This window comes from Piliocolobus tephrosceles, chromosome X (assembly GCF_002776525.5).
Source record: "Piliocolobus tephrosceles isolate RC106 chromosome X, ASM277652v3, whole genome shotgun sequence".
Lineage (NCBI taxonomy): Eukaryota > Metazoa > Chordata > Mammalia > Primates > Cercopithecidae > Piliocolobus > Piliocolobus tephrosceles.
The window spans coordinates 72,797,760-72,869,848 of NC_045455.1; the positions used below are offsets into that span (position 1 = coordinate 72,797,760).

Here is a 72,089-nt window from a genome sequence, read left to right on the forward strand (position 1 = left end):
AAATATGGTTTTACTGTTTCCAGCCAGGCCAGACAAAGATGCCTGAAGACAGATTTCTAAATGATGCTGTGTGACAACTTCTCTGTTCTTTTTAAATGTTGTAACTAAGTTGCCCTGCTCTGAGATGGTGATTTATGACTTTCACATGCTGTCCTGTACCACTCTCTGATCACAAAGGAATACGCAGAAACTCACCAAAGCAATTGCTCTCAGGTGTCAAAGTGGAGTCACATTGCCCCTTCTAACCTCACAAGGATCCTTATGGGATTCAGGATGATCACATTTTCAGTATTCTGAGGACTGTCCCATATGACCCCAGCCATACTTAACCACTCCATGACTTGGGGGAGTTGGTAGCAGGATTAAATCTTTCATACCATGCCTATTACTGATGTATTTGACCTGTTGAGCCTCCAACAGCATTGAAGACTCCACTTTTTGTGTTCCAACAGGACTAAGACCAGAAGCAAATGTACTATTTTGTCCTGCCATTTCTCTGCTGAGCAACAGCTCACCCTTGGAGCTGCTGCTGCCTAAAGAACAGAAGAAGATTCAGGAATGCTAACAATAGTTACTTACATATCCCATGCCCTCTGCCCTTGCCCATTGTAACAGCCTCACCACTTGAGTCAGTAAGAGCCCACACTTGTTCAGTACATCTTGGTGCTCACTTCAGCTGTGGGTTCGGATTTAAACATCCAGCTCAGGGGATGCCTCTTTGGTGCATGTCATAATCAGGAGAAGGATGCCTCTCTTTGGATTCTGGAACTGACTCCACTTGTAGTGAAGAGTTTAGGGAGCATCAATAATGGGATGGCAGCATTCATTCACTCATTTATACCTCTAACCAGCCTTCCCTCACATAGTGAATGAGTCCTCAATATGTGCCCTGTGCTAAGCTGAGTACTGTTCAATGGTGAACAAAGAAGACATGGTCTTAAGGAGGAGTTCCTGTTTCAACAGAGTAGCCCAAGGAACTTCGACCACTTTTGCTACAGGTGTATTAGTTGCTGCCAAGAGTCTGCAAGTGTTCATGGGCCTCGTTAAGCTCTGCCTTCCTTCTGCTTTTTGGAGTCTGGCCCTTGGTTGGCCTTGAATGAAGAATGGGGCCCTCAAAGTACCACTGTCAGCACTCTCCAGATGAGTACTACCCTGGGAGGGGCCAGGGCATGAGGAGGGCCAGGGCGTGGGGCCCTCTGAAGGCTGTGTCATCCCAGGCTTCAGCCACAGAGGTTTTATTATGGAGGAAAGCTGAGCTGTGAGCACGTTGCTAGGCTGTGGCTATTTATTTTTATAAACGAGCCTTGTGCTTAATTTAGAAACCTGCTTTTTCTTTTTCTTTCTTCTTTCAGCATCATCTGGCTGTCTGGCACCATCAAAGAATTGCATTTGTGACCAAGAAGAGCTTATGGGTGGATGGGGGTGGGATGGAGGCTGGGGAGAGGACTGATGCCAGCCAGCTGCCTCATGGTGTGCTAGAAACACGTGGCCATGCCATTAGCATCCTGTTCGGCTTCTGGACGAGTTTCATCTGTGACACCTACATAGTCCTCGCTTGGATCAGCAAGATAAAAGACAGCCCTGGTGTTAGTGCCTCCTCTGATGAGCCACACACCAGAATCCAGCAGAGCAGAAGGCAATGCCACGCAGAAGAGGACCCAAGTCAGGTGCCAGAAGCAGGTGACATCTCCACTCTCAGTTCTTTGGAGGCAGCTATTTTAATAGCACCACTTTACTGCAGCTATTTTGACATGAGGATATTTTGGTATGGCTCAAAAATTCAGCTGATAAATGTTCAGCTTTTTAAAAAATAAATGATGAGTAAAACAGGCATCTTGCAGGCCATCTGTGAGCTTTGCCTCAACCTTGATCTTCACCCCATTGTCAATCTTACCTCCAGGCATCAAGGGTATAAGGATTGGGAACAGATGAAGGAAAGGACTGGTAGAGGTTCAAAATGAAAGAAATAGCAGGTCAGGACCCCAGGAGGGTTGAGGGTCTTTTAAAGTAAAACAAAACAAACAAACAAACAAAAAACAAGGTCAACCAAATTCAGAAATCAGGTAGAAGTCAGAGAAGGAATGAAAGATGGGAAATTGGTTATAAACCAAATACAGCAAGTCTGAATTTTGGCTTGTTTTGAGGCTGCTGTATCAAAACAGTTGTGTTGGAAGAGCTGCATGAAATTGTTGGGCAAGACATAATCCACTCATGATTCAGATGAGCTCATTTTGCCTCTTCCATGGTCAATTTCTGACTCATAAATGTCTATACATTTCACTTTACGGCTTGTGTGAGCCTCAGTTTCCCCACATAAAATGAAGATGATGATGCCGGCCCTTCCTCTTTCCCCACCTTTTGCTCTCCCTTCAAGTGACATGATGAAGAATGAACCAGCATCTTGTAAACTGCTCCAGGCCACCTGGAGAAATGTGCTTGCGTAAATAGTCAGCATTAGTGTACGTGAGTCTTCTATGAGTAAAGAATTTCAGAGTCGGCAGCCGTCTCTGCCTGGTGATTCATGTGGGCACAATGATGCCCTTAGCTACAATGTATGGTGTGGGTGATGAATTTGTTCTTGTCATGGCAGAGGACTGAGTATTCTTTACCCAAATGCTACAGATTGAGTTTGCACGTGGGAACTAGATTAGCTCTGAAGAGAGCTGAAAGGAACCTGACATTTCTGCCTGCAATCTAGAGCTTCATTGTACAAACAACCGCAGCAGCATGTTTGTGCCCAACCATTGGCTTTCCTTTGCCAACAAAGAAAATCTTCTAAATTATTCTGCCATTTGTCAAACCTGCCAAAGTCCCTGGAGGCAGTTCTGGTATAACTGAAGGTGGTGAAAGAGAATATTCTCTCTACCAGGTTTCACTACTTCCTGTGTTGGTTGTTCACAAGGGGAGAGCTTCTGCATCACAGGATGAAGCTTCAGTGATTTAGACGTGGAATATCCTTCCAGGATTAGGGCAAGGAGGCCCCAGCCTCCAGAAGCCTGTCTTGCAGCTTACGCATGGCTGGGCAGCAGCCTTCCTTTGAGCCTTCAGGGTGGAAATGAAGGACACGTGTGTCTCTGCAGCACTTCCGGTTTGGCTCATCCCTATTTTCAGAGCCAAAGCGCCATCTCCTCTGGTACAGTTAATCTTTGTTCCTGCCACTGACCCATCTGTCTTTATTACTTTTCACCACGTCCTGGCCTTCAGATTTCTTATGGATTTCTTTCTCAGGCATTGTGTTTTGATTCCCTCCTCACATTTACTTCCAAGTGCCAAGAACAACTCTGTTCCGGCAGGAGGATATTATTTGGCTTAAAAGGGAGAATGAGCAGTGGCTTCTCCCCATCAGCATTCTTTAGGTTTACATGGGAATTCATTCTGGGCACCATTTAGAGTCTCCTTCAAGCCTCTCCCCGACTGACAAAGTTTCTGTCCCAGAGAGTTCCTTTGCTTCCATTGTTTCTAAATGGATGATGAGAACCTTTCTTTCTGAGCCTGTGTAGAAGGGCTCAACACCCTTCCCCTCGTTACTCCCCAGAGATCTTGGCTGAGCTCACAATGAATACACATTGGGTATTGTTACCATTGTTACAGACTTCAGCATCAACTCCAGTATTTGATGGTCCAATAAACCTTGAGTCCTCTTCAAGAACTGTTAGTTTTTCCCACCTTTGAGAACCACACTCACCTTTTAGGGCAGCTCTTCCTGAGTGACTAACAAACACTCCCTGGTTGAGCTGGAGGGGACAGGTCCAGCCAACAATGGCTTCTCTGTTGACATCACTCAGGCCTTAATGACACAGACTAGGCACCACAGCTGGTGCCCTCATGGGTGCCTATTAATATTTTGGGGAAGTTGTGTTGCCCCATCCACCACTCTGTGTAGTGATTCTAGAATTTGCTATTTGATATGAGCAAATGAAGAGACGGAAGGGGCTGTTCACCACTCAGGCTGCAAGCAAGCCGGTCGTGCTCATCTGCCAAGAGGACTCCTTGTGTGCCTCCAAAATGGCCTGGTCCTTAACTTGATCTTCTTGGACTGATTGCAAACAGTGGCTTAGCTTCCTCTAGACCAGAGGACATTCTGTGCTCCCAAAACAGAATGCTACACATGGGAACAAGGGAAAGGGAGGCTTTGAGAGGTCAGCCAGCAAGGTCCCTGCTTCAAGCCTAAAACCAGTGTAATTAGGTGAAGACTGAGCAGGATAAGGCTTTGCGAGGAATATCCCTGGCATGTCAAGGTGATCGCAGGTACGTGAATTGGCTCCTTTTGGGTCTTCCTACAACTCTTAGAGGCAAATAGGGCGGGTATTATTACTCTAGTTCTACCAAGGGAGAAACTAAGTTCTAAAAGTCAACTAAGGAAGTTATGTAACTTACTGGCAGACAGGACACAAGAAACCTCAAATTCCTGACATCTGTTCCAGTTTTTCCCATCACCCCATGTTGCCCTTCAGCAGGGCTTAAGGAAAACAGTCAATGCAAGTCCTAGCCTTTCCAGCTGGGCTGAAGTTAGAAACTGGCATGGATTTACATTGGAGTAGCTGGGGCCTGGGAGGCTACATATACTGTTTCTACTTGCTCATATTGCAAGGCAAGGCTATATGGCTCAGCAAGGCTGAGACTATTTGGAGACTCTATTTTTACGTGGTCATGGTGAGGGCGAGTGCAAATGAGAAAAGGGTACAACAATTTGCATTTGTGTGTGTGTGAGTGTGTGTGTGTGTGCATGCACATGTGCACATGTCTGGGCACACAGATGAGAAGACATTACTGTCATGACGGCTGTTGCAGGTGGATGGAACAGGTTCCCTTGCAGGTCATCCGCAGCTTCATGGACACACTGTGGCTTCTTACCCAGAGATGCTTCTGTATCTCTGCCTGATGACTCTCTCTGGCCACAGAAATTTGTTAAGCCCCTGCATGGGGAAGCCCAGAAGAGCATCAGAGTTAAAGGTGCCTGGAGCAACCCTTAACCAATGAAGGATGGAACTGGTTTAAAAAAAATAATAAAGTCTTTTTTTTTTTAACCCCCTGCCAACAGGAAAATCGACGTGTTTTCTACTGAGCCTTTGAGAGGGACTCCAGGGCAAGTAAAACCCAAGTGCTCTGTGCAGCATCCCGCTCATGAATACCCCCCTTTATTGGCTAACCCGCCTCTCTCTATCTTGCTTCTCCAATCCCTCACTGTGTTTCTGGGGATGATATCCCCAGTAAACATTTGCATCTAGATTCCTGTGTCAGGAATCGAAACTAAGACAGTGGCCCAGTTCCTGCCTCCTGAGAGTGCCTTGTATGTGGTGGGTTTTCAGCCCTGCCAGATTCCTGCTGAGTGGCAGGTATGCATTTCCATGTTGGGCATTGCCCCCTTTCAGCCACTGGCCAGGAAGACTGTGGCTCTGGTAGAAATAATTATAGAGTTTTCCAGGTTGGAAGAATCTCATCTCCAGGAGGACCCCTCCAGTAGGCCAGCAAGGATAAGAAACAGAATGAAGATGGGTGCATGCCTGTGGTCTCAATTGGGGAGGCTGAGGTGAGAGGATCACTTGAGCCCAGGAGTTTGAGGCTGCAGCGAGCTAAGATGACAACTGCACTCCAGCTTGGGTGACAGAGACCCCATCCCAAATAAATAAGAAACAGTGAATGGAATTAAAACAGTGAATGTTCATTAAAAACAATGCCAAATTGAAGCAAGCTTGGAGTTTTCTTGTTGAGCACATGGGCTCCTGAGCAGGTGCAGCCTCAGCTACTCCTCATTACCTTTCACTGGGCAAGCCACGCCTGTAAGAGCTCACTTTCACGGCGCATGTCTGGATTGACTTACTATCTAAATTTCTCTTAGTGCTGCAGCAGGAGAGTCCTCTGCAGCATAGGAAGGTAGCATCAGAACTCCCTGGGGTAGGATCCAGTTTCTGGATGATGCATTCCCATCAGTTCTCCCAAGCTCCAGCAGACAGCAGATTCGACTTGCAATCAAACAGACACATGAAAGTAAATGTGCACTCCTAACATTTTGTAACCTGCCTCCCACAAAACAGAAGGCACTCTTCCCTTTGCCTTATTCCCTGCCTTGCTCTTGACATTTTTACAGCCGACTCTGCGTTTCTGACACCTCCCACTTGAATTGGCTTCTGGTCTCTCCTGGCCTGAGAATCCTAGTCATGTGACCCATCCCAGTGCACACTCTCGGCTCTCTTTACGGCCAGGCCACACTCCTCCTTGCCTTGACATTTAGGGCCTGTCATTTCTTTTCCTCTTCTGCTCCAATAAATCAGGACCAGTCAATCAACATTCACTGCCCTCTGGGTGGTGTTTAGGGAAGCTGATGCTGGGCTGAGGAGGCTTTTCTGTGTGCACGGCGGTTGAAAGCAAGCATTGCCTTTCTGCTCCCATTCTGTGGCTTAGCGACAGTGAGAATGAAACCCTGGGCAGGAGCCCAGGCTCTATGTTCAGGTGTCTTGTCTGACTTGTACAAAGTTGAGTGCTCAACCCAGACAAAACAACAATGGCCTGTTCCTGGGTGCTGCCTTGTTTATAGTTCAGACCTGTGCCACTGGTTTAGCTCGTTCACCTCAGAAAGTCTGGTGTGGAATGGAATGATCAGCAGCCTGAAGACACAGAGGCTGTGCCAGTTCTGGCCCTCCCTGCCTCCCATACCACATGCTGGAACGTGGGTTTAATCCAGCCTAGAAGCAAAGGGGAAGCAAACCTCGAGTGCCTAGTGGTGGGTGTTAAGTAATGCCCTTCAAGGGCATGAATGTATGGGAGGATAAAGTCATCAGAAAGAGAGAAAGCAGAAAGCAAGGGAAGATAGGAAATGGGAGAGATCAAAATAAGAAAAGAGGAAAATGAATACACAAAGTGATCATTAGGCAGAGGAATAGCTTGCTGCCACTTACAACTCTTTGAGTGGTACTGATGCCATTTATTATTCATCCCTGTTTCAAAGTGGAGTCAGGAGCTAGTGGATGCATGTGCTCTCTCCAGAGAAGACACACTGCTCAGATTTTCAAACCATGTTGCCTCCCATGGTTCCCTATATTAGAATTCAGGACAACTCTACTGCTCAACTGTGAGAGGTCTTAACCAAAGGGTTTGAAGATGCTTTATAAAAAATAAATAACCTCTGCAAAGGTAAGATGATATATTTTTCCTCCTGTTCACCACAAGACTTGAATACACACTATCAGCACAACCCCCAAAGGTAATTTTAAGATGCAGGTTTAGAAGATTCTTTCCAAAACAGACCATGACAGGTAGGCTGATCATAATATCTGGCACATAGTAGGTGCTCAATAAATGTCTGAAATTGAGTTAGTGAATGATTGAATATGAGAGACAGATCAAGAAGAATATTTTAACAAGAAGATACTTGAGTACTTAACACTGGTACTTTTTCAGAACATCTGATTGTTTCTGTTCTGGGCCTCATGGATTTAAAGATGAGTGAGCTTTCCAAGTGCACATTCACTGGCTGGCCTGAGATCACACATACATGCTCCAGGGTGCTAAGTGCAAGGAAGATTTGGACAATGCACAGTAATGGCAGAGGTTGAACCTGGCCAGGAGATTCTGGAGAGGTCTCTAGAAAAGCAGGTTGCAAAGCTGCTGAGGTCTCACCAAGTAGCCCTGGAAGACAAACATAAAGATAGCAAAGGTATGAAACAGCCTATTGTGTCAGAGAGGTGCAATAGAATGGCTTGGTCAAATCAGAGAAGAGTGTGTGTGTATGGGTGAGTGTTGGAGGGTGGGGCAACCACTGACCTTTTTGGTCACCATAGGTTTTTCAGTGCCTTCTATGTGACCAAACACTGGCATTAGTAGGTTCACTTATTTAGCTCCTCCAGGGAAGCTGAAATCCCATGTATAAGCTATTGCCTTGTCATCGGGGAGGGTGTGTGTATACCCATGTCTCCCTAAGGCCTCATGGTTTGTGGTAGAGGAGAATGATCTTTTATTTTCAAATAGCTTCATGGTGCTTATCTGGTTTCTAGTCTGTATTTCACTCTGCTGTGAACTACCTTGGGGCAAAACCTTCCTGCTTTTTGAGCACAGTGAGCACAAAAGAGTTTTACTGAATGGATGGATGCATGGGTGGACAATGGCCGGACAAGACAGGTAGCTGTTCAGAATCCTATGAAAACCCTTAAGCTCTGCTGTTCTCTCCTAAGACAGGAAAATTCATTTTTTAAATCATGAGCGCTCTTTGTTTATTACTAGCATTGCAAGTTCTCCCCCAAGGCGCAGAGCCCAGAAGAAATCAGCGTGGAATGAAAAGAGTCAAGGTTGGAGCCCCCAAAGAACTTAGCAAGAATGCCAAGTAAGGGCTGTATAGGAGGGTGGCCAGCGCAGGCCCTGAGGCCTGGGAGGAAGGGGAAGGGCTTGGAGGCTTTGCAGACCCTCAGACTCTTGGGCCCCCAGCAGAACCCGCAGACACAAGTCCCAGTGCTGGAATATTGTGCACACATCTGCTGCAGAATACCTTGGGAGCCAAAGGATTTGATGAGGCTCAAATCAGAGTAGATAGAAGGCAGTTATGTTTTTGCATCCTCGGCTCCTGCCACCCTGCAGCTCCCTGGGGATGCACTTGTGGCATCTGGGTGTTTTTCTCACAAAGGCCTGGAGAGAGAAAAACAGCCACTCACCATCTAATAAATTATCCACCATGTGACCACTTCTGCCGGCCTTGTTCTGACACTTCTCCCCTTCTGATTGTAGACAATAATTACCCTCTAATTGCTAAGATAATCTTGCTTATGGAGCTACAGCAGCAATGAAAAGCTGTCATTAGTTATGGCTCGTCCTGAATGTTGATTTAAGCTGAATTACACCTCAGTTCAATCTGAAGAGCAACCCCCACTCAAATGAGGCAAGGTCTTTGGAGACCTGGAACTGGGTGCCACAGCATGTTTCTAGCTTCTCTCCTGGCCTAAGGGCTATACCTGACTTGAGAGAGGTCACTCATCAGCCCCTACACAAACAGGGCCCTGCAGTGGGATGGATCCCTTTGTGTCTGAGGGCCACCCACCCGCAGTGGATAGAGAATGACTGCAGGAAGGCAGAGGGTGCACCTAATGCCTCCAACCAACAAGTGGATTTCCCTGCAATTCAGATCAGCCTTTGACCCTGTGCCATTATCTTTTTTCTCAAAGCACATAACTGAATGGCAGAAAAATATCACAAATCATTAACGTAATCAGTGTTTATTGGACACCCCATGTTCACATTGCTTGGCGCTGGATGCGTACAGCCTGCGAAGCTTATTTTCCTGCAACATGAGCACAGAGTCTACACGGAAGGCACAGGGCATATATGGAAATCTGCGGCAGTAGCATCGGACACACTAACGAGCATAAATTTTCAGATGGGGTAAAACGGAGGAAGAGCTTGAGAGAAATTCCGGAGCGTGAGCTGCAGGGCAGGCTTGGCAATATAGGTCACTGGGTTGAATACTTCATTTATCTAAACTCTATTTATTGAGGACCCACTAAGTGATAAGTATGGAACAAGGCACCAAGAATTTTAAAAATAATGGACCATTGCCCAGAGATTTTGAAGAGCTCACATTCTGCTGAGAATTGAAGTGTGAATATACTATAAAAATAATTGGAATACAATATCCATGGAGAGTAGGGAGTATTAGGAAAGCATCAAAGAAAGGCTGATGGATTCAGCCAGAGGGGATGGGAGCTAGCTTTGAATTAGGTCTGGAAGGGTTGGTGAACTTTTGAAAGGTTGGCTGCAGGCATTTTTGGCCTGGAAGCTGGAAGGGCATGGAGTAGTTAAAGTAATGTGAAGTAGTTCTGTGTGACCAAAGAGCATATGGGGCAAGGCGTAGTGAGGGGATGTAGCTGGAGAGAGGCTGAGAATAGCTAGTTCTGAAAGCTTCTGAGTGTCCTGTGAAGGATGTGGGCTTTACATAACCGGCTCTAGGTAGACAGAGGACGTAGACAGCCTCACTCTGGCCAGTGTGGAGGGGACCGGATGGAAGGAGGGAAGGCCAGGGCCAGCAAGGCCCACAGGAAAGTGGGCAACATTACTGGAGTTGCAGGAAAACCTTTCAGAGATGCATGGGAGATGGAGTTCATTCGGCTCTTATGTTGCTTTTCTCTCTTCAATGCCTTTCGGGTACCCCTACACACAGTTGTCTTATAATTCTCCTAATTTCCTTATTCTGGAAGCCTTTCCATATATTTCTCTTGGGCTCTGAGTTCTATCCTCTATTTCTGTAATGTTAGGCTGCATGACCAGTTTTGTCTTTGGTTGGGGATGAGACACACCAGGGTGCACACTCAACTTAGTGGAAGTTTCCTACCACAGACTGGACTCAACCTGAAGTCCCTTTTTATGGTCAAAACAACTCTTTTCAAGTTGATAGATTCTCACCTGAAGCAGAAGTTATTTGCTTAAGGATCTGGACCCCTTTCTACGTACTCCATCAGGGGTGTTAATCATTCAGGGGTCAAAGGTCAGCTGGCCTATAAACACAAATTTACTGGACACCTGCTGTTTACACATCACACTGCTATTTCAGGTTGTGTTCAAGAAAGAGTCTAGACTCTGAGTCTCTGCAAAAGTCCTTTTAATCCCTTCCACTGCCAACAATGCTTGCTGCTGGCTTGGGACAGCCTGCTTATGTGCTGTTGCAAAATGAATCTCTCTTAGAACACTCACAAAGCCTGACACATGTCAGTCAGTTGGACTCCCAGCACCTGCCAATGGACACAGAAACAAGAGAAGGGCTGGTTTCTGGACTGCTTTCCAGATAATAAATCTAGCCATATGGAGGAAGCAGCCTCTCCTTTGGAGATGGTAAATCAATTTTCCTAAAAACAAACAAATTTGCATTTCTCTGAGCCTGTTTTTCCCATTTCCCAAAGTTAACATATTCTGGATAATAAAACAAAAGGAAAATAGTAGGTTGATGCAGCACCTCCTATGTATGTGATTATCTGTAAAACATCATACTGGGTACTACAGGCTTATAAACAAACCAAGGCTTGGCCTCTGACCTCATGGACCTTATATTCTACTTGGAGATGTACAGAGCTGGATTAATACATTTAGGGGCTCCAACCTGAAATGATTATAGTCCTTCCCACCCATATACAGATGCTTAAAAAAAAAAAACAGAATTTATGTGTAAGCAAAATTTCTGCATGTTCTTATTGCAAAACTCTGGTTAAGTTAATTGAATTGAAGATGAGCTTTTCTCGTGTTCTGGTACCCTTGTTTTGTTGGTGTTCTAAGCATGGGCTTCATCTACCTACTAGTAACCTGGATGGGCCATAACCATGCACATCAGAAGCTGTAAAACTGTATATACCAGACAATTTTACAAGAAGAAAAGTACATGGTGAGTCCCTGTGTCATTCAGGGTTCTCCAAAAAAACAGAACCAAGAGGAGAGGGGTGTGTGTGTGTGTGTGTGTGTGCGCGCGCGTGTGTGTGTTGAGAAAGGGAGAGAGAGTTTTATTTCAACGAATTGACTTAAGTGATTGTGGGCGTGGCTTGAAAGTCTAAAATTTGTAGTGAAGGCTGGCAGGCTGGAAACTCAGGCAGAGGTGAAGGTACACTCCACAGGCAGGATTTCTTCTTCCCCAGAGAAACTTCAGTTTTGTTTCTAAGGCTTTTCACTGATTGAATGAGGTCCACCCATACTAGTGACAATAATCTCCTTTACTTAAAGTCAAGTGATTGTAGATGTTAATCATATCTACAAAATATTGCCACAGCAACACCTAGATAAGTGTTTGATTGAGTAACTGGCTACAGCCTAGCCAAGTTGACACATAAAACAGACCGTCACAGTCCCCAGTAAAGGTGTAGCCATGAGTACTGTGGATGGTCAGAGATGGGAATCTGAGGATGTGATAGCTGGAAGGGAATTTAGAGATCACCAAGTTTAATCTTCATGCACAGGGAAAGTGCCTGCCGTGCTTGGTTTGTATGAAGTATTGAAAACAGGTTTTCCCAATCCAGTAGCATGTTTTACGTGAGGGATTCAAGTGGACTTTTACAGAGGCACGAGGTCTGGATTCTTTCTTGATCAGGGCATGGTGAATCAGAATGTACATAGCAGATGTCCAAATAATATTTTCTAATTAGATCACATTGGATCTAGGCCTGAGGCTTAGTCCTATCCTTTGAGGACAAGATCCAAGACTATCGTTTCACTGATATATATCCCTAGGGCCTAGCCTAGTCTTGGTACGTAATAGGTGCTCAAAAGCATTGGTGGAATTCATTAATAGAATGAATGCATGGAATTCAGGCCAGTTGGATGAGCACTATCCTGATTCTATCATAGGAATGTAGACAGAGAAAGGAATTATTCTAAGCATGAATCTGAGTTTCCTCATCTGTCGGATGGAAATGCTAATATATTACCTTTCTAACAGGTGTATCCAAAGGAGTATCTGAGCAAATACATCTAATTATCACAGCACTTGGCATATAGTAGGTGCTCAATAATCAGTAGTGATTGCTATGACAATATTTTTTTTTAACTTTTTTCATTATGCTTTAAGTTCTGGGGTACGTGTGCAGAATGCAGTTTTGTTACATAGTTATGCACGTGCCATGATGGTTTGCTGCACCCATCAACCCGTCACCTACATTAGGTATTTCTCCTAATGTTATCCCTCCCCTAGCCCCCCACACCCCAACAGGCCCCAGTGTGTGATGTTCTCCTCCCTATGTCCATGTGTTCTCATTGTTCAACTCCCATTTATGGGTAAGAACATGCGGTGTTTGGTTCTCTGTTCTTGTGATAGTTTGCTGAGAATGATGGTTTCCAGCTTCATCCATGTCCCTGAAAAGGACATGAACTCATCCTCCTTTATGGCTGCATAGTATTCCATGGTGTATCTGTGCCGCATTTTCTTTATTCAGTCTATTATTGATGGACATTTGGGTTGGTTCCAAGTCTTTGCTATCGTGAATAGTGCTGCAATAAACATACGTGTGCATGTGTCTTTATAGTAGAATGATTTATAATACTTTGAGTATATGCCCAGTAATGGGATTGCTGGGTCAAATGGCATTTCCAGTTCTAGATCCTTAAGGAATCGCCACACTGTCTTCCACAATAGTTGAACTACTTTACACTCCCACCAGCAGTGTAAAAGCATTCCTATTTCTCCACATCCTCTCCGGCATCTGTTGTGTACTGACTTTTTGAGGATTGCCATTCTAACTGACGTGAGATGGTATCTCACTGTGGTTTTGATTTGCATTTCTCTAATGACCAGTGATGATGAGCATTTTTTCATATGTCTGTTGGCTGCATAAATGTCTTTTTTTGAGAAGTGACTGTAACAATATTTTACACAACACAACTCTTGTAGATGCTGGAGGTGCCATGCCCAGAGCACCTTTACCAGCCATGCACCCATCCTCCAGCTCTGGATACTGAGTGTCAACAGTTCACAGCTGCCCACTTTTCCAGAGAATTGCTCTCTACTGAAATAAGAGATGTGTTCACTAGGAGGTTATGGTTCCTGTCCCCAGGGGGATAGCCCACAGCCAATGACTGATCCACACAGAAAGACAAAGGGCTGGCCAACCCCATAGCTCAAGGTGATCAGGCTGCAGCCAGTCTCTAGCTGAGCTCTCCTCTAGCTTTTCTCCCTGCCTATTAGGCTCCTCTCACTCCCTTTCTCCTGAGAGCATGACCTCAGAAAATCACTTGACCAAGAGTCCTTATCTTAGACTCTGCTTCTAGGGAACCTAACTTAGACACTGTTACTTGGAGACAGCCACCAACTTTTTGCCTGTGCAATAATGCCATTTTCTGGTTGTGATTCTGATATTCAGACCCCTGAGTGAGTCTCTGCCACGAAATGTTCTTAGCTAGAAGAAGAACATGGCCTTGCAACTGCAGCTGGCAGCTGGCACTTGGCTCATCCACAGCTAACCTCTTCAATCAGCGAGGCTGGTGTACTCATCTTCTTTGTGTTACATTTTGCCTAATTCTGCCTGCCCAAGTCAATTCAATCAGCCTAGCTTGTTCCGTAAAGCAAATAATCACAAGTTCAACCACCAAAGCTTGAATTTCAGGGAAAACATTCACTCACTCATTCATTCATTCCTCCAACAGTTATGGAGTGTTGTCCACAAAGCCAGGTACTGGAGATGTAGCTACTAACATAGATAAGACATGCCCTCTGGGAACTCACAGTCTGGAGGGAGAAATGGACAAATAAGTAGGCAACTGCAGAGGTGTTTGTGATCCATTCTGTAATACGATGCTATGAGAACACAGAGGAGATGAGCCAGGATGGAGGTCAAATGGATTGGTCTTCATTGCGGTTGACCTAAACAGAAATAAATAGAATAGATATCCCTTAGCACACTGCAAACCAAAGTGGTTACTTCAAAGAAGAAGGTGTCACATGTACAAAGATGTGTAGTTTTAAGCACAAAGAATGGTTGCCTAGTGATGGACAGAATAAAGATATATAAATGCAAAAGGACTCTGCCTTCTGTGTTATTACTGCTGTAGCTTTTCTCCCACTCAAACACTCACTTCCTGGGACTCAAAGAAAGTGCAGCTGAATTAGATGGTTTTTAGCTGGGGACTGGCTAGATCAGTGGAAATCACAACCAAGTTCTCCCACTGCCTTTCTATCCAACAGCACTGTGGATCACCCGCAGACAAGGTCGGGATGCAGTGGTCTCACTGCACGGCTGCCTTATTACTGCTTATTCCTCCTGTGCCATTCATCAATCTACTCTGGCAAGACATGCAGAGGTTATAGCCTAATTATGAGGTTAGGAATGTTAATTGTTCTATGTTGACATTAGTGTAGCTGGTGCTAATGGGAAACTAATTACTACTCTGTGCCTTTACGGCCATTTTCATTGCCCTCTTGTGGTTTTGTAGTTATTTGGCTATAGATGGTAATGACTTAATATGTGGCTGCTGTTATTGCTTTGACTGTACAATTGGGAGAGTAAGAAAAGAGGAGGTGTTTTGGAGAAGTTGGAGCCTTTTAAATACTTTTACTTTTCTTAAGTTTTTTTTTTTTTTCTTTGCAAGGGGTTTCCTTGGGCAGTAAGAATGTAAAATTCTAAAAATATCAGTGTTTTGATGTTTCAAGGACCCCAAGATCTTACTCATAAGTCAGCTGTTGTTGATCATGTGCTGGGCTCTGAAAGATGAGGAGTGCTCCTGGTCTCTCTGAATGCCACCTCCCACCCACTTTCCTGAGCTGTAGGCCCAGAGGTCAATCTAGATCTCTCCATGTCACTTATTCTCCAGTGCCCCACGTCCAGTCACTCTCGAAGCCCATCGATTGTATCCTGAGCATCTCCTTTCTGTTGCCTCCTCTCTGGTGCTGATCACAGCTCTGCTTATCTATCTTTTCCTTGGACCACTGATTGACAACCACCAACTTACCAGTCTCTGCGCCTCTATTTTCAGACTCTATTTTCGGTTCCTGGTTTAAAATCCTCCAATGGCTCTTCTTTGACTACAAAATAAAATACAAACTCCTTTTCAAGACACTTCAAGAGCTAACCCTTGCCCACCTTTTTAACTTCTTCTTCCACATTTCCTCCTCGTTTCCAATAGCCCTGTGTAGCACTCATTATTTGTTCTTTTCCAGGTACATCATGCTCTCTCCTCCCGCCTCCATGCTGGCGCATATGCCGCCCTTCCTCCATGGAATGCCCTCATATTCCAGAGGCTGCTCCATTTGAGAGCCTTCCCTGATTCGTCCAGGCAAATTAACAGATAATAACTGCTTTATCTACTAAATATTAAACTCTCTCAAGGCAGGGTCTATATTTGCCTTATTTACCACTGTGGTCACAAGCCTGTTACATCACCTGGCCTATGGAGAGTACACACTACATATTCAAAATAAGGAACTGAAAAAGTCTGTATTATGGTTTGGATATGGTTTATTTGTTCCCACCAAACTCATGTTGAAATTTGACCCCCATTGCGGTGGTGGTGGGAGGTGGGGCCTAATGGGAGGTGTTTGGGTCATGGGGGCAGATCCCTCATGAATGGCTTGTCATGGTTCTCACCAAGTGACTGAGTTCCTGCTCTGGGGAGGCTAGACTAGTTCTTGTGAGAGTGGATTTATTTCCAAAAGAGTGCGTTGGTATAAAACCCAGAGTCCCTTAGGTTTTGCCCCTCTTCACAAGTATTCGCTTCCCCTGTGACCTTCTCTGCCATGTTTTTTAACCCAGCACATGGTTCTCACCAGATGCTGAGCAGATGTTGGCATCATGCTTCTCGTACTTCCCAGACTTCAGAGCTGTGAGCTAAATTACCTAGGCTTAGGTATTCTATTATAGCAGCATTGAACAGACTTAGGAAAGTCCTCAAGGCAAGACATATTTTGATATCTACTTAGATACACAGATTAAAAGGTTACATAACCACATCTCTTTCTAGAGATAGGTTGCAAATGAATGTTTTCATGCATAACATTTCAAGTAATACATTGAAACTTCATCAATTCAGACTAATGGGAGCAGTAAAGAAAAAGGTTCTTTTAAATTTGTGGTATATTTCAATTTCAGGCTTTTCACCTCAGGCCAGTTTATTTCAGTATCTACCAAGCACCTACCATGTGCTAGGTATGGTCCTGGACACAACACTGGCTATATGAACACAAATATGACATGGTTCCTGACTTGGAGACGCCTAAAGCCCTTTGATAAATGCCTTTCTGTAGACTTAATACACCTATATTCACTCTAAATATAACTTGTTTCTTTAAATCATATGGTCATCTCTGCCTGGTTTTGTCTGGAACTTTCCTTCCTGCCTTGCCTATTTGGCTAATTATTACTTGCCTTTCCCACATCAAAACCTCCTCTGGCTAAGACCACATCTCTCCTTCTCTTCCTCCTTTCCTTCCCCAGAATCATTCTCTCTGTTCCTCTTCTGTTTCCCCAGGGCCCTCCCTGTAGTCCTGTCCACTGCACCATCCTCACTCCTTTCCCGCTATTCTGTGTGTTCCTTCAGGGCAGTGACCATCATTTTATTCTGTCTTTCTAGCACAGTGGCTGATACATGGGAGATGCTCAATGATTTTTGATGTTGTTGCAATGAATGAATAAATGAAACTAGAATTTTTAACTGGAGATCCTGCAAGCCTCTTTTTAATGAATTGTTTTATAATTGGGAACACTCACTCCTAGAGACCTAGGTCCCCAAAGTTCCTCAGTTTTCTCCCCTAGTCAACTAAGTTAACATCTCTTAGAGTATCATATTACCTCAGGATTTTATCAGATTCAGCCGTAGGAAATTGCTAGGTTTTGTGCATCAAAAACAGCTGAATATCAGCACATCATTCAGATGGTTCAAACTAATACTTAACAAACCTGCTCAATACTAATGGTGCCAAGGTAAACATCAAAGTGTCCATATTCAAATGTTCTAGGTTCCAAATGAGAAGACTGGTTTCCTTACCTCATTCTGGGTCTCCCTGGCTTATGTCTCCAAAGCTATTCAGAATGATCTGCTAAGCCTGCTGCTTCTTTCAGCTTTCCTGACTGGGTCCAAAAATGCTTAGAGAGCTGTGCAGAAATCATCCTTTTTAGAGTCACTTATGAAAGGTTAGCACTTACAGCCAGTTAGCAAAAGCCCAGTACAAAGCAAATGTATAATAATTGTCTTTGTATACCAAGTGGCACAATAACTGTTATTCATGCCATAGAGAGAATATCCAGTTGTTGGATGGAAGGGCTTGGGAGATGGTAGTTTGGTGAGGTCCCAATCTTTCTGGAAAGAGAGTCACATTGCTTGTCCTTGGGCCTTTAACTCTGCAGCCCTGCTCTTGTCCTATGTGGCCAACCCTCCCCACACCTCACCCCAGGACCAAGCTTTTGTGAGCTTCACAGCCTTTGCTCCATTTCCAAAGCAAGTGGTGCCACTGACTCTCAGCCTCTTGCCTCATTTCCTGTCTATGTCACTTTCACCCCTTAAATCTCACAACCAATATTTCTCTGCAGGAATCACCCTAGACTTCTCTCCTTCATGGAGACTGCATTTTCTCTGGTCACTCAAAATATCATTTCAGGATGTGTTGACAGATCACTTGGGACCCAACCCCCAGCACTACTTTTACTTGGCTGATGTTGTCCGGTGCCCCTCTCTGTTCTTTACCAGCCCCAGAGACAATGATTGACAGCTATCTGAACCAAAGGGGCAGGAAAAGGGATGAGAACATAGGCCTGCCTCCCAAAGGATCTTCCTTTTGCCATCAGTCAGGTTCAAATGTCATATAACATTGGTCAAAACTCAGCCTCCACTCACCTCCCTCCTCACACCCCATATTCCCCAGGCTGACCTGGAAAGGTGGAGGAAAAGAAGGCAGAAGAGAGAGGCGAAGCCCAAGAACCTGAGTATTTTTCTCAGGCAAGACTCAGGACTGCTCTGGACATTCAGAAGCTGAGTGTGCAAGTGTGCTGTGTAGTTCAAGGCCACCACCACTGCAGAGGCCAAGGACACCTTAGTAGGAACCTGGCTTCCAGGGAGAGCTGCTTCCAGATTTGCCCTGTAGGCAAATTCGCTCTTTTCACCCTCTAAACAAATAAGTCCTTGCTCCAATTTCCCATGGTTTAGTCTTCACTTTAAGTCTTTGGTCTCCTCTGGTCTATCAGCTCCCATCTCTCTCCCAGTTTTTTTCTTTATTCTGTGACATCTGTTGAATAAGGCACATAGGGTTTGTAGTCACTGTACTGTTCCTTGTGATTGTGAGGTAACAGGCTAATATTATCACTTTCTCAGAAAGTCTTCAAAATTATCATGTGGAGGTGATGCATTCATCTGCTGGGAGGTGTCTGTGTGGTCAGATAAGATGATGGCTACATTCCATTCCAATTCTGTCACTCAATCGTTCTTCCTTAGTGGGCAGCTCCAGGGAGCCACCAAGGGACGTCATAGTTCAAAGCACTCAGCTAAAACGGAATTCCAAACATGGTACCCACAACTTGGGTTTCTAATCTTCCATTTGTACATCTGCATGTAGTCTGTCTCTGATTTAGGGTTTAGGTTCCTCTGTATTTTTTTTTCTTCTCCTGCCCTTTGAGAGTTTAATAAAAGTCAGAGGCATCTTGTAAATGGTGACTCAAGAATCATTATCAAAAACACCTCTTGCACAATAACATATAGTACAAACACTAATGTGTGTGGCTTTATCAGCTAGATTGCATGAACATAAAACAGCTCCCACACTTTGTAGCTGGAAAGGTATTTAACGTCTCCGTGCCTCAGTTTATTTGCCTGTAAAATGGGAATTATAATAGGATGTACCGTAGTGTTCACTGTAAAGATTAAGTGACTTAATGTATACAAGCACTTACAACAGTCTTTGGCAAATAGATGACAATATATATATTATCCATAATAATATGGTGGAAATATTTATTATCCCTCTTAAGAGTGTTCCTCTGCAGTTTAGAACTCAGGGATCCCCTTGAAGATGCCCCCGGATCTCCCGAAGTCTCTGGGCCTCTGAGAATCGCTAGTTTAGCAGAAAGAGTCCCAGACTAGAGGTCAGAAGACCTGGGAATGTTCATATCCCCACACACACCACTGAGAGCCGACCACGGGCCAGTCCTCTTACTAGATTCTTCTGTTTACGAATTCTTCACCAGTTATGCAAGGTGGCTATCTTTTCCCCATTTCACAGACAAAATAAATTCAGAAGTGTTTAACGACGTAGTTCATGCTAGAAGCAGAAAACACGGGTCTGGAGCCACCACTAAGATCCCCCTTTAAAATCCCGCCACATGATTCTGAGAGTCAATCTGTCTTACTTCTGTCGGCGTCAAACAGGAATATCACCACCTGCCCACCTCGCAGGGTGAGATTCCAACTAGAAAGTGTTTATGCAAGTCCGCCGTGGGTCGCGAAACGGCTGCTGGCATTGGAACAGAGATGCCAAACACAGTAAACGTCAAGGAGAAGCTAGGTAGCGGGAGCCGAGCCGAGTGGAGATTTGGGATCCCTCCTCCAGGCCCGAGGCCGAGGTCGCGCGGCTGAGTGGCAGGTGAATTAGCCAATAGAGCTGCAGGAGGCGGCGGGGGCGGGGCTGCCCTTTGGCCGCGCTCGGCCTTGTGGGAGAGCTAACGGCCGCAGGCTTGTGTGCGCGGGTTTCGGCGGTGCGGCTGGTCAACAGAGAGCTGCGGTCTGTGGAGCATTGTCTAATCTCAGAGCGCTGAGGGCGGGCACCGAGAATCCTGGCCTTAGTCCAAGGGGCCTGGCGAAATCTCATTAACGAGAACTGCAGGTTGTTGGTGAAGTCACGACGTAGTGCCAGTGGCCTCGTCCCCCTCTATGCGCAGGGGATCCTCACAGGCTGTGGAATCCGGGCGTCGGGACCCGCGGGGACCTGGGCCTTCTGCTTCCACTCTCATTCCTGAATGTTAAAGGGGCAGGGCCGGACTGGGAACAAGAGAAGGCTGGAGAAATAGCAGGGCCGGATTTTCCCCCCGGTAACAGACATTTGCAGACCTCCTAGAAGGAAAAGTCTAGAAACAGTGGTATTGGGGAAAGAACGATGTGGCCGTTATCATGTCTTGATGGGAACCCCTTTGCCCTTGAGACACCGTCGTCTCTCATCTGCTTTATCGTCATGATCTTCTGACTGGATTTCCTGCCTGGAGATTTGCCTATTGCTGTCAGACCCACTCCATCCCAGGGTAATTGCTGCCAAATGCTACTGATCACCACATTCCCCCAATTTAAATACCTTTGCATGGTTTCCCATTGCCCTCAAGACAAAGGCCTGACACTGAACTGAACTCTCCAGGCAGTGGAGGTTCTGGCTTCCTGATGATGGTTCCAGCCCCATTTCTGACCACTTTCCACTCCCTTTCACCAAGTCAGGGGTTTATGAGATTAATAAATGGATGAACAAGTTATTTCTAGAAATATCAGCAATATTATCATAGTAAAAGGAACCATTATAATCTGACGATTAAAACCTATTGTGGTCAGGTATCACTTCAGATGGGGAAGTCAACTGTCCTGGAATCCAGGGAACCTGAAGTCTTAACGTTTGCTTAGCTAGTAGATTTTTCGCATAATCTGCCACATGTTGCATCCAGTCTCTGTTCCTTCATTTATAAAATAGGGCCAGTGAAGGAATGTTTTCTATACTCGTATCTTTACCTTTATAAGCTACTTCAAAGATAAATCCAACAGAACAGGGAGAAGCACTTTACACATTCAAAGTATTACTAATATATAATAAGATACACGCCATGATACACACCATGAATTACCTTTAAAATCCTTTTCTGGGACACATAGAACTTGCACTTTATATATCATATAAGACAGTGGTTCCCAACCTTTTTGACACCAGGGACTGGTTTTGTGGAAGACAGTTTTTTCCACAGACCAGGGTGGAGGTGGAGAGAACGCTTTTGGGATGATTCAAGCACATTACATTTATTGTGCACTTTATTATTACATTGCAATATATAGTGAAATAATTATACAGTGCACCATAATGAAGAATCAGTGGGAGCCCTGAGCTTGTTTTCCTGCAGTTACACGGTCCTAACTTGGGGTGATGGGAGGCAGTGAGAGATTATCAGGCATTATATTCTCCTAAAGAGTGTCCAACCTCGATCCGTGGCAGGTGCAGTTCACAACAGGGTTTGCACTCCTATGAGCGTCTAACGCTGCTGCTGATCTGTTGGGAGGCAGAGCTCAGGCGGCAATGCAAGCAACGGGGAGCGGCTGTAAATACAGATGAAGCTTCACTTGCTTGCCTGCTGCTCACCTCCTGCTGTGCGGCTCAGTTCCTAATAGGCCACGGACTGGTACCCATAGGTGGCCTGAGGATTGGGATCCCCTGATATATGATACCCGAGGTTTATCTTTATATCAGGCATGCATTTAAAACATGCCACAGATTTCTTTTCCTATGGCTGCATTTGAGGAGCAGCCTGGCTTATAAGCCTTGTCTACTTCTGCTCACCACCTGTCCTTAATAGAGGGAGCCACGGGGGCCTAGAGAGAAGCTGTAGAAGAAGATATCAGCTAAGGAACCCAGCTTGCATGAGGTAAAGATGGCTTTGACTTGAAACTTTAAGAATTAATGGCCACAGGCCTGGTGTGGTGGCTCAAGCCTGTAATTCCAGCACTTTGGGAGGCCAAGACAGGTGGATCACGAGGTCAGGAGATTGAGACCATCCTGGCTAACCTGGTGAAACCCTGTCTCTACTAATAATACAAAAATTAGCTGGGTGTGGTGGCACGTGCCTGTAATCCCAGCTACTCGGGAGGCTGAGGCAGGAGAATCGCTTGACCCTGGGAGTCAGAGGTTGCAGCGGGCCAAGATTGTGCCACGTACTCCAGCCTGGTGACAGAGCGAGACTATCAAAAAAAAAAAAAAAAAAAAGAAAGAAAGAAAAAAGAAAAGGCAAATCTGAAATGCCTTCTTTCATCTTACCCCTAAACCTAATACCTCCCCCAGAATCCCAACTTGAAGAGATTTCTTTGGAGACTGAGAGGTATTTTTAGTTTATGAGGATTACTAGGGCAGTAAAAGCTCGGGCAGGACACATACATGTTACGAAGTCCATCTGCCTGTCTAAGAAGAGCTGCATTGAAACCACCTCAACTTGTGATTCCAGTTTCCTTTTGCATTATGGATATGCTGATGAGCTGCCTCAAACTTAGAGATGATATGAACATGATGGCATTCTCTGGGGAAAGCCCTAGAAATTTAAAGTTTGATAATACGGTATTGTGTTACTTTGTAACTGATTTTTTTTTTCCCACTTAATAATCTCTGTGGATATCTTTCTAGGTTCATGCATATAGATCTAACTCATTTTTTTTTATAGCTGCATGATATTCCATGATAGATATTTCCCATGCTTTCTTCAGACATTTCTTATTGCTAGAAATGCAGATTGTTTCCTACCAGATTTTTTTTTAACCATGGGGTATCATGTTGTAATAAACACGCTTGGACATATTTTACTATGTACTAGGTCATGCTTTTCTTTTCTTTTAGGATGAAATCACCAAAAAGTGTAATCGTTAGGTCACTAGGTGTGCACATTGGTAATTTTAGAAAATATTGCCAGAGAGATTGAAACAATTCACTACTGCCTTTCCTCCAGCTTCTCCTGGGCATGCTACATACACTGTGGGAAGGCGGAAGACTGACCTAGAACACCTTTAAGTGGATGCTACAGTGAGTATGACAAGACTGATTCCTGGTTTCTGAAGTGTTTTGGATTTTATGGGTCAGCTAAAACCTCATTTAATAACATGCTGTCTGCCCTTTGCTTAACATAACTGTATCCATGATGTGGCTGAATTAACCACCTACCACTGCACAGCCATAAGTATCAATCCACCCTTTTTCCCTATTTCTAATTTTGTATGATAACCTGCTTGAGGGAGAGAGGGAGTGGGCGGGAGTAGATGCTGAAAAACTGCAGGGGTAGGAAAAGGAACTGTGGGAGGGGAATCATGTACACTAAACCCAAAGACCCTAGGAGGGATGACAGGCAGCAGGATAGAATCTATTTCCTTATTTTCATGTTCTCTCTCTGCTCAGAGACATTTTCAGCATAATAGCTGTTGACTTCTGTAACACCCTTCTGTAATCTTTTGCGAATCCAATAGACTCTGTGTTGTCACACTTCATCAGCTGTGTTATAATTCCCAATAACTAGCACACAACTGATGTCCTATCCCTGAAAAGCTGGCCCAAAATAAATGGCTTCTGGGGGCTTAATGATAAATCAGAGGCGTTCTGAATGGATTCTGAAAGTATTCTAAGTCAGGACAAATCCTCGCTGGAATCCAATTTGGCTGTTTCATTACCAGTTCTATCTCCCGCATGCAAAAAGATGATAAACAATATTGTAAAGATGTAGATGAGATTGGCTTTTGTGACCTAATGTTTCTGGTGAAGAGAGAAGTACACGTTGTTAAAACAGGAAAAATGCACAAAACCCACTGGCAACAGAATATTATAGCCTTCATTTTTGAACAGGAATCCTTTGTGATTTTATTACCTCGGAAACAAAGACCTAGCTGCTTTTGCATTTTGTAGTGGTTTAATTAACCTTTAAGTGTGCACAGAGAGCTGATACACCTACTCTACAAAGTAAAAGTCACATGAGAAAAAAGTATTGAGTTGCCAGATATTTCTTACTGACCCAGACCAAGATTCCGTAGGGGCATGTATCAGAGTAGTGAGAGCACAGTTTCCAGGATCAGGCTCTGTAGGATTCCAGCAAGTGAGTTAACCTCTCGTGCCTCAGTTTCTTCATTGGGAAAACAGGCTAATAGTAATTTGGACATTATTTTTTTTAAGCGGCACTAAGAGCAACCAACAGATAACAAAATGAGAGAGGGTGTATGGACAAACAGGGAAAGTTTAAGAAATAAATCTATCCATAGCGAGCATTAAGAACTGTTAGGATTTGGATATCATTTTAGTGGAATGAATGTCTGTGGGATGCTGGAATTTACAGTGTAGTGTGATCTTTCTATTCATGGTTTTTGGAGTTGGACAGACCTTGGTTCGAATCCTTCCTCTGCCATTTAGTAGCTGTGTGGCCTCAGTTTCTTCATTTACCTTATGAGAATGAAATGGAGGACTGTATGTCACACAGCACATACCCAGTACATTGCAAGAGTGCAAGGCACGGCAGTTATGACTATTATTGCGTTTAAACTGTTTTGGCTGCTATGTATTGGCCCATGTATCAGTTTCCTATTGCTTGTGTAACAAATTGCCACAATCTTAATGCCTTTGAACAACAGAAATGTATTCTCTCACAGTTATGGAGGCCAGAAATGTGAAATCAAAGTGTCAATGGAGCCACACTACTTGCAGAGGCTCTGGGGGAGAATCAGTCCCTTGCCTCTCCTAGCTTCTGCTGGAAGCATTCCTTCCTGTTCTTTGGCCTGAGGCTGCATCACTCCAGTCTCTGTTTCTGCCTTCACATTGCTGTCTTCTTTGTGTGTTAAATTCCCCTCTGCCATTCTTTCATAAGGACACTTTTGATGGTATTTAGGGCCCACCCAGATAATTCAAGATGATCTTCTCATCTCAAGATCCTTAATTGAGATGTATCTGTGAAAACTTTACCATATAGAAGAATATTCACAGACTCTGAGGATTAGGGCCTGATATCTTTGGGAGTACCACTCAGCCAACTTCAACCCCTGCCAATGTGTCAGACTACGTGTCAGGCATGTCCAGGGATATCTCTCATTCCTGGTTGAGGAAGGGAGGAAACTGAAAGGAAAGCAACCATGATTTTATTTAACCAGAATGCTAAGAGTAAAAGACAATATTTGTCAGTAGAAAACGAAGTAATGATTTGTTTCTGTGCTACTGGATCATCATCTCACACATCAGCAATGACCCTACATAGGTGATAATAGCATAGAGGTGGAGACCTTGGATTCTGGACCTAGATGACCTGCGTCAACAAACCAGGTGTGCCTTGTATTAGGTGCAACTTTGGAAATGCTTGATTTCTCTGTGCCGCTGTTTTTTTAATCTGTAAAATGAGTTAGCACCTATCCCAATGGGTGGCTACAAGGACTAAATGGGGCCTAGTTCACAGTAAACACTATGTGAGTGTTAGCTGTTATCATATTTTTCTGTGCATACAGGTGGACAAAAGTCTGGGGACCAGGTTAAGTACTTGCTACATTTCTGAAATAGAAATCTCCACTATCTGCTTTCATGCTTTTAATTTCAGTAATTACTTCTAAGAGCATCATGCAGACAACATTTTGCTTAATCAAGAATCATGGTGACTGGGGGCAGTGGCTCATGCCTGTAATCCCAGCACTTTGGGAGACCGAGGTGCGTGAGGAGGTCAGGAGTTCGAGACCAGCCTGGCCAACATGGTGAAACCCAATCTCTACTAAAAACACAAAAATTAGCCAGGCATGGTGGTGGGCGCCTGTAATCTCAGCTACTCAGGAGGCTGAGGCAGGAGAATCACTTGCACCCAGGAGGCAGAGGTTGTAGTGAGCCAAGATATACTCCAGCTTAGGTCACAGAGCAAGACTCTGTCTCAAAACAAAAACCAAAAACAAAAAACAAAACATGGTAATGTGATATCCGTTAGTTGAGATTTCCTGTGTAATTATGCACACTAAGAGTGTGTACTACATGGGTAGTATATGAAAGGGCAGATACAACTTTGTAGGGACTGAAACTTATGTAATATGGGGGCCCTCTTGATGAAAAGGAATACTAACTCACAAATGCAAAATTAGGTAGAAAAGTGAATATTAGCTGGGCACAGTGGCTCAGGGCTGTAGTCTCAGCTACTCAGGAGGCTGAAACAGGAGGATTACTTGAACCCAGGAGTTTGAGTCCAGCCTGGGCAACATATCAAGACCTCATCTCTTAAAGACAAAAAAAGTGAATATTTACTTAGAATGAGAAGTGAGAGCATAACAGATCACTTGTTCAATGATTTGAAAGGCAAAAGGTCATGAAAGGCAAATGAAATGGAGATTCCAGGGACTGGCCTGTGCATATGTCCATGGTGTAGGTGGTTAAGAGCAGCAGCTCCAGAGTGGTCTTGATGCGGTGGAAGACCTGATTCGTAGCTCTCTTCCAGACCAAAGTCAATAAAGTTAAATCCATTCATCAATAAAGGAGATTTATTACATGTAAACTGCAGCAATTTCATTTGTTTTCCTTTTTTTAAGACTTCATAGATAAAAATATTTACAGATATGCCTGATCCTACATTCTAATTTGGGATCAGGAAAATACAGTTGTGTGTTTCCTCTTAATCATAACCTTCATCTAGAAAAGGATTCTTCTTCAGGTCCTAGGTCTTACCTAGTTGGGGAAGGGAGCCTGAAATGTGGGCCTGGGGTATCGGGTCAAGATTACAGTGCCTTTACTACACAGCACACTTTGTTTTGATCTTCTTATCCTTCTTTCCCATCTCTGTCATGTGTGTGAGTTTTCAGATGTTGTATGGCTGGCAGAGAAAGTATGTGTGTAAGAAGATGTGTGGAGAGTCCTGACCCTGTGGGCTTCTCACGGTTGTCTGGGCAGTTTGGAAGAGCTAAAGCAATTCTTTCGAGAAAGCATTGTCCTGCACAAGGACAGGGAAGGGTACAAAACCTATCTGTATCTTCCTCCCATTTCTTTTTCTCACTGTCTTCCTCCCTTGTCCTTCTCTCCCTATATTGGAAGCCAACACAAATACTAACTAATTGAGATCTCTGAAAGATCCAAAAGCATGAATAGCTAAGGGTGGTAGAGTTTTGGCTACTGTAACAGGAAATGGGAAGTTCAATGTCGGAGGCTGTGGGATGGTCAGCTTCCGGGCACTTGCAAAATGACTCAGGCCATGCCTGCCCACTCAGCTTACTCACAAGGCCACTACTGCTCTTGGCAATGAGCTGACCCCTGTATTGCACGGTGCAGCTGGCCAGCTCTGCCAGGCCCAGTGAGAGTGACATGCCCACGCCAGCCTGTTCACACCTCCTCCTCAGCCAGAAACTGTGATGCGTAGAAGAGTGTTGTGTATTCCAGTGCAGGACATCACAGAACTAGTACTTCCTGAATCTCAGGGTTCATCTAAATGGATCAGGGAGGTGGAGAAAGGTAGGAACAAAACTGACATCAGCCCCATGATGGCAAATGAGACCTGATTCTGCTGAGTGACTCAGAGTTTCATCTTGTTAACAAATATATGTAGCAGCCGTTTATTCAAGTATTCATTCAACAAACTATTCTTAACATATGCCAGGCACTTTGCTGGTACAAAAGATATAAAGTTCACATGAGTATTTATAAAACATATGAATATATCAGAAATAATACAGTATAATGTGATAAATTCTGTAATGAAAGATAAAACTTTAGTAAGCCAAAAATGGCAAAGATTAATTATATGTATCTGTATGTGTATGTGGGTTCTCATTCAAACCAGGGAAATGTGATTTTTTGTTTCTTAAGGACCTAAGTGTCTCCTGCCAGTACAGCCCCTTCCCCAATAAGAACCAGCTTTCCCCTCCCACCTTGTCATCAGGGTCACCTTCTTCTAGTGTATTTTGAGTGAAATACATCCACTCCTGAGGCGAGGTGGCCTGTGCTCCAGCCTTCTCTCCATGACCACCTCTTCTTAGTGACTACTCACAGCTCCTGTGGTTACTGTCCTATCTCTCCTTCCCCTCACCAGACAGCATCTCACATCTGTTCTTCCCCAAAGATTCCCTCACACAAAACTGCCATATGTAAAGACTTATGGGAGGACTGGGGTTATGGAAGGGGTCACAAGATGATGCAGAAGGAAAACTATTTCAAATAAAAAATCAAATGCCACTGTTCTTTAAAATGCCATAGCTATCCTCACCCCAATAAATATCTCACGGTCCTTCTTGAGCCCCTCACCTGCCACATGCACATGACTCTCGTGTCTCTCACCAGAGACCCCTGTTCATTCCCAGCGATGCAGCTCCTGTGGTGTCTCTTTGTTTCCCTGAAGAAAACTCAAACTTCCCATTACTTCATTCAGCAAAAGTTCAGTGATTCTGTGTCCCAGCCTCTCCAGGTCAGACTTAGACCTCGTGTACATAAATCATGGCCACACCTTGATGTCTTTTCCTTTGAGAAGCTTCTCCCCTAGATGCAGAACAGCAGTGTTCCTTTTGTTGTTGATGATGTTAAAGTGTTTTGCTTTCGTTTTTGTACACATGAGAGGTGGAATGAAATTAGTCCTGTAGACCCGAGTCTCCTGAATGGAGTCCCCCATAACCAAGGAGGTGTGGGGAATGATACAGAGCCCAGGGAAGGCAGGGTCCAGAGACGGATGACTGCTTGGGTTGAAGTTCTGCCTGTGAGGCAGGGAATCTGTTTTGATAGTCTTCTTGAATCCTACCACTCTTAAGTAACATGGATTCGATGTTTTCTTTTTTACTTCAAACTGTGGTTCTAAGCCATGAAAGGATCCAATGGCTCCTGTGACACGGCAGTCTCCCAGTGTCATGTGGATGGCAGATGCTTAGGTACATCCCACCTCCTCACCCACATGGCTTCATCTGTTTGCCAACTCAGCATGGCCAAGTAACCTGGTCACAGTGCTTCAGATAATTCAGAGTGAGAATAAGCCAAAAGGGAAAAAAAAGCAAAGAAAAACTTTCTTTTGTGTCAATGACCTAGGAAATGTTGGGAAAAAAAAATTTTTTTTTAACTTAGATCATCCATGACTTGAACTTGGGTCTTCTTTGAATGGTTTCTAGGGAATTTTTTTCCTCCTGTTTTGAGAGATCATTCTAGCCCATTTGAAGGGCTGTGATTTCAGCACCAACTGGGTTCCCTATCTTGGTTAGGTGTCCACTCTTTCCTTAATGGTTGACAATTTTCCCCTTCCCCAGCACTTGGCAGGAAGTGGCTCTTCTCTGAGGCCACTGTCAGGTCCAGGCACGTTAGCTCCCTGGCTGCCTGCCTGGCAGACATTACTGCCACTCAGGGCCAGGGGGACAGTGGGTTGAGCGGGCAAGAATGCTGGTGGTGATAGCATCTGGGCTGCAGTTCACCATCTGGCACAGAACGTGAGATGGAGCAGCCGTGAGCAGATGGAGGGTGCACATCCATGGAGACTCAGTATGTGTCAAATACAGCCTCATAAGGAAAGGGCACAGGGAGATACTAAAAGTAAGAAGGTTGTTGCTTACAAGCTTTAAGAATCCAGAGGGAGTTCTACCATGGAGAAATGAATGCAAAGAAAGAAGCCTAAACGGAAAGAGGCAATGAATCCAAAGCTCTGAGACCAATAGGCAGCGAACAACTTGTAACTCAAAGCCACCAGCCTTGCCTTCCAGCCCTCCCTGATCACCCCTTTTCCTGAACACGTATCACATTTTCCATCTTTGTCACTTGTCTTGGCATTTACATCATACCCTGTGTGACATTGTTTCCCAACTCTGGTCTCATGTGTATCCATTATGTCTTCACAGCTTAAAAATGAACTCCTGGAGGGTGAGACCATGCATGACAACTGGCAGAAGGTATGGAAAAAACCAGTTTTTAAAACTTGTATACTTACTATAAGAGAAATGATACAATTTAGCCATTGCATTGTACGTTGAACTAAATTGAGTAATAATTATTATAAAAAGCAAATTGAACAGCCAACAGACAGTGAAAAAATGCTCATCATCACTTGCCATCAGAGAAATGCAAATCAAAACCACAATAAGATACCATCTCACATCAGTTAGAATGGCAATCATTAAAAAATCAGGAAACAACAGGTGCTGGCGAGGATGTGGAGAAATAGGAACACTTTTACACTGTTGGTGGGACTGTAAACTAGTTCAACCATTGTGGAAAACAGTGTGGCAATTCCTCAAGGATCTAGAACTAGAAATACCATTTGATCCAGCCAGCCCATTACTGGGTATATACCCAAAGGATTATAAGTCATGCTGCTATAAAGACACATTCACACGTATGTTTATTGCAGCACTATTCACAATAGCAAAGATTTGGAATCAACCCAAATATCCATCAGTGACAGACTGGATTAAGAAATTGTGGCACATATACACCATGGAATACTATGTAGCCATAGAAAAGGATGAGTTCGTGTCCTTTGCGGGGACATGGATGCAGCTGGAAACCATCATTCTCAGCAAACTATCGCAAGAACAGAAAACCAAATACTGCAAGTTCTCACTCATAGGTGGGAATTGAACAATGAGATCACTTGGACATAGGAAGATGAACATCACACACCGGGGCCTATTGTGGGGAGCGGGGAGGGGGGAGGGATAGCATTAGGAGATATACCTAATGTAAATGACAAGTTAATGGGTGCAGCACACCAACATGGCACATGTATACATATGTAACAAACCTGCACGTTGTGCACATGTACCCTAGAACTTAAAGTATAATAAAAAAAAAATAAATAAATAATTTTACTAAAAGAAAAAAAACGTAAGTGGGAGCTGAACAACGAGAACACATGGACACAGGGAAGGGAACATCACATACTGGGGACTGTCAGTGGGTAGGGGGCAAGGGAAGGGAGAGCATTAGGACAAATATCTAATGCATTTGGGGCTTAAAACCTACATGATGGGTTGATGGGTGCAGCAAACCACCATGGCACATGTATACCTATGTGATAAACCTGCACTTTCTGCACATGTATCCCAGAACTTAAAGTAAAATAAAAATAAAAAATAAATAAAAATAAATAAATAAAATAAAATATTGTAAAAATGTAAAAAAAAAATAATAAAAAGCAAATTGGCACTATAAAAAACTATTCTCCACCTAATTTTTTGGTCCAAAATTATTTTTAAGGTTTTTATAGGAAAAAGTTTTAAACATAAGCTAAAGCAGAGGGAACAATATAACTAGCCCCTATATAAGCATCACCTACAGTCCAGAAATTTTAATTGAATTTTTCACCACTCTTGCTTCATTCATCCCCTTCTTAACCCAGAGTCATTAAAAAAAAAAAAAAAACTTTAATTATAAAACCCAGATATGTTATTTACCCCTGTATACTTCAGCATATCTTTTAAAAATGTGGGCATTTTCTTTAATAACCATAATGCTTTCATCCACTTAATGAGCATCAACTTAATATTAACAGTAGTTCCTGGGTATCATCTGAACTTGCCAATTATTTAGAACATCATTGAAAAGAAGGCCTGTTACTCAGCCCTGTCACAAGGAGCCATGCGGAAACTGACCTTGATTACACCTAAGGCCAATTCTTACTTGGTAGTAGTAGCAGAATCTGAGATTCATAATCACAAGCCCTTAGCTTCCTACTCTCTGGCCTGGCCATAGGACTGGCCTGGAGTCCAGCTTTCTGGAGAGAGGCTGCCAGGTTTCAGATAGCTGATGGTGTTTAGAAGGGTGCGTGTGTGTGTGTGTGTGTACCTAACCCAGGAGCCATCTTTGGGGTATTAAGGTAGGAATAGATTTCAGGGATGAGGGATGGAATTCAGGTGTCTGTGAATTTAGACAGGAAAAAAAGATACCTCTGACGTTTTTACTAACCTCTAATGGAAATTTTAAATCTCTTTCAACTATGATGATAGGCAGCAAACTGCAGAAGTAGTTGCAGTATCTGTGACTGTCACCAATAGAAAGAAAAGTATTTTAATATCACATCACATTATTGCAGGTATTGTCAAATATTGTGAATCCTTATCATTACTTTGAAATTATGTTAATTCTTTTCTCACCTCTAGATCTGGTTGCCGAATATGTCAGTAAAGAAACACACATATTATTAGATCACAAACTTGTTTTTGTTTCTACAGTTTGTATAACTGTATTTCAATATGCTTTGTTTCATTTGTAATTCCATGTATTTTATTTTACACATTTTAAAACAATATTCTGAAAAGGAGTCTGTAAGCCTTTACCAGATGGCCCAGGAAATTCACAGCACAAAAGGCAAAGAACCCCTGGGATGGAGCCAGCCTGTGTGGAGATGCCCAGAAAACATCTTCAAGGATTGTTCCTTGATTAACTCATCAATTTCTTGAACATAATAACCAGGGGTGAGAAATTGGCCCCTATAAGGAGTCTCGGAAGTTGCAAGAGCCATGTGACAGCCTGTCTCCAAAATGACATTGCTCCTTGTGTTGGCATATGAGTCACAGACTTTGGCCAGCTCTTCTGAAAAGATGCTCGAAGTACTCCAGAGTACTATAAATATCCAAGGTATTAATAGAATTCCTCCCACCTCAAGGCTGCAGTTCCTCCCACTGCCTTCCTGCTGCATATTGGGCACATGTGGGGAGGACAGTTGGAGAAGCTCAGCTCACAGGCAGAAGCCTATGCGTTCTGTAGCCATGACACTGACTTGCCGTCCTGAGCATGGGGAGAGGGAGGGAAAGCAATTTGTCTAAACTGCCTTTTCTGGAAAATGAAAGTGATGCTACTTGCCACCTACCTCACAGAGTTTGAAGTCAATCAGCACAGTTTATACGCACAATCCTATGAATATCACATTGTCATATCATGAAAAAGTTACCAAGCTCTTCTAAACAGAGGGGGTAAAATTGGCCAGCTGTTGCCAGAATCACATAGCCCCCATTCTTTACCTGATAATTCATCAATCTTATTTGCTTCTGACTGTCTAATGACTACCAGCATTATGCAATGAACTGCATATAACTGCTTATACAGTATATAATTGACTTATATGGTAACATGTCTTTAAGTTTTCTAATCAAGATTAAAGATCTTTTACAGTTATTTTTGCTTCCTATGGCCACAGCAATTTATCAGCCCTTGAATTTCACATTCACATTTGGTGTGGCTTTTGGCAGGGGTATGTTAATAACAATCAAACACTAAAAACAGACTGGTAGCTGTTCACATTAGCCCTAAACTGAAGATGATTCAAATGTCCACCAACAGTAGAATGAATGAAATAATTTATGATACATCCCACAAGGGCATACTATAATATAGCATGAGAATAAATGAACTATTGCTACTGGCAAGACCATGTATCAGTCTCACAAATATAAGGTTGAGGAAAAGAAGCCAGACAGGAAAGAGAACCCACTAAATTATTCTGTTTATGTAGAGTTCACAAACAGGCAAAGTGAGCCTGGGGTGTTAGCAGTTAAAAGCGGAGGTTACCTGTGGAGAGGGAGCAGTGGCTGGAAGAAGATAAGAGAGGGTTTCTGGATGTTATTAATAATTCTGTTTTTTGACTTGGGTGCTGGTTACTTGGATGCAGTCATTTTGTAAAACTTTATTGAGCTGTACACTTAAAATTTGTGCACTTTTCTGTGTGTATGTTAAACTTCAAAACGAAGATTTAAAATTATTAACAAAGAGAAAAGAACACAGTACAAAAAATTGTTTTTAAACACACACTTCTCCAGTGTATATAGCTTCTTGGAGAACTGGTGATGTTTGAAAACAATGTTAAGAAATCTGGAATTCTTGCCCAGTGCAATGGCTCATGCCTCTAATCCCAGCACTTTGGGAGTCTGAGGCGGGCAGATCACTTGAGGTCAGGAGTTCAAGACCAGCCTGGCCAACATGATGAAACCCCTTCTCTACAAAAATTAGCTGGACATGGCAGCAGGTGCCTGTAATCCCAACTACTAGGGAGGCTGAGGGAGAAGAATCACTTGAACCTGGGAGGCGGAGGTTGCAGTGAGCTAAGATTGTGCCACTGCACTCCAGCCTGGGTGACAGAGTAAGACTGTGTCTCAAAAAAAAAAAATCTGATATTCTTAATTGGTATTTCTGGTAATACGAAAGTCACTAGAAAATAACCTGCCCTGCCTCCTTTCCCTCCTTGGATTATAATCCTCTTGATTGACATATTTGTTAACCTTAGGGGGCAGATGTCATAAAACCAACCAGGATCTGTTCTAATGACTTGTAAAAGTGGCCTTAAATAAAGGGAGCTATGATGAGGGCTGCCCTACTGAGAGCTTTGCCCAGGGAGCTGGGTGATGATGTGGGTTTTGCTCTGACAAGGTCACCCAGCTAAGTCAGGACAGTTGGGACTGAGACCCGCTCTTGTTTGGCCCCTGCCATGTGTGCAGCATGGGGCTGGGTCAGCGAGATGAAAGGGAACCTTCTTCTAATTGGTCAGCAGAGAGGGCCTTTTTCCCTAATTGGTAGGCCCAAAGTGGGTAGGCCCAATTTTCTAAGCAGGGCTGCTGTGTCTCCTACAGGGCCCTCCTTTTTTCGTCACTTCCACTGCTGGACCCGTGTTGGCCTGGAGCAGTGTCCCTGGCGCCTCCAATTGCCTGCCTTCTATTTTCCTGCTTTTACATAGGAGGCCTCTGGGAACTACCTTCTTTCTTGTACTTCCTTCACTCACACAACACACTCCAGAGCACAGCATAACCGTAGGTTGTTTTTTTTTTTTTTTTTTTTTTTTTTTTTTTTGCGTTGTTGGGATACAATGCAGGAGCCTTGTTTAGGAGTCATTGAAACTCAGTTCCTATCCCAGTGCATGGTGTTTAGGAGCTTAATAAATATTTTTTCAATGAAGGAACTGCAGATTCTTCATACCTTTTTTGACCTGTTGGGGTATTTGTTCTGAGTATCAATGTGGTATAGTGGAAAGGGGGGCTATCAGAATCAGAGCCCGTGCCAGAATCCAGCATGTTGCTCTGTACGCCCTGGGCAAATTACTTTCTTCCTATTTCAGTTCCTCATCTGAAAAATGGGGATGATACATCTTCTTTGCAAGGGGCTGGGAAGGATTACATAAGCAAAATGTATGTTGTTCCTTGAACAATGTTTGCACATTGCACTGCATGTTCTTCATTTACTCACTCATTCAATAAACATCCTATAAACTTGGAATCAATGCCAGAAACCAGCCTGGCTGCAGTGATGCATAGAACAGGGTTCCCACTCTCATTGAGTGCAAAATCCTGCAGGGGATATATTTGTGATCATTAAATGCAAATAAAAAGTTCTTGTAGGTCTTGTAATAGAAATGCTTACAGGGTTATATATCTGTCTATCCATCATTCAGCTTTCTAAGCATCCATTCTTCTATCTATATATGTACATAATTATTCTATCAGTATCTCATATGGTTTAGATCTGTGTTCCCACCCAAATCTCATGTTCAGTTGTTATCCCCAGTGTTGGAGGTGAGGCCTAGTGAGAGGTGATTGGATCGTTGGGGCAGTTTCTCATGAATGATATAGTACCATCCTCTTGGTACTGTTCTTGTGGTAATGAGTGAGTGAGTTCTTGCATGATCTGGTTGCTTCAAAGTGTATATCACCTCCCCTCTCTCTCTCTTGCTTCTGCTCCCATCATGTGAGACGCCTCATTCCCTCTTTGCCTTCTGCCATGATTGTAAGTTTCCTGAGGCCTCTCCAAAAGCAGAAGTTGCTATGCTTCCCTGTACAGCTTGAAGAACCATGAGCCAATTAAACCTCTTTTCTTTATAAATTACCCAGTCTCAGATATTTCTTTATAGCAATGCAAGAAAAGACTAATACAGTATCTGTGTATAATAATAATAAGTGCTATATGTGTGTCTACTGTTATTATTATTATTATAATTCTGTACATAGAAAGATGACTGCTATAAAAATATCTCCATATATAGATGTTTATATTATGATTATTTCTGGAGCATAGGATTTGGGGTGGATTTTTGTTATTTTTTTCTTTAATATTTTCTATATTGTTTGAATTCTCTATCAACAGGTATCATTTTCAAAAAACATTGAAATACTAGAAGAGGGATGAGAACTTATTAAAATATAAAAATTTTGAAAACCTAATCAAAACGAAAAAATATTAAATGTGAAAACTGACATAAAGAATAGGACACTTGACTAAACCAACAGATTTTAGAGATTAAATGCAATCAATGACCTCTCCTCTCAAAAAATTATAGGCCCAAATGGTTTCACAGGTGCATTCTATCAAACTCTTGAGGAACAACAAATTCTCATCTGTATTCTACGTTATTCCAAAAGAGATATAGCAAAAGCTGGCTGAGTTCATTTTATGATATTGGTGCAATCAGATGGACATTTTACAACGATGGTGTTTTACAAAGAAAGAAAGAAAATTATAGCTCCATTTATCTTACTCAAGTAGATGAAAAATATCTTTTAAAATATTAGCTAATTGAATCCAATAGTATGTTTTAAAATAATACAGCTTGATTAATGAATGATTCCTTATTAGGGATTCTGCCAACAAAATTAAGAACATTAGTAAATTAAATTTTTTTAATCTCACAATAATTTCAATTGATGCAGAAAAAGTACTTGATAAATTCTTTGCTTATTTATGATAAAAGCTCTTAGCAAAGAGTAGAAAAGGATTTCTTTAATTCCCCTAAGTGGATTTTGGTTATATTCCAAAACCTCCACAAACATTATAGTTAGTGGAGAAAATTTAAGTGCATTCCTGTTAAGACAAGCATTCTCACTGTGATAAGCCACTATATAACACAACCAATACAACACTGTTGGAAATCCTAACCCACATTGAAGGAAAGAAGAGAAAAATGGTGATTGAAAAGGAAGAAATTAACTGTCAGTGTTTGCAGATGATATATCCATCGACTCAGAATAAACAATAGGATCAACAGCTAAACAGTAAAAACTTGGTGGACATGTGATCAAACTATAAGAGCATTTCCAACAGCAAGCAACTATAAAATGTTATTTTTTTAAAAGCAAGATACGATTTACAATAGCAACAACTAAAAATATCTGGTAATTAAACAAGAATACATACAGCCCCCTTGAAAAACTTCCTGAGTGAATGAGAAATATTTCTTATTGTTATATGGGAAGATTTAATATCATAAAGACATTAACCCTCCCTGCATATATCTGGTAGGTATAGTGTAATTCCATCAAAATTCTAGTCTGAAATTCATAATAAATTTGTTCTAAAAATGTATGTAATGTTGGACCAGTAGAGCATTTCAAAACTTAAACAAAAACTTCACAAAAGCCATGTGGTATAACATTGATTATTGATATATATCAAAATTAAGTTTTTTTTTTTATTATACAGAAAGACATATAACATGCATAAAGTTAGAAACATATTTAAAAATAGGAACAGAGACTTATAATATTCAAACAGACAAGGGATTCCCATCTAGAATATAAATGAAGAGAGCAGATCAAATAAGAAGTCAAATCAAACAAGGTAAAGAGAGCAACTTCATTTAGAGAAATGGGCAAAGTATATGAACAGGCAATTTACAAAGCAATGCACCCAAAAAACGAACAAATCATAAGTACCTCAGCTAATTAACATAATAATGAGATATAATTTTATGCCTATTTGGAGAACATTAGCAAGCTGAATAACTCCATGTGCTAGGGGATATGGGAAAATGTTCGGCTGATAAGAATAAGAACTTGGCACAGTCACTGGGAAGCACAATCTCTACTGTTCAGGCAAAGTAAGAATACCTGTGTTCTATAAACTGGCAAGACTGAAAGGAGGGTAAAGAAATGAGAGGAGCTGAGGAAAGAATGAGGTTTCTGGTGTAAGTGAGTAAGTAGGTAGATTCAGGTGACTATACCTAAGATAGAGAATGGAGGATGAGGAGGAGCTGGTTTGGGGATAAAGATGATGTTTTCTGTTTTGGACCTGTTAAGAATAATGCATTTATGGGACACGAATGGAAAAAGTAGGTGCTCAATGAATATTAATGTCTTTCCCATCAAATAAGTTTCCCTTTTCTCCTATGTTTAGGAAAGACAGAAGTTTAATTTTTAATTTTCTCCAGTTTAAATTCATAGGTTAGAGACCAACGTTTCTATTATTATTCTTTCTCAATAATAAAATAAAAAATATATAACACTGATTTTCAGATTATCAAAATTTTAAAGCTGTAATTAGTAACTAATGGAGTAGATAATCCTATTTTTTCCAGGTCACCTGATGTCAACATTCTTGGGAATTTTTTTTAAGTGAGATAAGGAATACTTAAGAGATATCATTTTAGACTGTAAAGCTCATGTATTCTAGTGCCAGAAACCCAGAATTTAAATACCAGCTCTGCTAGCATGCTATAAAATTTTGGGCAGGATACTTTCAACAAATGGGCTAATAATAATTACCTTTCATAAATGTTATTAGAATGAAATAAAATCATATAAAATGCCAGACATAGTAAATGTACCATAAAGGCTAGTTCTTATCGTAGGCCCTTACCTTCAATTATTACCTTATTAATTCTACATTTCACAAAGTAGTCTACACCAGCACTGTTTAATAGGAATACAGTACAGGCCACATATGTAATTTTAAATTTCTAGTAGTGATATTAAAAAAGTAAAAAGGAATAGGTCAAATTGATTTTAATGATATATTGAATTTAACCCAGTATATACAAAATATTATCTTGTTAACATGTAATCAATATAGTTACTAGTAAGATATTTTGCATTTTTTTCCATTTGGCTCTGGCTCATGTGCCACTGTGACCCAGCAGTCATATATTAGACTATTCTGTTTGGAATAGGTTTGGGATGAGGCAGAGAAGAAATATGTATAATTGCATACCCTTATGGCAACCACAAATTAGATAAGACAAGAACTAATGATGCTTGGGAGAAATGAAAATATATGAAATTATTACCTTTTTTCTGCCATATCTAATGGCAAATAGAAATTTGTTGGTGAAAAAATAGAAACAGAAATTTTTACTTGGCAACAACGATATGCTACATGCTATACATGTGAAGCCTATATTTATGTTGAGGAACGAGGAAGCTGGATCCTCAGACTCCAGTTACTGTCGCTATAGTTAGGACTTCCTTGAGACTTAGAACTTTAAGTCCTAAAGAGCGTCGCAGGGAATAGACAAGCATTGTGTCCAATTTATATTTTATCCATGCTCTTCAGTCAGGAACATTATAACTCCATGTTTTATCACTCTCCAAGGGGATTATCCAGGCCCTCAAATTATGGGGAATACGGAAAAGTAAGCATGGAGAATGTGTGTGGCCTTGAATGACGTGGGGATCAATTCATAAGCTCCATCTTTCATGCTCAGTGAGTGGGGTGGGACACAGGCTGGCAATCAGGAGGCTGGCCAATAGCAAAGAATTCCACATCACCAGACTCTGTCCTTCCCACTCCTGACACTTTTGACATCTCCAGGGCAGTAGGCAATTCAGCCCTGCCATGTGTATCTTAGGTCAAAGGGAAAAAAACACAGAGCTTCAATGTATGATTCCCAGCCTGAAAGGAACTAAGTGTCTTCTGATACACAACACTTGAGTTTTTTTTTTTTTTTTTTTTAATGAAGGCATTAAACTGACCTTCTTTTGAAATGGGCTAGACAGGGTAAACAAGGAGAGATCTTGTTTTTCCTTCGTCCTGGAAAAATAACGTTTCTCACTTTCCAGCTCAGTACAGTTGACTGAATTGGAAAGGAATCTATTTTCTCTGGAAAGATTTATTTGCCCAACAGTTGTGTTTTTGTATATGTGTGTGTGTTGGCAAGATAGATAGATTTTCCAGAACAAGGGTCGTCTTGTTCACGGTTTAAAGGGGCCTAAGAGTTGACTAGGGAATTTAATGTTAGAGAAGGCTTTTGCAGACTTCAGTGTTATGTACAAATTCAGAAGCATCCCAAGACTTGCCCTGAACAGGGAGGTAGTGGTGCTGAGGCAGTGACTGTGTGGCACTGCCCCACTTTTCAGAGCAGAGAGAAACATCTCTATCTCTTCACCTTTCTGAATACAGTTTCAAGGCATGGGACCATCAGGATCTGTTAGGAAGCATCTGTGTTTCTATTTTTCATATATAAAAATTGTTTCCAAAAAAGTAAAATGATTTTTTAATAAAGCCATGTGGAAAAGGTGAGAGTAGAATTTTCTCCTCTCCCTACAACCAGATTTCTTTTCCCACCTGGGGACACATGTTTTGGGATCAAGCAAGAACAACATGTAAATCCCTTTGTGGCTGAATTAGAGAAAAGACTTACAGATATTGTTAGGAGTCCCTCTTTTCTGCCTCCTTCTTTTTTCAACTCCATAAAAGACTAGCATCACATTGGAAATTTTAGAGCAAATATGTCCTACTTTATGGAAAATAGTTTTCATTACTTTTCATTTTCTCCCATTTCATGTCAAGCATTAATATAAATTAAAATGGTATGTTTTGGGATATTTTCTTGAGAACATTTCTTTGAAGGTGAATTCAATCTACTCCTTGTCTATTCTATATCTGTATCTATATATGTATATATATAACACCAAAAATAAAATGTATCTGAAGATGAGTTTCTTTCCCCTAATTTTTTTGTTTCCAAGTCACTACTTGCTAAGCTCAACTGACAGCTTGGCTGGATTTTGCACAAATGACTTTTCACTCAGCTGGTCTTTGCCTTGCCAGGTGTGGCTGGCCAATGTAAAGGAAAGGAAAGGAAAGGTGTTTTTCCTTTTAGCATGAGCATTAAAACTTTTACCACATTTTCCATTGCCCAGTGTCTGTTTTCAAGAAAGCACAGGCCAGCAGAAAACAGAGGAGTCTGAGATTTCTCCTTTGTAAATGTTGGATTCCAGCCTCTTAGTACATTTAATTTAGCAAAAATCTACATAATTAAATGAGAGGAAATATTTTTATTTGATGGCAAATGGCTTCCCTGAGGAGAAGCCATCCGATGGCATCCACTCTGAAGTGTCGGGCACCATCCTTCAGGACAGGGCTGTCCGCGTTCCCAGGGCTGGCAGGACTAGGGTTGAACAGCTTTCTACTTTGTAAGTGTACACTTTCATAAGGCATTTTTAACTTTTAGAAACATATTTTTATTATGTGTCAAAGTCCATGTATTTGGCAAAACTGGAAATTTCACTAATTCCTATTGTGTTCTTCCTTCCCCCAGTGGGAAGCTGGTTGGGACTGAATCTGGGCAGAATGGCTATCCACTTGCTTTGCAGTTACGAGTATAGCAGCACCAGAAGAATCAGCAGGTATCTCCGAAAGTTTCCAGGGCAGGGTGCGGGCATTTTCTTCTCAGTCTATTCTCCAAATATCTACCCCAGGCCTGGTGTTAAACAAATATTAATTGGAAATGCTGGTCATGAGATCAAATGAATAGAGGAAAGAAAAATGGCAGCTTGCTGCACATTAGCAAAACGTAAAACAGGGCAGACCTGGACCTAATTTTCAGTTACTGAAAATTGAAAATTATTCTCCCAGACAAGTCAAGCTTTGAGGCTGTCTCTGCCATGGTCCCTTCTCTGAGTCACCTCCAGTGGTGCCACCTAAACTCTGCCCCTTTGTCCTTTGATCAGTGCTCTTTCTTTCCCACCCCCATAGTGCCGAGAGCTTTCCCAGGTAACTGCTTCTCTTGCCTCACTTTCTATCTCCTCACCTCCAGTCAGTGTCCTCAAGGGTTGGAGAAAATTAAAAACAGCTTTCACACCAAGAAGTCCACAGTCTCTAGAATGGAATATTAGTTAAGGGTTAATGAATCCTGCACCCTGGGTTTCTGAACAAAGGACAAGAGGCAATTGCCTTGAGTTGTAAGAGAGAGAATTATAATGGGATGTTGAAACTTGCTATGTAACTGTCAAGGTTGGTTAATCTCAGAGATGCATTACTTATTCCAGTTGTGGACAATCTTAATGCCATCTAAGAAAACAGATTATCTAAGTAGCTGGCTTCAGAATTTCTCCTACCTTGATGAGCCAGCCTGATGCAAAGAGTTGAACAAAAAAGCCTAAGGAAAGTTGTGGAAGGAAAAGATAAAACAAAGACAGGGTTGACTTGCTCTGCATAAAAAAAGGAAAGTATGCTATTTTTTACTAGTGAGAATCTGGGTAGAAGGGTGGAGAGATTGTTGAACCATGTGGTACAGGCCCCAGTTGATGGGAAAAAAAATTATATAACATCAATTTTAAATTGTTTTCATTTGTTGGAATTGGTATCATATAAACCCCTTTATTTATCCAAGTCTTCAGCAAAGGATCTAAAGTACATATAAATTACAAAACAGAACAGATAAAGACGTGTGTGTGTGTGTGTGTGTCTGTGTATAAATCAAGGGAAGGGATTGGATTTTTGACATCCAGATCCACATGTTAGAGAAAGCCCACAGTGGACAATGTGGTGATGTACATATTTATACATAGATTTAATATTTCTGTGGAAAGAACTGGAACTTGACCGGCAGTATGGAAAAGTACACCTTCCCTCTTCATCTAGAATCCAGCAGGAGAAAGGGGTGCAAGCGTCCCTCAGATGGGAATATGAGGCAATTCATTTGAAACTCAAAGGACAGATTTTGGTTTTCTCTGAGACTTTGGTTAAATTAACAGGACATTGAGCAGAGAAGGGGAAGGTGCCTGGGCAGCCATTTATCTGACTTGGTTTGAATCTAGTATTATTCTTGGGAAAAGAGGCTATACCAATAGAATTACTAAACTTCTGTCCAGCACTTTGACTATCTTAAAATAGAAGTTGGCTTTCTTTCAAAAAAATTTATGAATCACAGACATATGGAATCACCCAAAAATGTTGATGTTAGGAACCTACATTTGGCAAGGGTCATAGAGCTATGAATTCAGCCGTTGGAACCAACTGCATAAACTTGACCCCGCTTACTTGTGTGTGGGGTCAAGTTCCTTAACCTCTCTATGTCCCAGTTTCTTCTTCTGTAAAATGGGAATAATCATAATTTCTAGCTCACAAGGTCCTTGAGAAGATTAAGTGAGTAAGTGTGCAGAAAGCATTTAGAATAGTTCTAGCACATTCAGAATCTGAATTATTACTCTCTTACCTTCCTACAAGAATCTGGGAAGGGGCCTATGTGCCAAGAAATGTAAACACATTGTCTCAATCTTCCCAACAATTAATTTTCTTAACAGTGGGGGCATTATTAATCCTATTTTTTTTTTTTAACGAAGACCTGAGACAAAGGAAGATAAGAAACTTGCCTAAGGTCACACAACTGGCTAGAAGCAGATGCCTTTGTAGGTCACTGGTTATGTAATTTACACAATAAAATCACTTACTGATTAAAGCCCACACAGGGAATAGTGCAATATCTTTTACAGTATTTAAATAGAAAAGGAAAACCAAACAGGAAATGGCTATGCTAAGTGCATTAGCTCAGCGACATACCATTTTAAATGGGAAAGTGTGAAATGAAATGAAACGGTCACAGTTAATCTCCGAGCAGAAAGTCCACAGAGTAAGTAGTGTAATCGAGTTGGCACATCGAGGAAGCCTGCATATCTCTCAATTTGTGGTCTGTTACTGCTTGAACGTTTCAAAACAATATTAAGGGTTGTTGTAGTCAACATCTCAAATATTAAATATATTTGTATTAGTTGAGAGACACAACTTTTCTCCTTAAAGCTATGTTTAAAGCAAAAGTTCCTTTTTTCCCTTAACCAGTTTGAGCAAGCCTGGTTTACTGGAAGTCAGCTTTGATGTCCCCCTTGTGGTTTGCAGACTGCTGTTGCTAACAGTCCTAGGGGTGGGTGGGGATGTGGGAGAGAATGTTCTTCATTGAGTATCTCCCGTTGTCACCACCGTGCTAGACATTTGGCATCTATCCTCTTTCCCCATCCCTACAGCCAACTTCTGCTGACGTGGTTTAGCACACAGCCCTGTTCCAGGTGCATAGGAGATCTTGCTGCTGAGCAAGTGTTGAAAACAGTACATGATTAGCACTGAAGACACAGTTAGAACATGATCAGGCCCAAATCTTTTCCTCTCTTGTTTTTCTCTGGAAGAGTAGGGAGCCAGACTACTTAGCCTAGAGCTTCCCAGCTCATGTTCCCCACAGGGATGGGTTACAGGTGTATGGAGAGAAAAATGTCTCTTGCCCCTCAGGGTGGCTGGGCCAGGGTTGGAACCACCCAATCCCCAAGGACCAATGACCTCCGTCCATTACTCCAGTGCGCCTTACAGATACACCATGTGGGTCCTGTGAGTGCACACACTGCAAGGGGAAATGGCATCTTTTGGATTTGACATCCTCTCTGTGGGCAGAGCAGGAAAAGCCAGAACCTGGAGTCAGGAGCTGTATCCCAAACCCATCCCTTACACCTGTGTGTCTTTGAGCAAATCATCCAAACTTTCACAGCTTCTGCTTCCTTGGGGATTTTTCATCTTCTTCTCCTGTTTTGTTTTGTTTTGTTTGGTTTTACACTGGCTTATTTAGGGTTAGGCAAAAGCTGTGATTTGAGGTTTCCAGGCCCTTTCTGACTTTGGCCACAGCAGCTCCCTTTGGTTTCTTTTATATACTGGGGTAGCTGAGGGGCCTCCCCTGGAGAAGGGATTCCACAGCTGTACCACTGCTGGGCTAGTGACATCCATGCCCCCTTTCTATGCTCAACTCCTCTGAGTCTATGAAAAACTATTTCCTATCACTCTGTTAAAAGTAAGTACATCAATGCTCATTAGGCCAAAACTTTTTCATTCTTAAAACAGATTGTTTTTCTAATCTGGTAACTTGATCATTTGGTTTTCTGAGAAAGTAGAGCCTCTAGGTGAGGTAAAGGCTTTAACGATGTGAGTGTAAAGTCACCCAGTGGACAATTAATACCTTCACTCCTCCTGGAAGATGGTGAATGTCTTTTGGGAGCATAGAATGCCATCAATTTTATCTTCAGGTGGCTTGTTTCTCCCCCTTCCTGTTAAATATTACGTGATTGTGAGCTGATTTTAGAAAAATACAATCTGCAGGATTTGTGCTGTTCATTTCTTAACTCAACAAATAATTGCTAATGGTGACCATTCACTGCTTGCCCAGCAGTCTAGGTTTGACTTGTTGTGGATCAGGTGATCTCTACTGACTCTTGCTAACACTCCCTTTCACTCTACATAGTGGGAACCTTCTCTCTGCTCCTCCTCCAGCTGTGTTAGTGGAGATTCACAAATGATTCCTCTTATTCAAAACAGAGAACTAGGGTAAAACAACCTCCCAGAATCTCTGTTTCTGAACCTGAAGGTGGTTAGTAGTAAATAAAGGAGGTTGGGCCCTGAATGAATTACAGAATTCAGAATCAAACCCTCTAGCTCAGCCCTGATTCGATCTTGGATATTAATTTGTAGAAGATTCTGAATTCATGCTTTATCCTCTGCTTTTGTGTAACTGTGGCTTATAACAATTTTATAGTCTACATTAAGATTTTTGTCATTGGCATGCATCTTGACCGCTGCAGAATGCTGCTTGCTGGGTCAGAGATCACTCTTTGAGGCAAGATTTAACTTGATGAATGAAGATAACTTTTAGGTACAAGGCTCCTCCTTCATCATTCACAAGCAGGATTTATTCACTCATTTCCACACACTGGCTTCTGTCACCATCCAGAGAACTGGAAAGAAGGGTCTTGTTTATATAAGGTGGTTGTAAAATGAATCCACCCCTACAGGCCTTCTCCTTTGCCACAGGAAGGACTCCCAGACACGCTCTGCACCCTATAAACACACCCTTTCATCCACACTTGGCACGCCTTCTCCATTTAAAGCCTGTGAGCTCCCTTACTCTATTCTGACCTGGTAAGGCTTCTTTCTTCATTTAAAAACTTGATGTGGTTTCTGGAGTCATCTCTCTCTTAATCTCCAACCAGAACATGGTAAGATCCCATTTAAACACAATCTCTTCCAAAACCTTCACTGACCCCTGCGTAGAAATACACTCTCCTTCCTGTTAGTGCCTATGCTATTTATCCATAACCTCTCTCCTTGCATGTATCACTTTTTACCCTGGAATACAGTAATTTTTTTAGTGCATGTAGCACTCCCATTATTACTATAAACTACTGAAGGGCAGGAGCTCTGCATCTCCATCAGGACTGGAACTAGTGTGAGGCCACTGACGTGTTGACCTCAGATACAGAATTTAAAAGGGCCCCCCCCCAACAAAAGTCAAAATAAACCATACTTTAATGTGACACTCTAAAAAATGAGTGAAAAATCTGTGATGAACAATATATCAACATTATGAATAAAGACAGGATCCATATTTTTCCTTCTACTTTCCCTTTTCCTTTCAATTTTCTCCTTTTGCCTCAGGCACTAGTATGGCCTGGCATAGCACTGTTACTGATTCTGTCTTTACTACACTTTTTTTTGCATTACTTTTGATTTCTTAAAATATTGCATTAAGGTGTTATTTATCTTGATTCCTGTTTGTGTGTATGTGTGTCCCCTTAAATGATGCCCCTGGGATGAGTGTCCCACTTGCCTTACCCTGGGCCTGGCACTGATCACTATGGCTACTAGCACAGATCTTCGCCTGTCAATATGCACTCAATCAGTATTTGATGAATGAATGAATACAAGCAGAGATAATTTCAGGTGCTTTTTTCTTTTCTTTTTTTCTAAAAGCAAAATAACATCTAACCCACAACCCGACATCTACCAGAACAGAGAGAGGGAACAGTGAGAAAAGTTATAGTGGTCTCAGGTGGCTGTCTGGGATCACAGTCAGCACTGCTTCTGCCAATTAAAATCATTTGTCATGGGCTTCTTTCACTGTCCCAGAGCACCCTCTCCAGTCTTGCTTGATTTCATAAGCAAACAGTTCTCAAGGAGTTAAATAGCCACGGAGGTACAGAATTATCTTTCGCCTTCTTCTAATGAGTTGTAAGTCACAAACAACGAAAATAGCCTCTTGAGAAGCCCGAATATTGAAAGCAGTGTCTACTGATGTGCTTCTGCAGAGAGAGGAAGAAGGCAAATGGCTAGAAGACCAAGAGGGATGAGATCTACCTCTGCCAGTTCCAGTACCCAACGTAACAGAAAGTAAATTTTCATCTCTATGCAACAGCACAGACACGTAGGAGGGATTCTTAACTGTCACAGGAAAAAGAAACAGGTCATGAAGGTGTTGAGTCTGAGACTCACACATACCCTGAAGATCGTAGTTGATTTCTCAGTGTATTCATCACCATTTATCTTTAAAAGACAAGCACGACCATTTGTGAAATCCTCTCACAAAATCATCTCTAGAAAGTTGAGCCTGTAATAACAAAATTATTTCTATGCCTTGGTAGAGGGCCCACGAAAATAATATTTTTGATTTAGTTACAGGAATTCTCTTCAGCAAACAATACTGCTAAAGTGTTTTCTCTGGGTTCTGTCCACCTAATAGTTACTGTTTGTAAGTGGGGAAAATGGATTTTGTTCTGTTACAGTTACTATGATTTATACTTTTTTTTCCTGTTATCAAATGATTATTAAACTTTATCTTCACTCTTTCTAACCTCAAATAGTCCAACTGTTCAAAAGTTATCTAAATTACTTTAAAAAAGAATCTAAATAATCTACTCCCAAATCCTAATCTAGAAGAAAGAAAATGATTCTTAAGAGACTGCTTCCTTGTGTCTCTGACAGTCTTCCAATCACTTACTTTCCATTTAGTTTCTTTGTGGTTTCATTGTGAAGTGACTGAAACTTCATTTCTATTATATTCTGGAAATTTGGGGATCTGAGATCTAGCAATGTATTCATTTTAAGAAATTACCTTACAGGAAAAATGTTAAGACATTCCCTGGAGTGTTCCTAAACCAGCCTTGCTAAGGTGCGGGATTTGGACTCCACATTAGTGAGGGCCTGCTGTGTGCTCACCACCATGCCTGGCAGCTTCTGCTGTCATCTCATTTCACCCTTTGAAAAGTCTAGAAGGAGAGCAGGTGTTGTCAGGCCCATTGTGAATAAATAAAAAGCAAGACTCAAAGAAGCTGTAATGTGCCTAGGATCATAAGACCAGTAAGCAGGGGTGAGGCCAAGACTTGGCCTGGATCTCTTACCTCCACTCCTTATTGCTTGTCACATTGGGTACAATGTCTGGGTATTTTCCCAGCCTGCCATTGATCTTAGAAGGAAAATTCTGCACTGCTGCTGCTCCAAGAGATACAGAGGATGCATTGATCCAACCCAATGTGTTATGTGGTTGATTTCTAAGGTGAAGTGAAATCAGTTCCAAAAAGATGTGAAGGATTCTTTCAAACCATTTGAAGAGATAAGCACTGTCCACCCAGTGTTAAGACACTATGTGTACCTTCCCTGAAATTCCATATTTATTAGGGACACTATTTCTGTCTCAGAAAAGTCCTCCTAATTTCCAAAGTGGCTCACCAAGAGTAGGTTCCAGATCATCTTGAAAAAAATGGTAAGGTGATTGGGTATAAGAAAGAGGACAATTTTATATCATGAAAAGGAAAATACACGAACGTTTATATGTCTGAATCCAATGATATGTTGTGCACAGTTTTGTGTGTGTTGGGGTTGGAAGAATATGTGTCATGGAAATTGAATGACACTGGGAAATACATCCTAATTACTCAAGACCATATGTTTTTTATAAACAAACAAACAAGTAGTCATCGATTCAACTATAATGGATAAAATCACTCAAATTAAAAACAGTACAAAGGAAGTCAAGTAGAACAGCACAGTACAGTAGTTAAGCACGAAGTAGTTAAGCTTGAAGCCAGTTGCCTGAGTTTATAACTCAATTTGCTAATTACTAGTTTTGTGACATTTGATAGGTCAGTCACTTAAAAACAAAATAAAACAAAACAAACAAACAAACACTGTGTGTTCAATATTCCTCTCTGTAAAATGAACACAATAATAATAAGTATGCATAAGGATGTTGCGAAGGTTAGATGAGAAAGTGCAAATGAAATGTCTGATACGTCACAGAAGTGTGTTATAAAAGAGAAAAATATATGTACCATTTTTGAGCTCCTTCTAATAGAATAATATATTTCTCAGATTCAAAAAGTTGGGAAAGAGTTAATCACAACAGAATTGTCACCAGGCTTAGAAACAGAGCAAGTGATTTTACTACTAGAAGCCAGTATGAACCCAATAACGCAGTATGGGGAAGAGAACATCTAAACAATGTATAGTAATAATTGGGATATCGTTGAGAGCCGAACCCTCAGAGCTTCTACATGCATTTAACAATTAGTAGGTCAATGCCCTTGCTCAGTGGATCTCCACTAATCATATGGGAAGCACCAGCAAAATGAAGAAAAACCAGCAGATGCCTTTATAGGAAATGAAATTAAAGTGGAAAGGCCTAAGATAACATTTCCATTGTGCCCTTCACTTACATTGGGGAGTTAGGGCCAGACTGGGAGGCTGGCAGGGAAACAGCTTGGCACTGCAGGCCACGTGGGGTCCATTTGCCAACAGGACTTGTGGCTAACATCCATTGGTAACAGATTTCCCAGAGTCACAGTACTCTTTCAGATCAGCATGATTCCGGATCACAAGATGGATGGGAAGCCACACAGCCCTGGGGCCTTTCCATGAAGTTCAAGATTACATCGTCTGTAATGAAACAACTTTGTATCTCCTCATGGCCACAATTACTTAGTCACTGATTATACAATAAACTCTTCGGAAATAATTCACGAAGATAAGAAATCAAACCCCACCCTTTTATGTTCTGAGGCATGCACCAGCTCCACCTCTTGAGAGAGCGAGGTAAAGCCTATTGCGTATCTTCAGCCCATGGTATTTTCTGGCAAATGTGGAAGACCCTCAGTGTTGGAAGGTGGTCTGCAGTTCCACAGGGAGACAGTACAATGGGTGTCTGCCCGGGAACAGCAGTGCCTGGCTTCAGATACAATTTCAACTGATCAGCTCTACAGCACTGGGCAAATTACTTAATTTCATATGTATCTCAGTTTCCCTATTCACCAAATGGCAGTAATAATAGCACCTACTTCATAAGGTTGTTGGACTGTAGTGCTAAATAACCATCAACTACAATGCCCATTCTCCTGAGTCATTCACCTTTTCGATAGCCTAGCAAAAAGTTCTTTGAAAAAATGACAATTACCAAAAAAAGGCATATTTCACATAGATAAAATAACTCACATTGTCTCTTACACATGACAGGGACCTTGCCCATGACTGTGGCCCTCACATAATCTGAGTAACCATTTGGGTTTTCCTTGCTACATAGTGCTTCTTCTGCAAATGGTATTGTCCTTTGTGAACCCACTGCTTTTACCTTATCATTGGCAAATACTTTCCGGGTTTACGTGAAATGTATTCACTGGCATGGGGAGTATGGATGGGGTCCCTCCTTCGTGGAACTTAGATTCTGGTTAGGCAAGGGGTAATAATAAAACCTAAGAAGGGTTAGGATCCCAAACTCAGAGTTCAAGGGGCTCATGTGTGAGGAACTCTAAGGGGAGGGAGAAAGAAGTAAAGTTTAAGCTCAGAACTGAAGGGGGTTGAGAGTTATGCTTGAGAAAGAGCCCCAGGTAGGTGGACAAATATGGTTCCAAGACCTAAAAGGAAAAGAAGTTTGGAGTTGAGTGCAGCCAAGGTCTTCCACCCACCTGCAGCAATGTAAGGCGGCAAGAGGATGATGGTCAGGCTGACCTAGGCTTGGAGGCCATGTCAAAGGGTCAGACTTGATCCTGAAAGTATCAGGGAATCACGGAAGGGTTTCACGTTGGGAGTGAAATGGTCTGACCTGAGGTGAGGCTGGATCATTTTGGCTGCTCTGTGAGGCAGGAGAGAAGGTGGGGATCCTGGTGGGAGGCTGTGGCTGTCGAGTCGGCACAAGTGCACCATCCTTTAATGATTCTGGCCCAGACTTGGGTGGTTTGGAGGTAAAGAGGCAGATAGATTTGAGAATCATTTAAACATTTGACTTAAAACTAAAGCTAGCCCTCCCTGCCCCACAAATCAGCATACGTAGCAACATTAACCTATAGTCAGCCCTTCTGCTACCAACACCCAGGGCATTTTTAGTTTGGAAAAAGAAGGGACCTGGTATCTAAAGTGCAGCTTGGGGGTTTTCTACTGAGGTCAATGATCTGCACTGCTCTGCCTGACCCATTGCTGCCTCAGACACTGCAGGCTGCTCAGCCTCCTCTCACCCTAATTACGCTTATCATGCAAAGCCCTAATACAGCCAGGAAGGGCTCAACACCAGTCCCTCTAGCCAAACAATCAGCAAACTAAGATAACTTTAGAGTGTCAAGCCCAACTTTATGACTCCTTCATAGGCACCAAGGGCATTGTCTCAGTAGCCTCAGCCACCAGACAGGATGGCCCAGGGCTGCTTGTTCCTTGACCTGCTGGGGCCAACTGTGACTCATCTGTTTACTGCAGAGCAAAGGTAACTTGGGATGCACAAGTTGACAGCTGTCTCCCAGCAGACAATCAGTACTAGAAATAAAGGCACTGGACTTTAACTGGAAATGTTTCTACTGGCACAGACCCAGGCTGGATGAGGCAAGGACGTGAGAGATGGCATGCATGTATTTTAAACAACTGGGGTCCTCACAGCTGACTGGCTACTTCAAGCACTCTTGTTATTATCTCACTGAGCAGCTTGGAGGCTAGTGATGTCACTTATATGTGCTCTGTTATTTACAGTTTGGATATTTTAGCCCCATAACCATACTTCCTTTCTTGGCAGAAGGAAGATTAGGAGCAGCAATAATATTATAGTAATATTGGTATCATTTATTAATGGGATAGTCTATTCCAAAAGCAGTATGCCACTCAGGTTATACACATTGCCTGTAATCCAGTGGTCACAACCTGGGGTTCGCTTAGGAATCACCCAGGAGTCTTCAAAATACTGGGGTCTGGGTCTACTCTCCAAAGATTGATTGGGTAGAGCCAGGGCATTGGCACATTAAGGCTCCCCAGGGAATTCAAATGTGTAACTAAGGTTGAGAACCACAGCTTTCATCATCACAACAACCTGCAAGGTAGGAATTTTTAGCTTCATTGGATGGATAAAGAAAATAGGGCCCAGGGTCAACAGACAACTTGTACAAGATCAGAGACTTCAACCTTGAGTCTCTCTGGCCACAAATCCCTGATGCCAATTTGCTTCACATGTGTTTCATGAATCCTTAAGTAAAGAGTGAACAGACAGAGCACACAGACAAGGAAAAAGGAGCCCAGGGCAGCAGCACCCCACAGGAGCTTTGTGCACAGAAGGTTCCACCGCCACCCTGAGCCACCTATACAGCATGGGGGTTGCCTGCAGGTGAGGGTTCCAAAAGGAGAGTAGCCCAAGTGAGCAAATAACTGGTCTTCATGGTTGCAGCAGCACCTGGCTTCCGTCCAACCCTCAGAAGCTGGCACAGAGGAGAGACGTTTGGTGGAAAGTTGAACAGGGCATGGCCTGACTGGGGCAGGTAACCCTATGCACACTCAGTTACCTGCAGAGAGATAAACTTCCTTCCCCAGTGTCTGCCTTGTCATCCTGCACTGTGTCAGCTCAGGGCTTGCACCAGGTTCTCTGGGCTGCCTCTAAATCATACTTCAGGATGTTGCAGTCAACTCAAGAAGGTCATGTTGATTGATATATACTGTCGAATGGGAAGGAAGCATCCTCTGATTCTTGTTTCCCCAACCTAGAGCACCTTTAGCCATAACTGTCTGAAGTAAATATAATCAGGTGGGATTCTGAAACTGCAGCTTCCTTCTCCTCTGCTAGAAACCCACCAGGGCAGAGCCTCAGCTCTCAGCCTCCTAGAATGAAGCGTGAACCCAAAGCAAAGAGCTGAACTGCTTTCACACCTCTGACTTCACAGACAAAGGTGAATCTCCTAAGGTATTTCTGGTATCCTTGCTACCAATGACTGAGAGAGCATCAAAGTCTGAGGGGTGACAGAGGAGAGGGGAAGTTTCTGGAGTCAGGTAGGAGGTATCTGGCCCTCTCTGTACTCCAGATCTAAACCCTACTCTAGTACTCCCCACAAAGGCTTGGATTGGCCACTTTTGTTCATTTATTCACTCAACATTTATGAAGTTTATAGCACTAGGGATTCTTAGCAGAGTAAAACCGGCTCTGACCTTAAGTAGCTCATAGTTTAGCAGGAGAGAAGTCACCTAAAGGGCAAGTGTGATGTCAGAGGAAAGCACGGGTGTGGTGGGAACACAGGAGGTAGGAGGGTGAGTGTCCAAGAGGGGCAATTCCTGACTTGGGGGTTACTAATACCTAGCAGGAGTCAGCCAAGTGGAGAGTGGGGGAAACAGTTTTCTAAGTGGAGGGGGCACCTTCAGCAAAAGAGCAAAGATTCTGTCCTTTGCCTCAATAAAGGGTGTTCCTTGTTGAAAGGTCACCCTGGCTTAGCTCCAGAAACTCTCCCTTCTCTGGACTTCAGGGACTTGGACTTCTTTCTCTGCATTCAGGCCAAAGGGCTGAGTCTGAGTGAGACTAAATTCCTAACTCAGACTTTTTTTTTCTTCAACAGAAACATGCAGTTCTGAAGTCTTGCCAGCCACACCAAAGAGCTTTTCGCAAGAAGGCACAGGCCAGGTAGAGGCAGCTGTGCAGTGGGAGGACTGTGATATTTTGGACTAGAAAATAAGACTCAAATGAGGCCAACAAAACACGGGCACTGCATAAAGGTGTCTTCTCCCCACTTTATAAGCCTTATGTGTGATAATATTCAATGCCATAACAAGGCAAGTGAATAGGTCCTTGGAGGGAGGGATAGCTGGATTTTAATCCTGGCTCTACACTAAGGTCTTGGACTACTTATTGCAGGTCTCTGAGCTTCATAGTTTTATATATAAAATAGGATGAAGACCACCCCCAAATGCACTTTGATGGTGAGAATTAGGTGACATGACAACAGAAGGGCATTTAGAGCTTGGCACAGAAGGGGTCTCAACAAATGGTAGCTGTGTTTCATCATTCATTTGAGAACTGATGTTTGGATCCTTTTCTGCATCTTGAAACATCCCAAAATATTCCTCCTTAAGCCTTTCAGTTGGATACTCATTGATACTTCTCTATTCAATTTATACTGCGAGCAGGGGAGTGAGACTTGAGCTTGGTTCCATGAGCAAGGGTGAAGGGTATAGGTCTCCCAGCTTCATTTCTGTCTCCTCCTCACCTGGAGAACCATGGACAATTCTCTTCCCAGGTCACTTGACTTCTGCGTGACCATGACTTTCACCTTCTGCATTTTGGAACAATATACTCATGAATGCTAAGAAGCTTTTCTTTCTTTCTGCCTGTGCTGATCCTGTCTACTATATAAGAAAAATCACAATGGTTGTCATAGTTATGCTCTTTGCTTCCTGAGTTGAATAGCACCGGTTTTGATGTTATATTATATTGTATTCTGGATCTCTCTTTGATGGTGGGTTAGGGAGAAGGTTTGCCAATTCTTTGTGTTACAGTTCTTTTTAAATAAATCCTCAGAATTAAGGCCATTTTATTACTTTCTTTTACTTTTAAATATAAATATATATTTTAGAAATATATATTTTATATATAAATATTTTTATATAAATATATGTTTTATAAATATATTTTATATATAAATATATATTTAAAAGTATATTTTAAAAATATATATTTTATATATAAATATTTTTTATATAAATATATATTTATATATAATATGTATTTAAACATATATATTTTAAGATATAAAATATATATTTTATATATATAGATATATATATTTAATGCTCACCAACTTTAAAAAAAACATATTTAAACACCTGGAGTCTTCCACATAGTGATATTGGGAAAGAATCCAGAAGAAATGGAGGCCACGGGAATATCTTAGAAGGCAGGGCTTGAACACAAATTCCTTCTGCTCCATTTGCGTTGTAACCATTTAAGGTGAAGCCTTCTCAGCTCCTACCAGGACTGTTGTAAGAACCTTGCGCTTGTTCTCTGGCCTCTTTCCCATGCAGTGTGTGTGCTGCTCAAGTATCTCAGTTGTCATGTGATATGCCAGCTCAAAGTTCCCCAGTAGTTCCCTACAAAACCCATTGTCCTCAACCAGACATTCAAAATCCTTTACTACCAGCTTCCTGCTGACTTTGCAGGCACTTGACCCCGTCGAGTGGGTTTGCTCATTGTCTCGGTGTGCTGTGAGAGTGCTTAAATACCTTTATTTTGTGCCTTAGAGTTATGGATCTCTCTGTCTTCCCCCTTCAGAAACCATTTTCCTCTTCCTTGTCTGTCCAAATCTCACCCATGTCCTTTTGTACTGTGACTGGAAGCTCCGTCTCCACGTAGATGAAGACTGCACAGGGCTACCTGTCTTGATGAGTAGCCATGTTATGCTCCATTTCCCTTTGAGATGGATGGAGATTAATAAGATATTCCTGGGCCGCAAGGTGCCTTGTTCCCCACTTTTTCTTTGACTTTCACTGGCAGGTCTACTATCTTTCCCCTGCTCTGCTCCGGCAACTTCTTAGTCCCCTTTCTTTACAAATCCAGAAAGGACTTGATAGCACAGAGGTTTTGTTTCTTCGTTTTAATCTATGTCCAAGCACATTTGCATATAGTTTTACAGTTTTGTCTCCCACATTGTGTACCTGTCCTCCAGGAAAACTTCCCTGAGCAGGCAAGGAGAAGGGGAGTACTGACGTTTCCTGCCTGTCTGCTCTGTGCCTCTCCTGGACACATTTGGTGCATGTAAATTGATCTACAAGCCTGTCAGGAGGTGTTTTGATCCACATTTTCAGAAAAGAGAACTGAAGCTCAGAGAGGGTTAATGACTTTCTCTGGGAGCGTGTGATACCAGATATGATGCCAAAGATGAAAAAAAAATTGTCGTGGGATGGAGCTTGTTAGAACAGGCTTCACAGCTGTGGTGGGACCTGAGCCAGGCCTTGGTCTGTTGGGCAGGAGGAGAGAGCACCGTGAGTGTGAGCAGCATCACAAAGATTTGAGACTCAATGTGACAATGCGATCCTTTATGGCTTCCAGAGATTGTACCTGATTTCCTTTAAGAATGCATATTAAAGTTAATTGCTTGATTTTGAGCATGCGAACGCTAAAATGTGCTAGAACGGTCAAAGTTCAGGGGTAAGTGAACTTTACTGCAGCATGTTAAGAACAGAATGAATGCTGACAAAGAAGCAGAGACTTTTTACTTTTAACTGCAGATCAAAAGAGGACTCTTAACACAAGGTAGCTGAAACTGGGCAAACACACGATCCCAGATGGTTTTATACAGCATAAAAATGAATGAGCCAATGTGGGTTCATCGATGGTAACAAATGCACCACTCTGTATGTGTGTGAGGGGGTATGTGGGAACTCTCTGTACTTTCTGCTCATTTTTCCTGTGAACCTAAAACTGCTCTAAAAAATACAGTGTATTTTAAAAGAAAATTAAATTAAATGTTTAAAAATTTTAAATGAGTGAGTCTAGTTACCAAAGCTACCAATTGTGGCCTGAGGGGAGGGGAGGACGCACCCTCCTCTTGGTGTTTTGGAGCATAGACTCCTTGCTCAGCTATGTGAGCTTCATCGTCTTTTATTTTTCCAGCTCACTGGGTAATGAAATGCTTATGAGCACTGAAGGCCTAAAAAAACAAGGCATGAAATATTAACAAAAGGAGGAAGGAGAAAATGAAGAGAAGGAAGTGGAACACACTTTATAACCTGTATATTGAAAAATAAAAAGCTGGCTGCACGTAACAGGTTGCAGAAGCATAATGATGAGGTGTGCAGGAAGAGGAGTTTTACAGAACATTTTACATCTAGTGACCATGTGAAGTTACTTATCTCTCTAATTTTCTGTTATCTCTTCACTAAAACAGAGCTAACAATACCTGCTTCATATGGTTATGGAAAGGATTAAATGAGATAAAGTATATAAAATGCTTAGACCAAGAGCCTATATTCATTTTTTAAAAATATTCATTGAGTGCCTATTCTTGGCTAGATATCAAGGCTTCGGTGATGAGCAAAACACATGATTCCTGATGACCCACTGAGTTTTCAGTCTAAGGGGAAAACAGATGTCAAAAAAAGAAACATAAAAATAATTATGAATTGTAGAGAGTTCAATAAAGAAAAAACTCAGAGTGATGTGAGAAAATAACAGGACCTCTGAGTAAATGATCAATAAATAGTAGTTAAAGAGACTTTTTTTTGTAACTATGACAGACTAGCTTCTATTAGACAAACCCTTCACAAAGAACAACTGGGAAAAAAATGGATGATATATTTTAAAAACTACTTGAAGGATTATGAGAGCTATCAAGGCAGCAAGGGCATCAGTAGACAACATTCCAGACAGAAGATAAATACAAAGAAGTTAAGATCAAAATGCAGTTCTACTCTGTCCTTGAAGCATTAGCCTGCTCGTAAGTGACTGAAGATAGTTTTCAGCAATCTCATGAACAAAATTGGAGGTCATGGCTCAATGAGGATAGGCACTGAGAAACACCCTAGGCTTTCAGCTGGGATCCCTCAAGGACAGCACTCTAAGCATAAAGGCAAACTAGGTATAGACCAGCTCTCACAAAAAGCAAAATCAGCTTAAACCCGGTTGGACTAAGGTGACTTGGTTCACTTAACTGCCTGGCATTAACCTCCAGGAAGAAAAATAACATCATCCAGAACTTCAAATAATCTCTATAATTTTTCAAAGAATAAAGCCCAACATTCTTTTTAAAAATATTCTAGAATATGAGGAGATAAGCCAAGTGACCAAAAATCATTCAGAGACAATAGAAAGAGATCCACAGGGGATCTGGATACTATATCGATCCTGGAGTTATCAGACACAGACTTTAAATACTTTATTAAACGTATGAATGAAAGTTGTTGATGAGATGGAGAATTTCAACAGAAAACTAAAATCTATGAAAAAGAGTAAGAAGGAAATTCTAGAACTAAAACATAATAAATAAAATTTAAATTCAAGAAATTAATTAGGAGCAGACTGAACATAGCTGAAGAAAGAAATAATGAACTAGAATATAGGTCAGTAGAAAATATCTAGACTGAATCACAGAGAGGAAAAAAGATTCAAACAAGATAAAAAGAAAGTAAGAGATATTCAGGACATCGTAATGTCAGAAAGAGGAGAAAAGAAAGAATGGGTAGAAGCAATATTTGAAGCCACAGTTATAGGAAACACTATGAATCCAATGATAGTCAAATGCAAATAAACTTCAGCAAGGTGCACGGTAATAAAATTGTTGAAAACCAAAGACAAAGATAAAATGTTAATAGCTAAAGGAAAAGGGACACATTATTTTTAAAAACAATAAGGCGGACAGCTGAATTCTCAACCAAAATTATGGATGCAAAAGACAATGGTAAGTCACCCTAAAGTGTAAAATATCCCTGCCAAAGTAAGATAACAAAAAATACTGAAGTTGAAATTTTACTAATTTCTAATTCATTTTTTACTTTGTATATTTTTATTGTAAAATAAAAAGCACAAAGACAGAAACCACTCAAAACAAATGTGTAGCTTAATAAATTATTTTAAGGCAGAAACTTTTGTAACAGCCATAAAGAAATGAACTTTTCCAGCCACTTGGAAACGTTCCTTGTGTGCTAGCCTGATCACAATGCACCACCTTCCCTAGAAGCAACCTTTACACTTTTATTACACTTTTATTGTAATCTCTCTCTTGTGTTTATAGCTTTATTACCCCCATATGCATCCCTAGACAATATAGTCTAGACTTGCCCATTAAGAAATGTTTGATATGTAAATCTCTTTTAATCCACTGCGCCTCCTTCTAATCCTTTCTTCTCTTCACACTTTGTTGAAAATCTAGGGATGTTTCACCTATAGAATTTCCTGAAGTCTGGATTTCATTAATCTCATAGTCACAGAATATAGCTCAAGAAGTCCTCTCTTCTCTGTGTTTCCAGTAAAATTTTGGCTGGACCCACAGCCTTGAACACTGTATTTTCTGGAAGAATTTGTCACTAATGCCTGCTGTAAAGGAAATAAACACAAGGGAGTTTTTCAGGCAGAAGAAAAGTGATGCTAAATGACAGGAAAAAATTGTAGCAAAGAATGAGTAGTAAAAGAAAGATAAATATGTAAGTAAATCTAAATAAATATTGACTATATAAGCCAATACTAATAATGTCCTTATAAAGGTTTTAAATTTTTAATGTATAGATTTAAAATACATGAGAATGTTAGCCTAAAAGGCAGAAAGAAGATAAAGTCAAAATGTTCAAATATGCTTCAATTGTACAGAAATTGATAAAAGTACAAATTTGTATTATACATTAACCAATGCAGGATGCATGTTGAATCTCTAATACAACCTTTGAAAGAATGTCAAAAGATTATTTATAACTGCTAAGATATGAAAAAAAATGGAGTAGTAAAGCAAATTTGATTAACTCAAAAGAAAGTAAAGAAAAAAATGTAGAACAGATGAAACAAATTGGAAAAAATAACATAAAAAACCCCAAGGGTTTCAGCAATTATATTAAATGTAAATAATTCTTACCATTTATATTGTCAGACTGTATTAAAACATAGCAAGACCCAATAACGCAACGCTTACAAGAGAAGCATCTTGAATACAAGATACAGGAAAAAAAGTGAAATAATGGAGAGAGATACACCATACAAACGCTAACTAAAAGAAAGCTGCCATAGTTATACTAATATTAAACAAAGTAAATTGCAAGTCAAGAAGGACCCTCTGTAGAAGTGTCAATCCACTAGGCTGATAAAATAGTCTTAATTTGTGTGTTTTATCGTGTAGCTTCAGAATGTATAAAAAAGATAGAATTAAAGCAGAAGCAGGAAAATTCACAATCCCAATGGAAGCTTTTAAACATTATTTCTCACTGAAACTGGTAGAATAAACAAACAATGATAAAGTCAGACATGGTCTCCACCTATATTGAACTTACAATGGATTAAAGGATGAATGAATGTAAAATTGCATGTTAGCTGTTTGCTCTGAAGGAAAGAAAGACAGTTTTATAACAATGAACATGGCTGGACTGAGGGAATCAAGAAAGGCCTTTCTGAGAGAGCGACACTTGATCTCAGCTCTGAAAGATGAATAATGGCTAATTAGGTGAATGGAGGAATAAGTCTGAACCAAAGAGCATTAGACATTGGGCATCATGGCATCTTCAAAGATGCTATGGTTGGGAGGAAACATGAGTTTGAAGAACTGAAAGGAGGTCCAAGTGACTAAAGCACAGTGTATCATAGTGTATGAAGAGAAATAGCTCAAAGTCAACCTGAAGAGGTGGGTCAGGCCAGAAGATTCAGAATTTTGTCAGCCGTTACAGATCTTGGACTTCATCCAGAAAGCAATATTACTATTGGATTTATGTTTGAAAAAGATTATTCTAGCTGTGGTATAAGAATAAATTGTAGAAGGTCAGAGTTAACAGAGGAGGCTAGACAATCCAGCAGTTTTCACCAGTGATAATAGTTTTGAAAATTTGTCCCCACCCAAATCTAATGTTGAACTGTAATCCCCAGTGCTGGAGGTGGGGGCCTGGTGGGAGATCATGGGGGCAGATGGATCATGGGGCAGATCCCCCATGGCTTGGTACTGTCTTTGTAATCGTGAGTTTTTGTGAGATCTGGTCATTTAAAGTTGTATGTCACCTCCCCTGTACTTCTCTCTCGCTCCTGTACTCACCATTTGATGTGCCTGCTCCCCCTTTGCCTTCTGCCATGATTGGATGGTTCCTGAGGCCTCCCCAGAAGCAGATGCTGCTGTGTTTCTTGTAGAGCCTGCAGAACTGTGAGCCAATTAAACTTTTTTTTATGAATTACCCAGTTTCAGATACTTTTTTATAGCAGTGCAAGAATGACCTAACACAACCAGTAACTAGAGATGAAGGATGATGGTGATGACAGTGGAGATGGAGAGGAGTCAGAGTCAAGAGATATTTAAGGGGTAAAATCAACAGGCGTTGGTGAAGAATTCTACATGCTGGCTGAGGGCAAGGGAGTCATCAAGGATGTCTTTTTAGTTCTTTGGTTGTACGAGTGGGTTTAACAGTGATGCCATTCTCTAAGAAACACAGACTGGGTTTTGAAGGGAAAATAATAAATTCTGTTTTAGGCATGTTGATATTGAGTTTTTTTTTTTTTTTTTTTCTGTAAGAGATTGTTCTATAGGACATCTCTCAAAGCACTTAATATATTTTCTCTTTGTGGTGTTTTTGGTTGGTTTTATTTGCTTGTTTTACTCCCTTCTGTCTGACATTTCAAAAATGCAATTGCAAGCCTTGACCGTGGATATTTGTCATGTCACTGCATCAAAATATTGATGCTTGCCTAATTTGAACCTTCCCAGGGAGTAATGGAAACAAGAGAGAAGATGGAAAATGTGTCACTATCCCTAGGAGTGCTGGTGGGGTGCTGAACATTGACCTCAGTCAGAGTCTAAATGTGTCAGGGAATTTTCCTGGCTCTAGGTGTTAAAAGCCATTCAAAGAGGCAAGATTTTTTTCCTGGAAGATGCCAGACAAAGATGTTCAAGTTGAGGAGAATTGGCTCTCAATGCACAGGGCCATTTCAATGAATTCTCCCTTCATTGAAAATTAATTCTGTCAAGGATATGAATCAGGTGTCATATGAAAAGAGAGGCCAATCAACTCTTCCAAAGCAATTTCTTATTAGAACACCAGGGTGGGTGATGCCATTTCTTTTGTTCCAGGCTGGTTGGGACCCTGTTGGCAGGTCATTTTGAAATTCTTTCCATGAGAAAGAACACAGTCGGCCCGATGCGATGGCTCACACCTGTAATCTCAGCACTTTGGGAGGCTGCGGCAAGTCGATCACGAGGTCAGGAGTTCGAGACCAGCCTGACCAACATGGTGAAGCCTCATCTCTACTAAAAATACAAAAATTAGCTGGGCATGGTGGCACATGCCTGTAATCCCAGCTACTTGGGAGGCTGGGGCAGGAGAATCGCTTGAATCCGGGAGGTGGAGGTTGCAGCGAGCTAAGATTGCACCACTACACTCCAGCCTGGGCAGCACAGTGAGACTCCATCTAGAAAGAGAGAAAGAGAGAAAGAGAGAAGGAAAGAAGGAAGGAAGGAAGGAAGGAAGGAAGGAAGGAAGGAAGGAAGGAAGGAAGGAAGGGAGAAAGGAAGGAAAAGAAAACAATGAAGATGGCAGCCTGAAGTGAAGTCTATTTATATCCAGAAAAAAAAAGACATGTATTCATGATTATTTCTCTATTTTTTGAAATATTTACCAATAACCTTCTGAGGATGTATCAGGCTCTTTTTGTTCAATACATTTTTCCTTCTTCTGTCTCATGTCACTTAATTCTTTCAGAATTTCAGTTTTAAGAAATTGAATTTCTAATCATTAAGGTCTGATAAGAAATGTGTTATGGTATCTGATTTGAATGAGGACTGTAAGATTGTTTATGTGGTTAAAATTAAGTGTTCTTCCTTAAAAGAGCTTGAATTTTAAGGTTTTGCCCTAAGCCATTATTATTGAGTCTACCTAAAGTTTCAACAGTTGCAGAACTGAAGAGAAGATCTGCTTCCTCACTTGGAATGGAGTCCTGAATTTTATAACTATACAAATAATATAGTTGGAGACAAATTATTTACAACTATTTCACAAGCAGTGGTAGATGTTCAGGAACTTGTTATTTCTATGGTTTTCTATATTTCTGATGTGTTTGAGGATCATCCCTTAGGAGTCTATAAAGTATCAGGCTATATATATCTAGCCTAGAACTGGGTGGAACAATGAACCATGACTGCTTAATATCAATGCTGCTCAACATAAAAGCACCATCAAATTTTGAAGCAGGGAGGAACTTAAACTATTGTGTTTAAGCCACTGCTCTCTGGTGGGCCAGTGATTTAGGATCCTGACTTATTTTAATCCTTCCACCTCCCATTATCTATAAGGAAACAAAGGCACAGAGGGAAGTGTCCTGCCAAAAGTCACACAATTTGTATTTCAGAATTCATCTTCCTATGAGTTCTTCTTCAGAAAAAAGAACTGAGTGTGTGAGCTAATCTTTATCTAACAGACTGATTTCACATATTACAAAGATAAACTGTTGGATGATAGCACCGGACAGAACTATCCTTCGTGAAGTCCCTCTCTGTGGGCTCTGGGAATTGGATGGCCATTTTTATTTCGCTTTTGTATTCTTGCAGACTCTATCATAAAGAGGAAGCCGTCAGGTTCTTGGATAATTGCTGAATGGAACTAAGGGAAATGAGAAGAGAGAAGCATCTCAGAGTATGTTTGGACTTGCTGCATGCCTTGGACCCTGCTACACACTGATAACTGAGTCTTGAGCCCTTGAGCTGATAAACAAGGGTCTTTGACTTAAGAGTGTTTTGCCATCCTGTTTGCAAGCTTTATGTTTGTTTCCTTTCCTCCAAGAGTATGTTTTCTTACTCCCCATATGGCTCCAAACCACACATTGAGAAATAGGCCTACAGTTTGTGATTAATGAAACCCTATCTCCACTCCACCTTCCACTCATTAACCAATGATCTCTACTGGTGCCTGTCACATTTACAAATATGAGAGAGGCCTTAATTTAAATCTGGAACTAAGCTAGTGATTTCAATTACAATATTCTGAGTCAGTCTGACATCATCATTGAGTAAAATAGCCTCAGTTTTCTTTTTTTTTTTTTTTGAGACGGAGTCTCGCTCTGTCGCCCAGGCTGGAGTACAGTGGCCAGATCTCAGCTCACTGCAAGCTCCGCCTCCCGGGTTTACGCCATTCTCCTGCCTCAGCCTCGGAGTAGCTGGGACTACAGGTGCCCGCCACCTTGCCCGGCTAGTTTTTTGTATTTTTTAGTAGAGACGGGGTTTCACGGTGTTAGCCAGGATGGTCTCGATCTCCTGACCTCGTGATCCGCCCGTCTTGACCTCCCAAAGTGCTGGGATTACAGGCTTGAGCCACCGCGCCCGGCCAGTTTTCTTATCTATAAAATGAATTCAGTGTCGGCAACACTGGTCTTAAAGTAAAATAACTTTAAGAAAATTGCTGAAGGCTATGGCATATGACTTAGTGTATTACTATTTTATAATGGAGAGTTCTACCTACCAAAGAAAGGAGTTATCAGCTGCCCATTGCATTGCTGGTAATTTATTATTAATGATTTCTAAAAACTCTAACATTGCAGGAAGCTTCAAGCATCATTACTGCATCACATTTTGCTTTTGTGTTAATGGATAGCTATTTTTCACTGTCATTTTCATGAGTAGCAAGAGAGCACAGATGAACAATTTTAACAAATATAGGACAATATAAGACGTATTCCAGACTTTAGCACTTATTAATAGAATGATCAAATTCAACCTTATGAGAATGGAGAACTTCCTGGTCACAGACAGTAATCTATATACCTCCTTCTCAGCAGTGCCCTCGCCTCATTAACCCACTCAGAGGCAAGGGTCAGGAAACACTGTACTTAGTACTTATGTGCTTAAAAAATTAAAGAATCCAAATGATCATTTTTTGCTTTCTACGTAATTGAGGAAAAAAGTAATGTTACAATCTCAGGCCATGGAGGAACTTCTATTCACTTCAACTGAACTTCTTTATGGATTAGAATGAGGAAGCCCTTTGATGTCACCAGAGAGGTCTTTTTCTTCTAGAAGGCTTTTAAAACATCATGTTCCAAGGAGAGTTCTCTGTTCTTCAGACAGTTCTTGGAAGTAAAGACCTCCTTTTCCCCCACAGTCTGGAATAATCTAAGTCAAGCCCAGTTGCACATACTACAGAAGCAAAACTATCCTAATCCCCAATGTTAAAAATGGAAGCAATTCTTTTCTATTGAAGTCACAAGTCCCCATTCTACATCTTCAGGTTGTACTCTCTCTGTATTCCTAATATGCCATTCATAGTAAAAATGTGTGTGCCTACGGATGGTTCTGTCTGAAGATGCTAATAGACTGCAGAAACAAGGACATCGGGGGCCTCATTTTATCTTCTTGTTACAGGTAGTTAGACAGACATGAGTGAGGGTGGAGAGGGCTTTTCTCCGCCACCCACTAGGATGTCAGGTGATGGTTCAACAATTATCATACTGCCTCTCTAAAAAATGTGGCCAGAGCCAGGGAGAGACAAGCTTCAGGTGATCCACAGCTGTTAACGTTAAAGTGTTAATTGAATGCCGATGTCAGGGAGAAGCAACTTCCTGGGCATAAGCATTAAGAGACAAAATGGTAGAATATGACCTTCTGGGGGCACTCCACTGGAAAAGGGAAGAAAGCCTGAGATGGACGTGCATACAACTTCCTAAACACACTGTGACTGCTCACTTCCCAAGAGTAAGGAGGGTACTACACGTGTGGGCAGCTCACCCCAAGAGAAGAATCATGGGAAAGGGGTGCAAGATGGCAGCCTATAAAGTCCTAGGATCATGGTTAAACATCACACTTGCTCTTCACCCACAATCTGGAATAAACTAAGTCTTGTTCTTCACGTCACCCACTTCACGTTCTTACAAGTGTTCTTTCCTTTCTTTCCTGTTCTAAAGCCTTGTTTTTGTTTGTTGCTTTTGTGTGTGTGTGTGTGTGTGTGTGTGTGTGTGTTTTGACAAGAGTTTCACTCTTTTGCCTAGGCCAGAGTGCAGGGACTCAATCTCAGCTCATTGCAACCTCTGCTCCCGGGTTCAAGCGATTCTCCTGCCTCAGCCTCCCGAGTAACTGGGATTACAGGGGCCTGCCACCACGCCTGGCTAATTTTTGTATTTTTAGCAGAGACAGTGTTTCACCATGTTGGCCAGGCTGGTCTTGAACTCCTGACCTTGTGATCCACCCGCCTCGGCCTCCCAAAGTGCTGAGATTACAGGCGTGAGCCACCACACCCGCCCCTAAAGCCTTGTTAATAAACTTCCACTCCTGCTCTGAAACTTGCCTTGGTCTCTTTTTCTGCCCCTCAGTCAAATTCTTTCTTCTGAGGAGAAAAGAACTGAGGTTGCTGCAGACCCATATGGATTTGCCACCAGTAACTCATATACCTACCACCAGTAACAATCTCTTCTTCTCTATGCCTGCCCTTTGGTTAACTGATGCTGTAAGAACAAATTAACAAGTGTGAATGGTGTATTTTCAAAAGGATGAAGAATGCCAAGATAACAGCTCTCTGCAAACATGTTACAATTAGCAGATGTAAAAAGTGGAGGAAGGAGATACTTAGCATGATGTATACATTCATTCATTATTTACATAGCTTATATAGCTTACAGCTAACAAATTGCATGTTTTGTTTTGATATCTTCTGACTTCATTGAGTTTTCCTTTATACAGTCCAAACATGTGCAAAAAGTATTTTTTTCATCCAATTACAGATGGTAGTGTATTTTTTTTCCCAATCAGCAGGGATCTTAATTGTGTAGTAACAGTCAGCAGGAACAAGGACATCAGGGGCCTTGTTTTTGTCTCCTCTTATTTTTCATGCCTGCCCTGTTGTTTGGCTTTAGGTTATCTGATGCCAAGAAACAGCTCTAGATGCATCATATTTTCCATCCATTAATCAATGCTAATCCAAAGAAGTGTTTCGTATACTGAGACATGGACAGGGAACGTCTAGACAGGGAAGGTCTCTTGCCTTCAGTTATAAAACAAGTCATTGTTTATACTTGGAATCTGTTCTAGATGAATTAAAGGACAAAAGAGAATGCACTATCCATTAAACATCATGACACCTTGGCTACAAAAACTCACGATTTATTCAGACTCAGTAAATGGATATTGTGGTATCTGTTATATGTATTATGGTCTAGTGAAGTGTTTCCAAAAGGGTGTTTCATGGAAGAGAAGTCCCTGGGGATGCTTGAAAGAAAGGATTCTAGGTTTCAATAAGCTGAGGAGTGTTTTATACAAGATCTCCCTCTTTGAGACTCGTAATGTATATTCCAATTTTATAACTGTGATTGTTAAAAACCAAAACAAACAAAAAACTATTATACTTGTGTAACCCAGCATTTAAAAATACATTTGATCCTGGATTTTCTTTTTAATAATACCTATTAACATATGAAAGCAGCGAGTGAAACAAGTGATCTATAAATTATAGTTTGGAAATACATAGGTATTTTTAATCAAAAGATGAAGTCTCACATGAACCTGGGAGGCGGAGCTTGCAGCGAGCCAAGATCGCACCACTGCACTCCAGCCTGGGCGACAGAGCCAGACTCCGTCTCAAAAAAAAAAAAAAAAAAAAAAAAAAATGAAGTTTCCAGGCCAGGCGTGGTGCTTCACGCCTGTAATTCCAGCACTTTGGGAGGCCAAGGCAGGCAGATCACCTGAGGTCGGGAGTTCAAGACCAGCCTGACCAACATGGAGAAACCCCGTCTCTACTAAAAATACAAAAATTAGCCAAGCGTGGTAGTGTATGCCTATAGTCCCAGCTACTAGGGAGGCTGAGGCAGAAGAATTGCTTGAACCCAGGAGGCGGAGGTTACAGTGAGCCGAGATCACACCATTGCACTCTACCCTGGGCAACAAGAGCTAAACTCCGTCTCGAAAAAAAAAAAAAAAAAGATGAAATTTCCAATCTGAGGTCTGCAACTGATTAGTAGAGCAGTACAATTCACCATCATATCATACTATACTCCACTATGTATCAATAATTCTTTCTTTTAAATGAAAATAACAATACAAGCAAAAATTTTTTAAGGTCTTATGATGTGTCAGGCACTGTACTAAGTGCTTCACATGCCTTATAACTTATAATCTCTTAAACTTGTGTTTATTTTTAAATAAACTCGAGTAGTACAGGAATACATTTTCATTTTAAAAAGTTAAAAAAAGGTATAAATAAAATTCCTTTGCATTTAGTATGTAAGCATCTGGATCTTTTTCTGTGCATTTAAATAAAATGTGTCTTTGCAAAAGAACATACGTTTCTCATTTTCTAAAACATAAGCCATAAACAGAGTAATGTTATGTATATTGTTGTGCAACCAGCTCTTTGCATTTAAAAGTATATGTTAAACATATTTTTATGTGAGTACCTGTACATTGACCATATTCCTTTTCATGATTTCATGACATTTTATATGTACAGCTCATACATGTATATGTACCATAAATTTTTTATGGGTAAATATTCAGATGATTTGCAAATTTTTCACCAATGTAAACAAACAATTTTTGTTTCTGTGTCTTGTGGTATGGCTTATAGATAGCCTTGAATGATGTGGTAACTGAAACAACCATAATGCTGGAGAAGAAATAATCTAATGCCTGGTGCATAAGGAAGGAATCCACAGAGGTCAAAACTAAAGTGAAAGCAGAGACCCCATGGAGCAAGAGATTGCCAAAGCTGTCTTTCTTTCTGAGATTTTCTGCTGAACTCTGGAAAAGTTGAGCTAGTCTAGTGAAATCAGAGGAGTCAGGAAGTGAAACTTAAGGTCCATATAAGGAAATGAAGCTAACAGAGAACACCCAACGTAAAGCTGGTATCCAAAGGGTAATAGTAAACAAGAAGTAAAACCATCATTAGAAGGGACAACAAAGAAATTTGCCTGGCTCTACCTGGGTGCTGTCTAGAGGATGAAGGGAATCTCTCCTGAGAATTCAAACCATTAAACCTGACTTCATGGTGGATTTGCTGTCTAATTCACAATGTCTTTGTGTTTCAAAAAAACATTAAGAATATAAAGTGGCCCCACATTAGTGGTGTCTTTCATCATATTATGTAAGCCAAACAAATCCAAATACTCTTAGAGGAATTTCAAGTCAGGCCTCAAAGAAGTCCCACTGAAAATGTAAGAAAAATAAGCACTCTACAGTCAAAACTCACAAAGCACATAAAGAACAAAGAAGCCATAAGTAAAAACCAGCAGAAAAAAACAGAAGAATCAAACTCACAAAGACTTCATATACTGGAATTATCAGATACTAAAGGTAAAATATATTTAATGTTTTGAGAAATAAAGGAAGAATATCAACAATAAGAAATGTTCTAAGAAGAACCAAATATATTTGTAAAAGTGTCACTAGAGAAGTTTTAGAACTTCTAGAAGTAATAAATATACAACTTGAAATTAATAAGGCAATGTAAACAGCAGATAAGACAGATGTAGCTAGAGAGAGAATTAGTCAATTGGGAGATGTAGCTAAAGAAACTATACAGAATACAGTCCAGAGACATCAAAAGATAGAAAGTATGAAAGAGAGTAAAGAGAGATGGAGGATAGAGTAAGAATATTTGACATATATTAGTGAAAGTTTTAGAGAGATATAATTCAGATAACGAGAAAAAGGCAATATTTGGAGAGATAATGACTGATAATTGCTTTTAGTTGTCAAAAGACTCCAATCCTCATGTTCAAGAAGGCCAGTGAGTCACAAGTCTGATAAACAAGATAAATTCATAGTTAAACTTACTACAGTGAAGCAAAGCACCAAAAGAAAGGGAGAAAATGATTTTTAAAAACAGCAAGTAGAAGACACATCCACCTGCAAAGAAAAGGCAATTAGAGTGGTGGCTAACTTCTCAACAGCAATAATGACAGCAATAATTTCTTCATGCTGAGAGGATATAAATGTCAACTTAGAATCTTATACTAGGAAACCATCTTTCAAGAATAAGGTTGAAGTAACGATATTTTCTATCCTTCTGCTTAGCCATTTCTACTGTATTCTATTTACCTGTTACACACTGGTCACTTCACTTCTGAACACTGCCTCTGCACTCCAGATCGGAAAATGGGAAATGACAAAGGGCGAGAAAACATGCCAGCTGGGCCCTCTCCTCTTTTCCTGGAAGTCCTATCCACATTTCCATTTACTTCTTATTGGCCAAAACGCCATCCCATAGCCTCATTTATCTGCAGAGGAGTCTGAGACATGTTGCCTTCCACTACAAAATGTAGCTTTTGTTTAAAAGGAAGAGTATGGTAGACAGCAGATAAGATACTAATTAATGATTTCTGTCTAGTATATCAAGAATAAAACCTGGTTCTGTCTCAAAGAAATCATAGTCTAATGGGGAAGATTGGACCTATATAAAAGGTAAATGTAGAATTCCACACATGTATTTCCATCGTCCCTCTTAAACATTAAATGGGGAAGGTTGACTACCATCATTTTGGATCTTTGTTGGTTGATCATTCAATCAGAAAACCAACTGAGGCTAGGTGTGGTGGCTCATGCCTGTAATCCCAGCACTTTGGGAGGCTGAGGTAGGTGGATCACTTGAGGTCAGGAGTTCATGACCAGCCTGGTCAACATGGTGAAAATCTGTCTCTACTCAAAATACAAAAATTAGCTGGACATAATGACGTGCACCTATAGTCCCAGCTACACAGGAGGCTGAGGCACGGGAATCACTTGAACCCGGGAGATGGAGGTTGCAGTGAGTCAAGATGGTGCCACTGCATTCCAGCCTGGGTGACAGAGAATCAGACTCTGCCTCAAAAATGAAAAAACAAAGAAAACCAACCGATTGAGTTTAGTAATCAGCCTCTTGTGCAATAAATTACACTGGGTCAGGAATAAAGAAAAATCAAATGTGGTTCCCACTAGTGGAAGATGTCAGGCAGAAACAAATACACTGGTTCAAAAAATTATTACAGCATAATTAGAGGAAAATAAATAAAATAGGGTGGTATGGGTGGAATTATTTCCCCAAAAATTCCTGAGTTGAAGTCCTAACCCCCAATACCACAGAATGTGACCTTATTTGGAGATAGGATATTTGTAGAGATAATCTTTTAGAGTTAAAACGAAGTTACTGGGGTGGGCCCTAACCTAATAGGACTGATGCCCTCATAACCAGGAGAAATTTGGACATAGACACACAGAGAGAGGTGATGTGAAGAGACATAGGAAGAAGGCCATTTGCAAACCAAAGAGAGAACCTCGAATCAAATTATTCTTTTACATCCCTCAGAACCGACCTTGCTGACACATTGATTTTCGAGCTCAAGCCTCCAGAACTGTGGGACAATCCATTTCTGTTATATAAGCCACCCCCTAGTCTGTGGTACTTTGTTATGGCAGCCCTAGCAAATTAATACAGAGAGAGTGGTAAATTCTCCTTGAGGCCTGAAGAGTGAAAATGTTTTAGAAAAGCCCTCATGGATTATCTGAAGGTTGGTTTCCAGAACGAGCAGACATTCCCCAAGCAGAGGTAGAGAAGAAAGGGCAATAGGAATTTCTGTCCAAAAGGATGTTATGAATAGAGATTCAGAAGTGAAATAAAGCATGGTCCATTTGGGTTTCCATAAAAAAATGCCACAGATTGGGTGGCTTATAAACAGCAGAAATTTATTTCTCACAGTTCTAGAAACTGGGAAGTCACAGATCAAGCCACCAACAGTTTTAGTAGTGAGAGTCCACTTCCTGTTTCATAGATGGTCCTTTTTTCACTGGGTCTTCACAATGCAGAAGAAATAGGGAGCTCTCTGGGATCTCTTGTTTAAGGCTACTAATCCTGTGAGGAGCCCTCATGACCTAATAACCTCCTAAAGTCATCACATTAGGATGCTTCCAAATAGCAGCACATTGGGCAACAGATTTCAACACATGACATTCAGTCTCTATCCTGTGGCATGATCTGAAAAAGCACTACAGCAGGAATGTAGGTTTTGTGGTAGAATGTCATGAGAGAGGAGACTGCAGTAATAGAGTAGCCAGATTAAGAACGACCTTTGATGCCACAAAAAAAGTGACTCTTTGAAAAAGAAATATGAAGTAGAACTGTCTTTGTGACTAATTTTCCGTAGGACCCAAGTCTGTTTTTTACTTCTATGATGCCATTTAAATGAGCCTTCTTAATCAGTTAAAACTGATGCTCAGGTGAAATTTGCCCCCTCCATCTCTGGTGCATTTTGCACAATACCCAGGGTGTTAGTCCATTTTGTGTTGCTATAAAGGAATACCTGAGACTGGGTAATTTATAAAGAAAAGATGTTTATTTGGCTCATGGTTCTGCAGGC

The 72,089-nt window shown here is 41.4% G+C and overlaps 1 protein-coding gene and 2 long non-coding RNA genes across 3 annotated transcripts; 2 read left to right on the forward strand and 1 right to left on the reverse strand.

The window, feature by feature from the left end:
• The first annotated feature begins 1,427 nt into the window (after nt 1–1,427).
• On the forward strand, nt 1,428–3,710 carry SMIM2 (small integral membrane protein 2). The gene has a single exon (XM_023187293.1). The coding sequence runs from the start codon at nt 1,428–1,430 to the stop codon at nt 1,812–1,814; it is 387 nt and encodes a 128-aa protein (XP_023043061.1). The 3' UTR covers nt 1,815–3,710.
• A 4,479-nt stretch (nt 3,711–8,189) lies between these two features.
• LOC111523107 lies at nt 8,190–19,917 on the reverse strand. The gene is made up of 5 exons (XR_002725437.2): nt 19,556–19,917; nt 18,484–18,664; nt 15,400–15,472; nt 14,177–14,314; nt 8,190–8,616 (listed from the first exon to the last, which is right to left on the reverse strand). It is a non-coding gene; the product is annotated as an uncharacterized LOC111523107 (long non-coding RNA).
• On the forward strand, nt 14,517–54,040 carry LOC111523108. Its single transcript, XR_002725438.1, has 4 exons — nt 14,517–14,659; nt 23,000–23,182; nt 52,914–53,039; nt 53,674–54,040. It is a non-coding gene; the product is annotated as an uncharacterized LOC111523108 (long non-coding RNA).
• Nucleotides 54,041–72,089: the final 18,049 nt, after the last annotated feature.

What these genes read in the sequence shown, in the direction of transcription:
- SMIM2 (XM_023187293.1), top strand. Translation starts at nt 1,428, where the DNA reads ATGGAGGCTGGGGAGAGGACTGATGCCAGCCAGCTGCCTCATGGTGTG.